The sequence below is a fragment of the Nelumbo lutea genome, chromosome 2 (genome assembly GCF_056320005.1).
Source record: "Nelumbo lutea isolate HS-2025 chromosome 2, American lotus-T2T, whole genome shotgun sequence".
In the NCBI taxonomy this organism is placed as follows: domain Eukaryota; kingdom Viridiplantae; phylum Streptophyta; class Magnoliopsida; order Proteales; family Nelumbonaceae; genus Nelumbo; species Nelumbo lutea.
The window spans coordinates 10,573,409-10,645,497 of NC_142685.1; the positions used below are offsets into that span (position 1 = coordinate 10,573,409).

General features: G+C 36.2%; 2 protein-coding genes, 4 long non-coding RNA genes and 1 pseudogene across 7 annotated transcripts; 4 read left to right on the forward strand and 3 right to left on the reverse strand.

Moving 5' to 3' along the window:
* The first annotated feature begins 12,078 nt into the window (after positions 1-12,078).
* KT1 (potassium transporter 1) lies at positions 12,079-18,131 on the forward strand. Of its 2 annotated transcripts, none has more exons than XM_088971783.1 (9): positions 12,079-12,760; positions 13,555-13,798; positions 14,218-14,463; positions 15,445-15,495; positions 15,580-15,840; positions 15,935-15,987; positions 16,092-16,206; positions 16,340-16,594; positions 16,692-18,131. In XM_088971783.1, exons 1-9 carry the CDS (start codon positions 12,728-12,730, stop codon positions 17,699-17,701), a joined length of 2,268 nt encoding a protein of 755 aa, XP_088827909.1. In that variant the 5' UTR covers positions 12,079-12,727; the 3' UTR covers positions 17,702-18,131. The 2 variants fall into 2 exon arrangements, with proteins under 2 accessions (XP_088827909.1, XP_088827910.1); XM_088971784.1 differs by lacking the exon at positions 12,079-12,760 and adding an exon at positions 13,023-13,170.
* A 606-nt stretch (positions 18,132-18,737) lies between these two features.
* On the reverse strand, positions 18,738-19,178 carry LOC148868509 (uncharacterized). Its single transcript, XR_016107626.1, has 2 exons — positions 19,040-19,178; positions 18,738-18,939 (listed from the first exon to the last, which is right to left on the reverse strand). It is a non-coding gene; the product is annotated as an uncharacterized LOC148868509 (long non-coding RNA).
* Positions 19,179-19,308: 130 nt separating this feature from the next.
* On the reverse strand, positions 19,309-20,116 carry LOC148868510 (uncharacterized). Its single transcript, XR_016107625.1, has 2 exons — positions 19,800-20,116; positions 19,309-19,655 (listed from the first exon to the last, which is right to left on the reverse strand). It is a non-coding gene; the product is annotated as an uncharacterized LOC148868510 (long non-coding RNA).
* Positions 20,117-25,154: 5,038 nt separating this feature from the next.
* Positions 25,155-26,774, forward strand: LOC148868511 (transcription factor bHLH51-like). Its single transcript, XM_088971046.1, has 2 exons — positions 25,155-25,622; positions 26,148-26,774. The coding sequence occupies exons 1-2, from the start codon at positions 25,323-25,325 to the stop codon at positions 26,664-26,666; spliced, it is 819 nt and encodes a 272-aa protein (XP_088827172.1). The 5' UTR covers positions 25,155-25,322; the 3' UTR covers positions 26,667-26,774.
* Positions 26,775-27,741: 967 nt separating this feature from the next.
* LOC148868512 (uncharacterized) lies at positions 27,742-32,471 on the forward strand. The gene is made up of 2 exons (XR_016106800.1): positions 27,742-28,116; positions 32,046-32,471. It is a non-coding gene; the product is annotated as an uncharacterized LOC148868512 (long non-coding RNA).
* Positions 32,472-32,639: 168 nt separating this feature from the next.
* Positions 32,640-37,209, reverse strand: LOC148868513 (uncharacterized). Its single transcript, XR_016106801.1, has 3 exons — positions 37,001-37,209; positions 33,458-33,689; positions 32,640-33,258 (listed from the first exon to the last, which is right to left on the reverse strand). It is a non-coding gene; the product is annotated as an uncharacterized LOC148868513 (long non-coding RNA).
* Positions 37,210-55,027: 17,818 nt separating this feature from the next.
* Positions 55,028-56,051, forward strand: LOC148868514 (transcription factor MYB77 pseudogene; annotated as a pseudogene).
* Positions 56,052-72,089: the final 16,038 nt, after the last annotated feature.

Below are 72,089 nucleotides of genomic sequence, written 5' to 3' on the forward strand. Positions count from 1 at the left end.
ATAATTTCACTTTAATAAAAACATCCCTTCCATCAATAATTATGATGTAAAACGTTAACATCATGATCAAATCTTTTCAAATACCTATTTTATCCTTTCATTCGTTAATGATTTTCTTGGTCATACTGAGATTGACCTATTTTACCCTTCCCACAGCAAAAGGCACCCTCTCCTGACAAAACTGAAACCTTGGATCTGATAAAAAAGAGTCGTGGTCTGCCTGTCTTGTTCCCCGATTGCATTCAACATCTATGCTCGTAACGACACCGATCCCCTGTTCGAGCCCGTTGTCGGTCACCATTTCTTTGATGGTGATGACATGGTTCACGTTGTTAGCATCCAAAAATGATCCCCTGGTCGAGTCCATAGCGGCTAGCTACGCTTGCCGCTTCACTGGGATGCAACATTTCATTCCTGAACTTCCTCTATGACGGAGAAGAATGGATCCTTCTCCCACTGGTCGAAACTCGAAGCCATGTTCTATTAGTACTTCCTAAAAAACACTATGAAAGAGAAGCTTTTTTCTCACATTAATTCACAAAAAGGGTAAAATAAGTTTTGAAAAAATGATAATTTCTTTAACATTTTCGTCATGATTATTGACGAAAGGGAGTTTTTTGTCAACTTTTTTAAAAATAGTGGGGAGATTTTTGCTAAAGTAAAACTATAGGAGAGGTTTTTATGATTGTCAAAAACTTTAGAGGAGGTTTTTGTATTTTATCCAAATAAAAAAATAAAAAATAAAAAAATGGCCAAAGCCACTAAACATTTCGAACATTTAAGCCAGTGGTTTGCTGACCAAATCAATGTTTTTTTTTGAAAAAATAGCGGTTTTGGGGTAAAACGGAATCGATCACCTGATTGGTTCTTGATCTTTCTGGTCCGACCGTCCATCCAGTCCTGTTTTGAAAGCCATGGAACATTTTAGGGGTGTTTTAAGAAACAAACCATAAAGACACTTTCTACCTCAGCAAAGATAAACAACAACTCATCTTTTACTGTTTGGAAGGGCGTTTCAAGAAATGGCCACATGGATGATTTGGTGTAGCACCTTTCCTTGATATTTATATGTCATTTAATCAATCCAATGGTCCAAACTATACTTCCTTTCATAGTTGAGATCTAATGGTTGATTTTGTTTGGAAATGACATCCAATGGTCAAAATAACTGATATATAGGGGATGCATGTGTGGGTGGCTTTGTTTGTTACATTCAAAAAATGAAAAAAAAAAAATGCCCATCGATCTAAGGCCTTTCCACATTACTAATCAATCTAACGCATTCCTCTTGCACTAAAGGTATCAAACATTTACAACCCGTTTTAAACCCTATTAACGCATTGACATTTATACCCATTTCATGCCAATCAGTATGAGGTCGACACTCAAGGATTAAAGTATTGGTATCGGGTATCGTATCAGGCAAGTTGAATACGGATACGCTTGGGAAACACATGGATACGAACAAAAAAAACATGAAAACGCTTGGGTACACTAAGAAAATACAAACAAATTCCATAAATATATTAATAGCATTAAGTTTAATATCAAAACGACTATAAATAATATATAAATACATATTAATTGTATATTTAAATGATATATATATTAATATCATTAAGTTTAATATCGAAACAACTATAAATAATAAATAAATACATAGGAATTGTATATTTAAATGATATATATATATATAATGCATCAATCAAGAGCCAATGCAAATATTATATAGATTTTTAAAAATTAATACATGCAAAAAGCCAATATTATTTTATTAGCTATTAAAATGTAAGGCATAAAGCATATGCAACTATTATATTTGAATCATTATATTATTTTTATATTTTTATATTTTTTTTAACATTAACAAAAAATTAAACTAAAAAATTAATTCTTAAATGTTTGATAAATAATATTTATATTTTTGTAAACTATAAATATGTTATTATAAAATATAAATTAATAATTTATAAAAATATATAACCTTAACTTAAAATATATCAAACCTATTAAAATTTTGAAAATGCATATCATATGAAAATTCATAAATTTTAATTACTAAAATTCTTATTCCATTATTCATATTTTATTTTTATAAAATTTCAAAGTTAAAAATTATTTTTTATATAAAATGTAGATTAATTGATTTGATGATTCAATTTATATTATATTTTCAAATACGTTGTAAACAATACTTTTATTTTTATAAATAATAAATACATTATTATTTAATGCAAATTAAAATATTAATTAATAATTTATAAAAATTTAAGATATATATACCATATGCAAATTTATAAAATTGAAGTATTAAAACAATTGTTCTATTATGAATATTTTATTTGTATAAATTTTTGAAATTAAAATTCATTATTGATATATATATATATATATGTGTGTGTGTGTGTGTGTGTGTGTGTGGATTTTTTAAATTATTCATTTCATTGATTTATAAAATACAAATTTGAATATTATTCTTTTTAATTTATAGTTGAAGTTTTTGAAAATAAATGTATATTATTTTTTATTTTCATATAAACATTAAATTTAATAAAAGTTATTTTATTACACATATTAACAAAAAATAACAAATGGCTTTGTGGTTAATATACATGTGTGCCTGGTTATTCCCTTAAAATACCCATGTAGTGGATTTCATAGAATCATCATAAGTGAACAAGCGCTAGCCCATCCAATTGAACCTTCTTCCCATCATCATCCTTCCGCCATTTGGACAAATTGAGTTGAAAATCTTCTTAACTTTCTAGGTTGGACCTCATCAGGATGCAGCTTACTTCTTTTTGATGGGCTCTCTACCACCTCTAGAAATCGATACAAAACTACTGATGGTATTGCACAATTTAGTACTATTTTTTTATTAGTTGAGTTTTAATTTAGTGCTTGCAAACCAACAAGAGTTTCAGTTTTGCAAACCAATAAGAGTTTCAGTTTCATCTAAACAATAGAAAAAAGTCATAATCTTATTGTATACATCATTGATTGTCCTATGGAAACAAGCGAAGAACATCAAATTTTCGTGCTTAAATTATGACTTCAACTACACTGCAAGCACTTCATATTCTGGTGTTTATGCATATAAATATAAGCTTACATCATTATAATGTTCTTGTTAATGGCCAATGTTAAATGAATTCCTCAAATTCTGAATGAGTGGATTTGTGGACATTATTTAGTTGTTAGATTAACTTATAGAGATTGATATGTTTCTAGAACTGATTTGCTCCTGGTATTGAAACTTGTGCGCTTCCAATTGGTTTCAATACAATGAAATTATCCCACTTTCTAGAGTAAGAATTTAAGCAAAAACACATGAATGAGGTAAATGAATGTGCATTTTATTGATTAAATTATTAAAATTATCTCCACTACCCCCAATCAATCTACCTTTCCATCTAAACCTAATATTCTTTTAGTAAAGGTTCAAATCAGAATCTTCTAAACCTAATATTCTTTTAGGCTTAAAAAGTAAGAGTTCAAAACAGACTATAAATTATCTAAAACTAATACTCATCTATCGTTCATTTGTCTCTCCGAGTTGCATCCAAGAAAAATAAGAAATAATCAAGGGGGGAATCCTAATAAGGATGTCAAACACCCATTTTATGATTTAATGGAATAATCAAATAAGGCTTATATGATTTAATACTACTAAGCATCACTAGTATATGTTCCATACTAACAAGTAACAAGTCTGCACTGCTAGTTACATATGAACAGGTATGATAAGTTTTCATATATAAGCCTATCTCACTATAACATCTAATAAGTATTTGTACATAGCCACATTCTAACAAGTTTGCACTACTAGGCAGATTCTATGTTTATCATTCTACTTCATAACCTTGAATACCATAACAATCATGCATACCCATGCCCAAAATATAAAGCACAAGACATTACAACCACAACAAGATAACAAGGCAATGTTACTATTAGTTGATTGTGGTTGCACAATTGATGATGAATGGTATTGTTTTGGGGCAACCCTATCGGGTGTTGGGTATCCCCCACGGTACTGGCTTACCCATATGAAAGATCCCCTATGGTCCCCTCTCATTGGACAACGAAAAAACCACTGTCTATAGTTATTTTCGGTCCTAGCCATGTGTACTGTCATTTCTCTCTTTCCACATGAGCACATTGGCAAAAAAAATCCCTTTGCCATTAGTCTCTACATATAGATTTAGACAACAATTGTAAAGACAAGTATTATAGCTAATCTGGGTTGTAAATTAACACACTGATGAATCATCACAAAATATATATGTCTTCCACCATATACTTAAGTCATTTTATCAAGCCATTCTAGTGCATAGTAAATGTATTAGAATACAGTGGATTGAACACAATTCACCCTAAATTACATTTAAACCTAGTGTGTCATTTGGTATCTCTCTCATAGTTCATTGGCAATCTGGTCTCGTAATGTGTTATGCTGTGAGTTGCTACCCAAAGCACTTACACGATCATTCCCACCTTCGAGAACATTCACCTCAAGATCCTCCTCATCCACCATTTGCTCATTGGCCCATAGGTTTAGATGTGCATTTTCATGCACCTCTCTCTTGATGAAGTTGTAAGTAATGAAGCATGCCATGACAATGAACCATTGCAAGGACAAAACATATCATGACATGCTCTTCAATGTTGGAAATTTACCCTTTAGTACACCAAAGTATCACTCTATTATATTTTGTAGAGATGAATGTGTATAGTTGAATAGGTCTTCCTTAGTTCTAAACCTACTCCGCTGCCTATGGAATTCACCAGAGTATGGTGTGAGATATCTAGGTGCATTGGTAACACCGAAATCAACAATATAGTATTTACCTTCATGTATCAATGATGAGAATATACCATGACAATGAAGTTTATGAACTAATGTAGTAGACATGGTGATTTGATAATTCCCACCTAGAGGGGGTATTGGGAAGTGGATGTTTGGCCTAGCAATGGCTTTTGCTAGGATCCTACAATCATGAGCCGAATCTTTCCATCCAATGTATGCAAATTTGAACATCATGTTGAAGTCACACACCAGGAACACATTTGAAGTACAAACCTTCTTCTTGCTTCTAAAGGGGATTTGTTTATCACATGATACACATGCTCACACATGAGTTCCATTTATAGCCCCCACACAATCTTAGAGATAGAGACCACCACTACCTTAATCAACTTGTATAGCCACTACTGCCTAGCCACTGCTATCACCTCTGGATCTCAACTAGTTTTCCATTGTTTTAGATTTACTTTTTATGCGTATTTTTATTTTTTGTTCTTTAATTTTCAGTTTTTATTTTATTTTTGTAATTATTTTTTTATCAAATTTAATTTTTGTCTTTCTTTTTGTAGATCTAAAATTCGGCTAGGTAAGACGAAATGCCCAGCTCGAGGAATTTGAGGGTCAAAGGATAGGCTGGAGACTGCTACTTTTGACCGAGTTGCAGATTTTTTATTTAGTTCTTTTATTTCTGTTATTCATTTTTTTTTTTTGCAATTTTTACTTTCAGCATTGTTAGAATTTTATTTTAATGGGTTCCAGTCTGATTAATTAAAATTTGTGCTTCTGCAATATCAAATCTTGTTATTTTGTCTGGATTAAAGTACATAACAAATTTTCTCTCGCTTCCCTGTGGATACGACCATTTTCTCACCACTAATTGCATTTTGTAGTTATTTTGAGAATCAACAAATTTATAAATATTAAAACCGGTGTTCCGAAGTGGTTATCAACACGCTTCTAGACACACCAGGAACGAAAATACCTACACTCATGGTCGTCGATGGTGGGAAGAAGAGCCTAGGAATTTTGTTCACGAGGGAGACTTGTGGGATGGTAATATGATCTGCAAAAAAAAAAAAAATGAAAGAGAGAAAATGTCTATTCTGACGACAATGGGAATTGTAGAACGTATCAGGTTGACAATGGTCTTACCAACGACAAAGAACGGGGAAGTCATGAACAACGACAATAGTTCTCTTTAGACAAAACGGTAGTTCTTAGCAACCGGTTATGAGAAATGCCATGCCATTGGAGGAAACGAGAATTTGTCGCTACCCTCAATGGCTTTGGGTACAGAAATCCATGCGTTTCAGTTTTTTTAAATAAATAGGTGAACCAAACAGTGCTTCAACCCTCAATAATTGCCCACACCTAACTGGCGTAGACATGACAACATTTTTTTAAGGGCCTGTTTGGTGAGTCTTTATGCGCTATCTTTTGGCTGTTTACAAGGTGGGAAGACTGATTTTTGGTCTATTTTCATTTGGCACGCGAAAGATCTAACCGCCAAAAGACGGAACACTGAAAAGACATGAAAAACCCATTTGGGACTGATTTCGGGAAGTTCCAAATGAAACTTCTCTCATCTTTCACGTTTTAATCTCGCATGGAAAGATGCACGTCTGCCAAATGTACTTTAGGCTACTTAGATCTTCATACAAAAGTTCAATGCATCTTTTACATGTCAGAACTACTAAAAGATCTTCTGAAAAAGATGCACCAAATGGACCTTGAGAAATGCCCACAAAACCAAACACAATCAAAGTAATCTCTCTAATGATATAGAATTATAGAGGAGCCAGAACTCCGCCTAGTCTCTACGAATTCATTAAGAAAAGTCCAACACGGCCTCTCTGATCTAGATGTGACCCTACAATCAAATTACGAAGCTTGGTTATATTATATCCTGTCAATTCCCTTCCACCTCCCATTGACAAACTTCCGTCAGCATTACAACTTCAGCCATCTTCACAAGGATAATGACAAGTGTGGGTCGAGCTAGGTTGGTGAGTTTCACTTATCATTGATCCATGTATGCTTACAAATTTCAGAACAGGACTTGGGCTCAAGATGCCAACAAACATCATATGTGAATTGTGATGATGCAGGTATGGATATAGGGAGAAGCAGCTCAAGCGAAGCAATGGTCCACACACGACTCTCTAGAAATTGCTTTATGAAAATGAAATGGATTATTTCTTGTGAGCTCTTTGGTTTCTGGTGGGTTTGATTGAAAATATGAAAATCTGCTTGTAACCCTGAAAAAATGACTCCTCTCAGATCTGGGTAACAAAGAGATAGCTTTAAGCTTTATCTAAGGCGGAAGAGTGCAAATAGAGTGCAGATGGAAATATGTAGAGTGCATATTAGTCCATAAAAATATAAAGCTGTTTTGCGTTAATAAATTTACTTTGTTGTCAAACTATTTTTAGTTGTAATAAATACAAATAAGAATCCTGAGATTAAAATACCTTTTTAACATTTGTTCAAATTTGAATGCAAATGTACATAGTTTTTTTTTTTTATGTAAAATTCCCTCCATTTTAAATGCAAACATGGCTTAGAAATGATATTTTTTGTGATTATCAATATACTGAACCAGAATGTATATATATGCACTTAACCGGCATTTACACCCTTGAGAAAGGCCTTATGTGAAATCTGCTCTCAAATGCAACCAAATGCTTCAATTACATTTTCCAAGATGCCCATATGTGCATATTTTTGTTTTATATTCCAAGAAAGAGATTTCTATATTTTATATGGTTTCTAATAATTCATCTGACACAGTTACGAGTGTCACACGTCAATCACAAAGGCAAGAGTTGTATTTGCAATTATGTTGCTCGACATAGGTATCTGGCGACTACTCCAGAGGTTGGGGTTGAAAATTGATACATGATAATGAAATGAGTTGTTTAGCGTAATGGAGTCGAGTCTCTCCATGGGTCGGGGAAACTCCCTTTTTGGCTTTCTGCTGAAACTGTGTATGAGCGAGGAGGGGAGGACACTGCTGAATTGTCCGCACAGGGAAAATAAAGCCTCGTGAGTCCCAACGTGTTCGCTGCTTATTGGCTTCAAAATTTTGATGAACAAATGTTTATCTGTTTTCTCAATTCTAAAGCCAATGAGTAATGGATTCATAGGGCTCTATTCCTGCCCATTTTACTCCCAAGGAATGGCTCTTTATCTACAGGGTTGGCTGTAGCCTGTAGGCATGCCATTTCCAATTGGATTGGAACTTCTCATCTCAACAACTTCTACCTGTCAGTACTACTACTCTGTCCAAATCCTAAGGAATCAAAAGTCATTTTCCAAATATACCCACAAACACTTGATTTGTTCTTGAGGAGATTCAAGGAAACGAGATGGGCTGGAGACAAAATCATTGTTTTGCACGCATAGATTGCCTAAATGAACACACCGTTGTTTTATGATAGGTTGCCCAACATGCTGTGTATAGTTTTGTTTCAAGACAATCTGGATTCGGATCCTAAGGCTTTGTTTGTTAAACCATATATTATTTGTTCCGGCAAATGAGTTTATTTGGCCAATTGTTTCATGTGATAAATGTATACATTTACCATTGTTCTTTTATTTTCCAGGTACAATTATAGAATGACTGTTTTATAATATTGAAGGGACAATATTATCCCATCACATGTTAGTAATTTTTTGCACGGATGGAAAATGATTTACCCAAGTCTTGGAAAAGTATTATTTACCAAGGTAAATGAGCTGCTTAGGAATTGTTATTTTCCATGAGACCCATTAATAACATATTTCTTTCTTTTCCATGGGATCCACTAATTTATCCACCCCCCGTTTACCTTGAAACAAACGTATCCAAATTTGGCAAGTATTCAATAATTGAATTTCACTTTTGCTATGACAGTATCGTAGTGAAGGGTAAAACCAAAAAATTACAGCCTTTGATTTATTGCCATGAACCTATTAAGATGTTATTAGGGATGGCAATTTTCTCCATCCCTGACAGGGACCCGATTTCCCCGACCTGATGGGGATTTAGCAGGGCGGGGATGGCAACAGGGATTAATAGGAATCTTTGATTGGGGTCGGGGTTGGGGATGGGGATTGAGGTCCCCACCCCGCCCCAACCCCAATTATATGTTTATATATTCAAATGTTATTTATATTAAATTTATATTATATATATATATATATCAAAATATATTTAAAACATTATTTATAATTTAATTTTTTTATTTATTTTAAATAAATTTATTTTTTAAAGAAAATACTATTATCTAAAAAAATTTCGAGGACTCAGATCTCCACGAGGAACCCATCCCCATCAGAGATCAGGGATAGAGAACAAATTTTATCTTTGACGGGAATTGGAGATGAGAATGAGAATTAATTTCAGAATTGAAAGCGGAAACGGGAAATATAATCCCACCCAAGACCCGCCCCGTTGCCACTCCTACATGTTATTTCATATATGGGGCCATATCAATAAATCGAAGATTTTGATTTTGTTATTTCAGCCCATATCTACAATAGTGTTGGTTTGGCGATAAGCACACAACAAGGTCACAAGTATACAGTCAAAATTCCTCCTTTGTTTGAATGCTTTCAAGCTTTGATTAGATTTTAGTATTTTGTCTACAAGAAACTGCCAATTTTAAGAAACCCCACAGTAAATCCAAAAACCCATATTGACACCCTTGGCATGTTTAGGATTTCAAGTATCAGAGATGTCGGCCATTTTGGACCCTAAATTAGCGATGAAACAAAAGGAGGAAACCTCGAAGAAATGTCTGAAATTTTGGCTGATATAAATGCATCCAGATTTTAATCGATTACCATATCCAACATCTCAAGAAATTTAGGCTTAGATTTCAAAATTCTAACCATTCTGAATAGAGGACATTGACAGACATAGAGCAATCTTAAATGAGGAATCAATTGGGGCAGACCTAATTATTAGTCAAACAGTAGATGACCTGAAGACCAAAAGACATTTATTTTATGGATTCTTGTCGTTGTATGAAGGATTTCTTTCTTTATTTTTACACTTGGGTGATCTGTCCCATTGACCATGAAATGGGATATGTGTCCTAGTCATGGTCCTTCATATTCTACATCAATATAACGTATGTAATAAGAAAATAATTGAACAAAGGATTTGAATGGAAAGGTTGTTAAGAAGCTAGGCCCATAAGTACTCCATATGCATATACAAAGCTGGACCTTATTGTATGCATTGGTTCCGAGTCTTTTGAGCTTCGAATATAGATATGGATCAACTTACCAAATAATTTGTATTAATTCTATTGGATACACTAAAAGCAGAACATCATTGCATCAATTGCAATAATACAAAAAACTAGAAGGAAAAAAAAAAAATAATTCACTTGCTTTGTTTTTGGGAGAATGATCAATCAGGTCAGATCAAAATTTTATAACCTCATAATACAGGGGAATGCATCCTGACCATGAATTGATGCTAAATTCAAGGATAAGATGTGGTTTATAGGGGAAAGAGGGCTGGAATTCAGAGTTCTGCATTGGATGTATCCCTATTTTTCCCTTGTTTTTTTAGAAGTTTAATGAAAACTGGTCAATGCATAGGCTATAATTGGACCTAGGTCCTTACAGGGATTCAAATCCATATACTGGATCATGATTAGATCCGATGTCTGTGGACCCATAGTCTTATCAATTAGTAGTGGGTATTTGACAAACGGGGTTCAATGATCCGGTCAGCTTGGTAGTTTTCTTACACTAATCCGCCTGTTTTTGACAGGGTCGGGTGGCAAATGGGTGCATGGGTTGGGTAAGGGTTGAATAACAATCTACTCATATTGACCCATCCATTGTCAATACTTCTTAAAGAATCATAACCTACCATAACCCTAGGTCACCTTAATTCACCCATATTGACCCAGTTGATCCACCATATAGACCCTTATCCACCCTTACCCACCCTTACCCGTACTAACCCACCTACTCTAACATATAAATACAGAAACGGGTCGAGTCAATGCATGTACTAAAAAAAAAAACTTTTGAGAGAACAAACTCTCTTTAGTCTACCACGTGCTATAAATGGGTCAAGTCGACCTTGTATATCTGAAAATAACATTTTTGAGAGAATGATCTCTTAAGGCTGCCATGTCATAGAAACGAGTTGGCCAACCTGTATACCCGAAAATAAAATTTTTGGTTAAAAATAATTGATTGTTAAAACAAAAACACATACATACACAAAATAAGTTTTTCGTTATATATGTATATATGTATGTATTTTTTGTTTTCAGAAAATGAAACAAAGAAAAGACAAAAACGTGTTTTCATGTGGTTATTTATTTATTATTTACATAAATTATGTAATTTCTATGTTACCAAATTTGTTTTTTGTTTTAAAATCAACCATTTTGATGGTTTCAAATATTATTTTTGAAAGAAAACCAATTTGTTTTTTCTTTTCAAATAAAAAAAAAAAAAACAGTTCAGAAACCTGTCTTCTGTTTTTTAGCTGATGTGGCAATCTAAAAAAACAAATGAAAACAAAAATGTTCATGTAGTGGAGTGCCCCCCTAAGTTGTCCACAACCACAATCCTACAATCATATGCGCCCCACCTTGTATTGATGTTTTCTAGAAATAATATTATCTTATTTAAGTTTTTGTATTTTAATATGACACTTATCTACAAAAGTGGCTTTAGTTTGCAAATGCGGCAAGGTGTTCTGGGTCAAGTTCATGTGCGTTCGCATGTGCAAGATACAGTTTCAATTCTGTCATGCAGGAATTGAACAATATGGAAATATAGCAACTTAATGTTATGTAGAAGACTGATATTGGAACCTTAGAAGTCCAACAAGGACTGGATATCCCTGTTGTCTAAAGAAGGTGAAAGAGAATTTTCAAAGGAACCAAATTTTCTGAAATAAAAAATGAATGAAAGATTCTATAAAAATTGCTTACAACATAACTCAAATATAAACTCTAGATGGAACCAAAGTAATAATACATGAAAGGGGATTTAGCTCAAGAATAAAACCACGTTCCAGCAAAAATGAACTCATTTGAATGAACACGATTATGAATTTATGATTTGAAAGAACCGAAACAATTCATCAATAGACCGATTGAGCACAAATTCAATGCACACATTTTTTTTTACAGGGCGCCTCTAAGCTAACAAAGAATAAATATTTGGAAAAATCTTGTCCCTTTTCATTTGGCCTTTTGTTTAATGCCGTGGCCCTCTTATTAATGAATATCGTCATGGCCTGGTGACTCAGGTCCATCATCCACAATAGATTCTAGTCCCATTTCAACTTTTAAGCTCATTATTAACTGCAGGGTTGCCACTTTATTAGGGTATAGCTCTAAATCAGATAACTTATTAACTGTTGTCTGTCTTTTTCCTTTTTTATTTAATTATAATCTTTATTTTTGTCCACCATTTTCTTGTTTGGACAGTCCATTAAAGTCGAGGCCCTGAAAGCCAGTCTGGTTGTGTCATATTCCAAGATTGGTCCACCGATTGAACGGCATCAATCGAGGAGATGGTGGGCTACATTAATAGATTGAGGGATAAGGTCCATTCAGGATGCATTTCATCGGGTGCATGATATAAAATCTACATTGTTTTCATCTAATGAAATGGGTTTGTTCGGTTCAGTTTATTCAGATATCGTCTATCTAACTTGCCACCTAGAAGTAGAACTCCCTCCCTTTTTGACATCCCACCGGAGAGGGGGGCATTAAATGCATTTCATAACCTCTTTGAACACACTTACCTGCTTACTACTTACTGCCCGCTTCTACATTCTCTACTGAGTTCCAGCAGTTTAAATTGAACCATGACCTTGATTCTGCTTTAGAATCTGAGCCCTCTGTTTTTTCTTTTTTGGGTCCTTTCTCAGTTATCAATCTCGCCCCATCAATGGAGACACTAGAGCAAGGGTCCTTTCAACAGGTATCTTTCCTGCTCCCTTTTTACAGTTGTCACTTTAGCAGAACCTGAATCGTTGGTTTTCTTTTCTTGTTCAAGTTTTCTTCTTTGTGAAGTTGTTGGGATTATTATAGTTGCTATGAATTTCTTATTTTTATTTGCCTTTGTAAGTTGGATCCGTGGGAGTCTTACAAATGGTTCTCCCTTTTCTCTGTTTCAATTTGCATTTTGTTTCTCTGTCTCGAACTTTTGGATTCTTAAATCTGGGATTTTAAATTGCAAATTTGCAAATGCTCCTCCATTAAGATGACTGGAGCTTGGATGAAAGATATGTAAATACAATGTGCATACTGAGACATATGGAAGGATTGCCTATGGTGAAAAGTCCCATTTTGTTCTACTTTCTACAATTCTTGGCTTCTCGCATATGAAAGGTATGAAGAAAAGCTTAGTGTCGATAAAAATGAGTTCTAATGAAACGTATTAAGTACAATACTTCTGAACCGTTTGAACTAAGGAGAACGTTATAGGGTTCTGCTTAAATGATGGACCGAGTTACAGAGCTCTGTCATTTTTGTTGATCTTGGTTTGCACGAAATACTTAAATAGAATATTTTTTAATGTTTCCACAGTAATTTATAGGGTTCCGATGGTGCATGCTTATATAGTTATATTTACCAAAGAAATAAAACAAATTTATATCCACTATTCTACATGTTTCTTTTTAGTACAACAGGTGCCTTTTTCATTTTATGAAAAAAGTGTCTTCATTTTTTGTTCTCTCTGTTAAGAAGACTTGGTGTGGTGTCTTGAACCAGAACTCGAGGAGGTTTTCCACAAAGGCCATACTCACCTTGGCTTATCAGAGTCTTGGAGTAGTTTATGGTGATCTGAGTACCTCCCCTCTCTATGTTTACAAGACCACCTTCTCTGGGAAGTTGAGCCTCCATGAGAATGATGAGGAGGTGTATGGGGTGCTTTCCTTTATTTTCTGGACATTCACTCTCATCCCTCTCTTCAAGTATATCTTCATTGTGATGTCGGCTGATGACAACGGTGAAGGTACGATTGTCCTTCCCTGGTTGTATGTACAATGTATTGCTCATCTAAGATGTGTAAGCATGTTGAACTGGTGGCTCCAATATGCTATTTGTAACTTGACATTGATGTCACAGCTTAATTCCCTCCCACTCTCCAACCTATCCAAAAAAAAATGAGAAAAATAAAAAAGAACAGAAAAACAAGCAAAGTAGTGTTCCTTGTTGAGATGAATTCTGCCATTGAATGATAAGACTATAGTAGCCTTGGTTCCCAGACAATTGCCAAAATGATCTTTTATCACCTTCAAATTGGGTATTTGTCAGTGCACAAAGAGGGAAAATTGTGTGGGAAACATTAATGAGTTTAAATCTAACCATTTCAGACTTGAAAGGTGGGTGGAAACTAAAACCCTCCATGTGAATTATTTGCTTATAGTGCAGGTGGCACCTTTGCACTGTACTCATTACTCTGCAGGCATGCAAGGCTAAGCATTCTCCCCAATCAACAAGCGGTGGATGAGAAGTTGTCCACATATCAGAAGGGAGCATCAGAGGACACAAGGCATAGTGCTAAGCTGAAGTTATTTTTTGAGAAGTATCCAGAATCCCGTAATGGGCTATTGATATTTGTGCTACTGGGAACCTGTATGGCAATTGGTGATGGGATACTTACACCAGCAATTTCAGGTAAGAGATTGATTTACTCTGAAATTCCTTATTGCAATAAATGTCAAAATTTGCTACTTATCATTTCGTTGTTTCATTTTTTGGTGGCTGGGGTGGTTGACTGTTTGAAATATAGTTGCAGTTGGATTTAATAGAAGTGGAAAATGGGTCCTAAAAAGGATTTAAAAGCTGAAACGGCCAAGTTATATGTATATGTTTCTGTAGGAATAAAAATAAACTTGTTTTGGTCAATTCTTTTGTAGAAATATAGCACGTATATGTTGACTGTTGAAACTGCATGGTTGTGGAATTGATGAGAGATAAATGTGATCTTAGTAAGAGTGATTGTAAAATGATCATAGGGGCCATTGCTTGGTGTAATTGTAAAATCTTGGGCTGACAAGAGTGAGAATGCAGGTTCAGGTCTTGAGAGTGGCCAATTTATTAAATAAAAAAAATACTGAAGTTTAGCTGTTTATTCAATCTGCTCCTCCCAAGACATCAGAATATCAGATATCTGGGAGCATAATTGGGTAATCACCCTTCTTTTAGAACAGTCATAATGGTAGTTGGTGCTGGTAGAAATACCAGGTTATTCAGCAAGGGCGGACTTTGTAGAGGTCAAGTGAGCTATTTAGAGTTGTTTGGGTGCAGTGATGAGAACTTTGTCTCTTGTGGTTTTAGTCCCTTCAAATCTCAAAAGTTGCATAATATGGAACTTGGATTTGTGTTTGCCTATGGCACTGCAGAACTACAAAGGATGTATTTTTAGTCAGTGGAGATTGGATTTGCCTATTTTTATCTTTTTTTTTTCCAAGTTTTAGCTGTCAACTCTTGTGAAAGATGTGGTTTTATGGTTCAAAATAAATGTCAGATGAATCTTTTCATTGAGTATCCTTTGATAAGCACCCTTTTTATCATCTCATGATTCATGGTTCTGTATTAAATAACATAATAAAATCCTTGTATACTAAAAGCAGATTTGCCTGACTTCTGTTCCAGTTCTATCAGCAGTTTCGGGTGTTAAAATTAAGATTACTGAACTTCACGAGAGTAAGTCCACTTGCACTTAGTTTTTATTTTAACATGTTGATTCTTATCAAATGATCATAATTTGTCTGTTTGTTCATTTTCCAGGTTATGTTGTAATTATCTCATGTGTCATTTTAGTGGGGCTCTTTTCCCTTCAGCATCATGGAACACGCAGAGTTGCTTTCATGTTTGCACCAATTGTCACAGCTTGGCTTCTCTGTATTAGTGGCATTGGAATATACAACATAGTCCGATGGAATCCAGGTGTATTTCGTGCGATTTCTCCATCTTACATGTTCAGGTTCCTTCGAAGTACAGGAGTTGAAGGTTGGGTGTCATTGGGTGGAGTGGTCCTCTCCATCACAGGTAGTTCTTCGGCATATATTTTATGTCTTAGCAGTACAATACTTATTGCCACCAAAATAAAGTTGAAACTTATTTATTTCTCAATTATTATCAGGTGCAGAGACAATGTTTGCTGACTTGGGCCATTTCTCTCCACTCTCAATTAAGGTAATGCAGACATTGATAATTAGAAAGAAAAACATTTAAGAGAATGCAGCATTAATATCAACCTTGATGAAATAATAGTCTAATACTATACCTGCAAATTTCAGATTGCTTTCACATTTCTAGTATATCCCTGTTTGATTCTTGCTTATATGGGTGAAGCTGCATTTCTCTCAAGACATCATGAAGATATTCAGAGGAGTTTCTATAAAGCTATACCGGGTAAGGGTTTATCAAAGAACCAGAATAGATTTTGTGTATCCTATGCTCTATACTCAACTCAACTCAGCCTTAATCTCAAATTGTCCTGTTTGCCATCTTTTTAAATTAATACTATTTTTTAACTGTAACGCAGAAGCTGTTTTCTGGCCAGTCTTCATAGTGGCTACTTTTGCAGCAGTGGTGGGAAGTCAAGCTGTTATATCAGCTACTTTCTCTATGATAAGCCAGTGCTGTGCATTGAATTGCTTTCCCCGTGTGAAGATCGTTCATACTTCAAGTACGATATATGGTCAAATTTACATCCCAGAGGTCAATTGGATTCTAATGTGCCTCTGCTTAGCTGTTACAATTGGATTGAGAGACACAAACATGATGGGCCATGCTTATGGTACATATATAAGTTGTTAAGAGGGCATATTTTGTTTTTTAGAATTTAATCTTGTTATTTATTTATTGAGGCATTGGTTGTTTCTCTGGTTTTGTAGGGCTTGCAGTCACAATTGTTTTGTTTGTGACAACTTGTTTGACATCAATGGTGATGATAATTGTCTGGAACCAAAGGGTAACTACTGCAGTTGCATTTCTATTATTCTTTGGATCAATTGAGGTTCTATACATCTCTGCATCCCTCATCAAGGTCCCAGAAGGTGGGTGGATTCCACTTGTTCTGTCTATGATCTTCATGGGCATCATGTATATCTGGAACTATGGCACATTGAAGAAACATCAATTTGATGTGGAGAACAGGGTTTCAATGAAGAGACTAGTGGCTTTAGGCCCTAGCATTGGCATGGTCCGAGTCCCAGGAATTGGACTTGTGTACACTAATTTGGTGACTGGGGTACCAGCCATTTTTGGACACTTTGTGACAAACCTGCCTGCTTTCCATCAGGTACTAGTTTTTGTGTGTGTGAAATCTGTTCAAGTTCCCTATGTTAATGAAGGGGAACGGTTTCTCATAGGGAGGGTGGGCCCAAAAGAGTACAGCATGTTCAGGTGCATTGTCAGGTACGGATACAAGGATCTACAACAAGAAAACTATGATTTTGAGAATAGATTGGTATCTGGGATTGTCCACTTTGTAGAAATGGAAGAGGAATGCATGCTAGCTCGAATTATGAAACCATCATCCGAGTTCAGTATGTCAGATATTGAAGGCCTTGATGTTCTGGGTCCGACGTTCACATTTCCACATCAGGAAGAAAATATGGTGCGGTCTTTATCTGACATCCAAGAAGTGAAGTCACAGGTTGGGCTTGTAGAGAGTTCCCAACTCAAGGACGAATCTTTGCGTATCCTTAAAGCTAGGGAATCTGGGGTGGCTTATGTTCTTGGGCACTCCTATGCAAAAGCAAAGAAATCATCTTCCTTTATCAAAAAATTTGCAATCAATTTCATTTATGCTTTTTTAAGTAAGAATTGTAGGGGACCTGATGTTGTTCTGAACGTACCTCATACCTCCTTGCTGGAAGTTGGTATGGTCTACTATGTTTAGCTTGTACAGAAAGATCCATGCTACTCTGGCATAGAGTTCCATCCTGACCCCATCAAAAAGGACTAAAACCCCCCAAAACACTGCAATTCAGAATCATTAGAACAGTGGCAAGATTGGATTCTCCAATTTGAAAACTGTACCTTTTGCATCATTAATTGTGGAGGACCTGAGCTTCCTACACATTGCAGTTGAAATCAATGCTATGAGGCCAAGGCTGTTTGTGACATTATGACTCCTGGGACCTGGATATATGCTTGGTCAAGATCAAAAGCCGCTGACATTTATCACCGTTGAGCTTTGGATCCGCATGGCACCCTTTGATTGTATGGTTGTAAAAATGAAAACTCAACAATATATTGTTGTTTTATATACAGGTTTTCCTTTTGTATAAAAGTGAGCATCATGCAATGAAGTATCTTCCTTAGAGATATATTCTGCAGTTTGTGGAATGTCAGTTCTTCTAATACATGGAAATTTGAGGCTGATTTTGGAAGGAGTACAGATGCAAATATGTAGAGTGCAAAACATTATATTTTGTATTCTTTTGCATGTATTTACGCTGTACATATTTGCATTTGTACCCTTTCCAAACTGAGCCTGAGGTGATAAAAGAGAATAACTGTTCTGAGACAAAAGCGCATCTAAGGCAGAATTTGCAGAGGTGGTTCTCATGCAAGTCACATGGAAAGTAACTAAAGGTGGTGGTAGCAGCCACTATTTTGTGGCAAGCACTTGGAAACATTTATACAAATGAATGATTTTGTCTGAGCATTACACTTTTTATCGAGATGTTTCAGAAAGAATTGGCAAAAGTACATATCAGATCAAGGATTGTCCAGGGAGATCATCCAAATAACAATGCAACAATGTGGCTAATGCGCGTCCTGCACTAATACATATACATAAAGAGTTGTTGAAGTCCAAAGAAATTCAGCAGCATTTCATCGAAAGACCATTACGAAACTGTTTGTTTCATTGGTTCAAAAGTAATTAGTAGAGGATGTCACAATTATGGCCTAAGGAAGAAGAGCCGTGACAATTTCTGAAGATATTCTGCAGGTCTAATTGTTACAGCATCCAGAGACAAGGGTACAATATTGGGATCTAATTATTCATAGTCATATCTTTCTGCTGAATAAATATTAATCACATTCACATCAATATCATCTGCTGTTGATTTTGTAGAATCTGAACTGAACGATCAACTTAATTGTTTGATATCATGCGGACTATGGCACCTTTGGTCCATTTGCAGAACAAATTGCAACAGTAGTATGTAGTTAGAGAATTAATGAAGCAAAGTTCATAAGAATATGAAGGAGAGGTTGCATAACTTACCTGAACATTGTAGATGAAGAATTCTTAGTTAGTCTTAGATGAGCACCTGGACCTTTTCATCTATGACAAATTTGGATAATTACCAAATCTTCAATTTCTAACAAAAAGTTAGTATATGCAGAGAAAAAACAAACTTTTCTGAAAGCCATTAGCCCATTTAGAGGTAATTTCATGGGTTGAATTGGTTTGCATGTAGTTGTACTTTGTTTGGGTTTTGGGTTCCCCGTGTTTATTATTGATCCATGTTGGAACGAGAATTTCAAGCCTTCTAGGAGGAACTGAACGCTTAATTCATTGAATGATTGAACATGGGCTTTGTCTAAAAGTTCTCTTTTATGGATTTTAGATAAACTAAGCCTAAGCGCTACAATTAAAGAGAAAAAGAAAAAAAAAAAGGGAAACCAAGCTTGTGAAGAGGCCCTTAGATCACTTTATCTTTCTTTCTGACATGGTACTGGTTTAGGTTCCAAAGCCTCCATGCTGCTTGCCTTTCTTCATTCATCTGATTGTAGTCCGGTTTTCATTATAGCAATCGCCAGCCAGGTGCGATACAGAAATAACTCTGCCCCAGGCTACCAACTAGGCTCCTCCGATGCCGATTTCCAAGTGGAAGATCCTGAGTTTCAAACCAGTAGATTGTGTGATTGTGTGTTTGAGAGAGAGAGAGAGAGAGAGAGAGAAAAGAGCTGCAAAGCAAAATAATAGCACTGAAAAGATTTAGAATTTAACAATATACTATTCAGCATTTCAGAAACTTAACGAAGTATAAACATCAAAATATTACGGCCCCTTTTTCCACGACGACAAAATCACTTGATAGGAAATCACGCCATAAAAATTGTTCCACATCTGCGGCTTCTTTTTCTCTTTCCAGCGTGACAAATCTTCAAGCTTATCAGATTTTCCAGGTTCAGACACTTTCTTCTTTCTTGGATTATTCGTTGTAACAAAGTAGCGGGCCAACCCCTCAATCTATTTCGCCAAAGAGAAACTGATGCTTGACATCATGACATGATGGCTCCTGGTTAGATTCAAGGTCCCATACAAATGAATGCCAAATGTGATTAACATATGCCTGGCTTTTTATAAGGTGGATAGGGTGTCCAAAGATTAAAGATCAGGGGTGTTCACGATTGGTTAATTAAATCATTAGTCTAAATTTTAAATCGAATTAATAGCATCGATTTTTGAAAAATTGATAACTAAAGTTAAATCAAAGCCGATCAATTAATTATCAATTGATCAATTCGATTAATTATTAGCTTGGTTTAATGATTTTTTGCTTTTTATAAAATATATTATAAATAAATATAATAAAGATTAAAAATACATATAAAATATTATATTATAAATAATAAATAATATATATATATATATATAATATTCATATGCAATATATAAATAATATAAAATATATAAGAACCCCAAAACCGAACTGAATTAAAGAAACCAAACCAAAACCATATATATATTTGATATACAAAGAAATAGAGAAGGAAGCGTTCCATACACACCAAATACAAAATAATATAATAAATATTAATAAAGTGGATGGGGGATAATAGTCCAAAACAAGTGGTTGATCAATGGTCGCATCAAGTGTTAAAGTCTTTCTTCTGGTGTTACAATGACGAGTACGTGGGACCTACGTTGGGCGCAAATAAGTGTTTGTTATTGAAGCCCGTTTTTTGTTTGGTTGTGCAGGAGTCTGTGTCTGCCCACAGAGAGTAAAATGAATGTGAACAACAGGACAACAACAAACACAGACCACTAGAAGGAGTGGTGGGCCAACCCAAGGTTGGGTTGGTTTGCAGAAAATTTGGTTGATTGGACTCATTATTAAAGATGAAATATACATATAGTTGAATTATTGGATGCCTGCATAAAGGACGATCGAGGCCTTCATCCCATTCCCTTTCCTATTCCATCCTAGATTCTCCATCTCTCATTGAGCGGAACTGGGGCTGTGTTTCGCAAGAGACCGGCGTGGCGATGTTGCGTGGGTTCGAGTACGAGAGATTTGGCGTGTTTTTCTGTGTGGGTTTTTAGCTGTTTATAAGTTGGAAAGATGGCAAATCAGTTTATTTTTATTTGGCGCATGCAAGATTTAGTCGCTAAAAGAAAGAAGGTCGAAAAAATGTGTAAAGTTTATTTGGAGAAGTTTTTAATCTCACATATATCTACCAAACAATCTTCCAACTGCCCAAATCTTATATCAAAAACTCATTACGTTTTTTAACTGCCAAAATTACAAGAAGATCTTCTCAATAATCTTGTTTTGTGGTTTGACTTCTGCCTCTGTCGTTCACAGACCAGAAATCCAAAGGTTATGCTGAATGACACTTTTGGCCATGATGATACCGTTTAAAAGGAATCTTGTTCAGGCTAATATCAAGAAAACAGAAACACACTGCTGCCGGTGTTATAACTTGTCTCTGTATTCTGGGCGCTGTCAATTTGACTGGATTGTGTTGGAAGCTGTGCGCCCGGTGCCCAGGAGATGGTCAGTCACCAGTCACATGATTGGATCATCCAAACCATCTAATCCAAAAGGGCTACTCTGTAGTGTCACTGTTTTGGATCAGATATCGTAGGAAGGAAGAAGGATAATTAAATGAATTGGGATCTGCTACTCATAAAGCGCACCTTACACTCACTTTACACGCACATCCCACCGTGAATCGAGAATATCTTCCATAATGAAATGGGCCTGTGAGGAGAAGATCCGTACTAGTGGCGAATGCCTTTATTCCATGGATTATACATATTCATGCTTTGGTTCCATGGATTCTACGTCCAATCTGGCTTTTAACCTTTGTGTACGCGTTGTAAAAGCGACCTAGAACGTTTTACAAAAGGATAAAGCGACCTAGAATGTTAGGTTTACGTGCGTGCTTGAGTCTAAAGCCCTATTATGTGGGTGTGTGAAAGTGAGAATTTTCGGTTAGCCCTTACTGTAATTATCAAGTATATGTTTGTTTTCATTTACATTTTTCGAATAAATGTTTATTGAAGATGCCACATATGCGCCCCATTATCAAATGTCTCATTAATTGTATTTGTATTTGTATTCATCCGAGTTTGTAAAAGCAAGCTTGAGTTTTTGTGCACCACTCCTATTTCTAAGCTTCATTCCGGAGTTTTTTTTTAAAATGGATTGGTGTTTATTGGCATTTTGCAGATACCGTGCTTAATGGCGCTCATGTATCATAGACACCTTCATTAAATGTATTTCTCAATTTTGAAGTCATACAAGTACAAAATGTTTAATGAATAAATGTAAAGAGAACCAAACACCCTCCAAGTGTATTTCAATTCAATGCCTCAATATTTTAAAATTAGGTTATTTATTGGAATACCTGATTTACTTAAACCTGTTCTATTAGTTTATATTTCACTAAAATATCCCTTATAGTTTTCAACCTATTTACTTAATTCGACATTTTTAATTCATTAAGAACTATTTGTTTTGCCTGAAAATAGTAACATAATCAACTAAATTAAGCATCTGTTTTGGCATCAATGCCGTTGCTCTAGAAAATGGTGACACATCAGTGCCACGTTGGAGAAAATGGTGCTTCAGGAAACACTTGTTTGTTTGGAACCGTTTTTCTGTAAAAAACGGTGCTCCAAGCCATGCCTTGGAAATCAAGAAGGTGTGGTTTGGAGAAACGTCGGATTTGGCGTTTTTCCATATTGCAACTTGTTGCTGCCAATGAAGACATGATGTGACAGTGACATGGACTTCTTTACAATGGGTACCGATGCTGAAAACAGACATGGAGCACTAGTACCAAACATAAAGTGTTGTTGTTGCTCTAGGAAATGTCCTACCTAGCAGCAACACTTCCAAATAGAGAAAGACATTGTTTTCTCTGAAAACAAAGCTTCCAACCCACACATTAGTAACACCGTTTTATCATCTGCAGCATCAACGCCAAACATATACTAAGTAGAAAATGTTCAAGGACATGGGCCCATGGTTTTTTATTCCAAAAATACCCCTAAATTGAGTGAAAAATGTTCAAGGGTATGGATGCATGATTGTTTATTCCAAAAGTATCCTTAACACTTTTGTATAGAAAATAAAATTGACCAAATACAGAAAATAATGGTTATCCTTGTTTTACTAACACCGTTTTCACTGGATCTATAAGACGACAAAATCATTCCACCAATTTCTACATAGGGATATAAATGGGGTGAGTTTGGGTATATTTATATCCTTTAAGACCCGGATCCTTTAATATGAATTGGTTATGTTACATGTTTTATTTGGTTCGGGCCTAGATATGTGATATAGGTGGTTTATGATGTTGTTCGATTTGAGGTCTTTCAAATCGAGGACACAATCAGATAGTCATGCCAAATGGACGAGGCCGAGGTGGAAGGATGGAGCCGCGAATCGAGATCTACAACTAGGAGAAAGGTTAGAGGCCCGGTGAGTTGTTTCCTAGGTAGATACTCCAATGCTCAAGTCTGTAGGGTAGAGAAGGGTGCGGTCGGGCCGAGCATATTGAGAAAGCTCTGCTCCGAGCCAAAGAGATAGTGTAAAGAGGTATTTGAGGAATGTGGTTCCCAAAAGTCCCTTACCTCGAGCGAGGAATACCTATTTATAGTTAGGTATTCGTGTCATAGATGGATAAGGCTCCCGGGATTGTAAAGATGAGGGCATCCACCGAAGTTTTCGAGAGGCTTCCTCTTCATCGTTGAAGTCCTCTTCCTTGTTCGTGTGGGACACTCCTTCTTAATCGTGCTTTTCCATTACGCGTGGCATCGACATGGTTTGAGAGGGGGTGGTCACAAAGATAGCCATGCGGCATCTTTAGCCAGCTCATCCATCACACACCAAAATAATTAGAACTCATGGTTTTGTGGATCTTATTGAATGACACTAAAATCTAGATTGTATTACATGAATACAAATTATACGATCAACAATAAAACAAACAAGTGGATTTGTTCGGTTTCCTTCAATCAATTTGCAATTTTAGGATCAAATGATTAATAAGGGAGTGTTTGCCGGTATGTATGGTTTTGCTTTTTTAAGGAAAAAAAAAAGATTATATTGGGTATTGTTATTATTATTTTTTCTGATGTGATACTTTCTTTTGTTTTTGAAATAATAAAGCCATACACGTTGGCAAACACTCCCTAAATGTTTATGGGGATACTACTGGCTCTTCATTTTTATGGACGAAGCAGCAACCATGCCTGGGTCAAAGTTGTGTGAATTCAGACATTACCAATTGGCGATGGGATGCGTGGAAAGAATTTGGGTATCCATTGCCACCCCTTATCCAGCTATTTGGCATTGTATGCCTGCATTGCATATCTGAACTAGATGCAAATTTTGCACTCAGTTCAGATTTGCACATATTTATTTGTAACCATTACTTTCACTACTCCTAATGCAAAATTCATTGGCATGCAGTACAATTTTGTATCCAAAAAATGATGCAAAATTCAACATATATACACCTCTTATCTTGATTTCCTAATTCCTATCACATAAAGAAGGGGCAACATCTCTATACTTCCAACAAACAACCTCACTCCCGCTTTCATCTGCTCATATAAAATGAGGGCCATATCATTTTACCCCTCACAAAAAAGCATAACAAAATCAAGCTTAAAGCAAGAGCAAATTAACCAGAATTTGCAGTCAGCTAATTTGCACTCGCTGTACAAATTCCGATCCCTTCATAGCGTTAAACAACAGAGTCCTAGAAGCAAACAAAATGTTACTCAATTACTACGATACACGTATTCATTGAATAAAGTAGTTAAGAAATAAAACATTGAGATTTGTAACATGATAAGATATAGCTTATGCTTTTCGTCTTGGTGTTCCATAACAGTAAACCACTAACCAAATGGAGGGCCGTGGACAGTTTATACCAAGAACCAGAAGGCAAATCTCAGATGCATAAAAGATGAGGAAATTATATTTCATTTTCAAACACTGAAGCAGTAAACAGGAAGAAACTTCCAAACAAGATAGTCCCTTAATTGTAATCTTTGATATTTCCTAAGACCTTATCATCACCGTCGACATCAATAAATTAAAAAAAAAAAAAATTAAGCACCGTAATTATGGGTCTACGATGGAGATGGAATGGGAATCCCTACTCCCTCCCTACTTCGACCTACTCCCCCCTAGTGTTGTTATGTTAAGCCTGGTACAGGAACAGGAAGCAGCGGATAAGACTAGAAATGCAGAAGAAAGTAAGGAGTTTTTTTAAGTTTGGATTAGGGTTTTAGGTTTTTAGCTTTTAAGTTTATGGAGAGATGCCTTTATCCTGGTTGGCCTGAGGAGGCGCATTTGCTTCGCTATCATGCACTTAATGGAGGACCCTTTCTCCTTCCATGGCTGCCGCCTCCTCCTCCGCTGCTGCCTTCTCAGGCCTTTACCTCCTTCCCTGCTCATGGGTTTGCTCCATCTTCTTTGTTTGTTGAGGGTATGACAGAAGATAGAGCTTCCGCTGCTTCTAAGAGCCACAGCCAGGCCGAGAAGCGCCGTCGGGAGAGGATCAATTCTCATCTTACCACTCTCAGGAAATTGATTCCCCGTTCTGACAAGGTAAATAGTAACAATTTCTCCCTCTCTAGAATTCCAAATTTGGCGACTCCGGTGTCATGCTTTGAATACGTGAACTCCGGGAACTTTCTGTCAATTCTTTAAGGGGTATGGCTTTGCTGGTACTGTAGTCCTTCTCCATAAATTCTCCCGATCCCTAACGGAAAGAAAGTGCTGATTTGCTGAGCCTCTCGGATCGTCTGAAAAAGTGAATAAAAAGTTAGCTTCTTTTCTCGGCGTATTGTTTGTTTTTTCTTTTGGCTTTTTTAACTGAGTTATTCGTGTTAACTCGTTCAGTCAAACAAAAACTTTACTCGCTTATTCCTGTTACATCTCCATCAACATAACTAACAAACACTGATCCTGACTATTAATTGGAAGACCCTAAACAATATTTCTGATGTTTTACGACTGTGGTGGTTTGTCTGGCCACCCACTCCGAGCACAAACTGGGAGGTTGCTTTTTCTCCCTGTGGAAACGTGAACCCGGATACAAGTCAATAATGCTTCTTTTCCTCTCTGGTGCAGATGGATAAGGCTGCTTTGTTGGGCAGCGTAATTGATCGTGTCAAGGATCTAAAGAGAAAAGCGGTGGAGGTCAGCCAGCTGTTCACAGTTCCGACTGACGTTGATGAAGTCATCGTTGATTGCGATCAAAGTGCAGAGTCCACTACCAACAGCAGCAGCAGCACCACAACTAACAGCAAAGACAACCACTTCATCAAGGCTTCACTTTGTTGCGACGACCGGCCGGAACTGTTCACCGATCTCAACCAAGCGCTCAATGGTTTGAGGTTAACAACAGTAAGAGCAGAAATGGCTACTCTGGGTGGCAGGGTTATAAGCGTTTTGCTGCTTTGCACTAAAGATTGCGAAGAGGGTGTGTGCTTAAACTCTCTCAAACAGTCTCTCAATGTAGTTTTGAATAGAATTGCTTCGGCGTCAGGGGGCTCCATGAATGGCCGTTCAAGCAAGAGGCAAAGGATCTTGTTACCATCATATTACTCACAGTCTTACAGTGATCACCATGAACTTTGTCTAGTGTAATTGCCATATTAGTGGCTTTTAAATTAGCCATTTATTATAATCTTTGTTTTTCTTTATGCTTAAAATTGCTACGTCCGAACAGAATGATGAAACACAATGTTTCTTTAAGTGTGTTTTTGATCTGAGAAGCAAAAGTAAGTTGGTATATCAAATCGCTAGACAAAAACATGCTGTTTTTCTTTAAAACAAATAACATGTTTTCCATGTTTTTATTTTCAGACCAGATCGACAGTTTTGAAACTCACGGTAGGAAGCAATTTGATGGCATTGGAGAACATGCTCTTAGTTTTGCTTCAACAGTCCATGGCCTTGTTATATATTGAATATAAAGATCTAGGCTAAAATGAAGAAATTCTATCCTTTGGGGGCAAAAAAAGTCATTTCACTAGCAACCGGAAAACAAAGCAGAGAAACGGAGAAAGGAGCACAGACAAAAGCTAAAAATAACTGACTAATAGAAGTTCCTGTCCTCTCTGCCAAGGACAGGGATGAGGAGGGATCCAGTCGATCGGGACAATCAAAACTAAAAGAAGCAGAGTTAAACAACATTATCCACTTTGAGCACATTAATCCCTCTTAACGAAGCTGATTGTCCTACAGGCAACTGGTTTGGGAGGGGGGGGGGGGGTTGCTACCATGCACGATGACAGTTTGACTGTTTGTGTAGGATAAGAATGATTCAAAAAGGATCTTCAGATTTGTTAAGTTTGATGTCTTTGTGATTTATGGGAGGTAGCTCTCTTATTTATCATCGTAACTGTTCAAGAGTTTTGTCCTAGTCGGGAGTAGCCTTGAGCAAAGGTAAACCTCTTATTGGTAGCCTCCTCTCGAAATCAATGTTATCACACTGATTGGACCGATAGTCTGTTGGGAATGAGGCGGCCAAAACTATTGCGGTTGAATTTAGTGTCATTGAATTTGAACATGTTGAAGACGTCTTCTGTAAATCCGGATCTGCTGGAGTTCCGTTATTCAAAGCTCAGAGAAGACGTCTTCACTCCTACTTCTTATACCTCGATGCCGTTTGGCAAGTTTTTTTTTTTTTTTAAATCTCTATAATCTATGACAACCAAAAGACTGAATCCGCGAAAATGGCGCTGTTTGGATTCAGTCCTCAGAAAGAAAATGGTGCTCGCACCGTACTCGGTCATTTGCAGCTGTTCTCTGGGAATATCCCTATGAATAAAAAATTAAGTATAGAAATATTCAAAATATAAACGATTGCAAGTGGTTGTGAGGACTGAATCCGATTTTAAGATTATAATAATGGAATTTTAAAAAGATCTGTACACCGGCAGGAGACAAAATCATGCACACCGGACTGCCATCTGAGGCGCTCATCCAGTCTGAGTGGCGTAATTTCTTGTTTTGAGTATGGTATGGTCCTCGCTGAGTGGAGCAGCAGAAGTTAGCTGCAGATCCGGCTGCTGTATCAATAGAGCGAATCCTGGTTAGTATTAGTGTATTACACTGTCTTTACTCTTTACTTTTTGTTTTATGTGTTTTGGACGTTTGGTAGCTTAACGAAGGACCTCTTCATCGAAAAAAAAAAACAAATTCTCTTTCTGTATGATCAAAGATCGCAATTCGGATCTCATATGTTGAAAAAAAAAAAAACAAAATTTTCACTTGCACGGGCCTTCTCAGTTTGAGACATTGAGAGTTGAAAGTTTGTCAGAAATTAAATGGACCCACAGGCACAGAATAAACATTTCATGCTTTATAATCTCTTTTTTTTATTTATTTTTGTCTCCATAAGCCTCCTCTAAAATTTCGATCCCTGCAAAACTAGTTAATTCCGAGTTCACATAGCGCTGCAAACATAAATGTGTATAATGTGTTATGTGACCAACCGTGAGTGCATCTTATTCATATATATGAGTGCTAGGTTGCCAAGGCCTAGGCCTGTCAGGTAATCATTCACTTGATCAAGGACCATTAAATTTAGTTGATTTTATGGATGATTCGTTCGAATTGGTCTTTGGCTCGCGGTTGCATATTCAATGCAGCATTGAGGGCCATAACTTTATAATCTAATGTTCAATTGAGGTGATTTTTAATCTCAAATTACAATTTTTAATATTTTTATAAATAAAGAATTAAAATTGAATTAAAAAATACATAAATTAAGTAAAAAACACATATAACATATCTAAAATATAATTATACATTATTTATTATAAATACACACACACATTGAGAACAAGTATCTAAAATGCTCCTAATGCACGAGTGGGATGTGCTATGGGCATGGTGCATGGTGAACCAATCAGACTATTATTAAAGTCCTGGAAGCTAAGGCCATGTTTGGTTCAATTTTCATTCTTTCTCATTCTTACCAAGATAAAATTCTAAAATGGAAAAGAGTGGGTAAAAATAGGAGGAATGAAAAAATATTGCTATGAACCAAACACTTTTTTCCTAAAAATGAATTGTTTTCAGACTAATAAGTGTCAAATGTTACTTATTTCATTCTTAAAAAAAAAATTGTTTCGGTATTCACAAGCCACCAACCTAGGTCTCCAATAGTCAATGTTTACCAATTGGTATAGATGTTTTGTAAAAGTACTTTCATAAAGTGCTTTCCTAAAAGTAATTTTGTAAAAGTACTTCCATAAAAGTGTTTTCATAAAAGTGTTCCTAAAAGTGATTTCGTTAAAAGTACTTCCATAAAAGTGCTTTTATTAAAGTACTTTCATCAAAGTACTTTTGTAAAAGTGTTTTTATAAAAGAACTATCGTAAAAGTGCTTTTATAAAAGTACTTTCGTTAAAGTGTTTTCATAAAAGTACCTTCGTCAAAGTGCTTTTATAAAAGTACTTTCACAAAATTGCTTTTATAAAATTACTTTCACAAAAATGCTTTTAAAAAAGTAATTTAGTAAAAGTACTTCCATAAAAGTGATTTCATAAAAGTACTTTCGTAAAAGTGCTTTCGTAAAAGTACTTTTATAGAAGTGCTTTCATGTAAAAGTAATTTCATAAAAGTGCTTTAACGTAAAAGTAGTTTCATCAAAGTGTTTTCGTAAAAGTACTTTTATAAAAGTGTTTTCGTAAAAATACTTTTGTAAAAGTGCTTTCTGACATAAGCATGAAAATGTATATCCAAAGTGTACTCAACAATTGACATTTGTAAAATAAAGAGTTTAAAAGCAATATTTTTCCATAATAATTTTATAAATGTCAATTTTATTATTTGTGCAATTTTTATGATGAAATAATTAAAAATTGAATGGAGGAAAGCCCAAACATAGGTCCAAGAAACCCAAACCCAAGTTCCATGACCCAACTATGAGTGCTAATTCGTTTATCGTTTTACTCTGAACAGAGTCCAGAATTTTGGGCATATCTTTCTTTACAGATGTCTGAATTTGGTGATTCTTGAGTCTATGCACAACTAAGAGATAGTGCTATAATTCATCTGTTGATAGTTTTCTCTAAATCAATTATATGTAGGCAAAAATTGGGGGATAAGACTTGGATCCGGGCTGAGCAGATTGAGGAAGCCTTGTAGTACAATAAAAAGGAAAAATCTAACCTAAAAGGGGGACGACTTTTAGAGGTTATTTGGCATTATTTTCTCAATCTTTCACAGAGGAGAAGAAAGGAGAATGACGTACAAACACGTTTAAAGCTTCAACAAGGCTAGGGAGGATCTTGATCGATGAGTTTTACTTGTTATTTTACTTTGATTCCTTGAGAGATTTCAATGTTTAATTTTGTTATTGAGAGATTTCTTTAATTGTTTTGATAAGCACTGAAGTTATATTCTTCAATTTCCATATAAGATTAGTCATGCTCTTTTTATGTGCAATTTGGTAGAAAATAATTGATTGGGTAGATTTATTTTATGGGTTGATCCTTGGTGCAATATTGCCAATGGGCAAAAAGTTATATCGGTTCGGTTAATCAATTTTTTGATTCGGTTTCAATCGGTTCGGTTGTTCGATTTTTTTTGCTCACCCCTAATGCTAGACCATTTTTGTGCCATGGGGCTGATTTTTCATTTTAAAAAGAATGTGGCCATTGGCAAAAATTTTGTAGTCAAACACTCTAATGCTATTCATTCTTTGCCCATTCTTGCCTAGAATGAGCAATAATTAAGAGAATGAGGCACAGAGCAGTGAACCAAACATGGCCTAAACCTTTTGATATAAATTCTAAAGTGTAGAATTAGTTAATAAATATTTACAATCTGATTTCAGGTGTTTTCTCATTTAGATTCTTTCTAAGAGAAGCCAACAAGGCCGCTCATCTCTTGGCAGCCAAAGGAGCGCTGGGTTGGAAGGCAGTTGGTCTTGCCCCTTCTTGTCTGCTATCTTCTCTATGAGAGGACTTTGTTTTGTAGTTTGTTTTCTTTTTCTTTTTCTTTTTCTTGTTTTTGGTTTCTTCTTGTATTTATATGGTTTTCTATAAAGAAAAGTTAAATTTCTTAAAATACCCTTATGGTTTAGTTAATTGACTAACTATTTCCCTACTGTTTGACTATTGTCTAACACTACCCTTGAATATGAAAAAGACCATTTTACCTTAAACTTTCTTTAAATTTTCAAAAAGTTTCTCTCTCTCTCTCGTTCTCCTCTCTAGAAACACTGGAACTATTAGATATGTAGATCTCTCTCTATCTCTTTCTCTCTCTCCTCCTCTCCCTCTCCCTCTCGTTCTCTAGAAACACTAGAACTATTAGATATGTAGATTTGTAGGTCTCTCAAATCTCTTCTTCTCCTTCTCGTTCTCTCCTCCAGATCCATCAGAACTGTAGATCTCTCAGATGTCTCCTTCTCCCTCTCACTCTCTTCTCTGGAACTCGTTCTCTTCTCTGGAACCGTCAGATCTGTAGGTCTCTCAAATCTCTTCCTCTCCTTCTCGTTCTCTCCAGATCCATCGGAACTATAGATCTCTCAGATGTCTCATTCTCCCTCTCACTCTCTTCTCTGGAACCCATTAGAACTGAGATCTACACTCATTCTCTTCATCGGAACTGAGGTCAACATCTCTGTAGATCTCTCCCTCTCCCTCTCGTTCTCCTCTAGAACCCGCTGGAACTGAGATCTATACTTCCGTTCTCTTCGTTAGAATTGAGATCGATATCCATCACTCGGTGGTGGAAACCCCACTATTTATTCGAATGTAGAACAAGATTGATCATGTGTGCTTGGCTTGAAAATGTGAGTTGAAGTTGAACTCTCTCTCTCTCTCTCTCTCTCAATTTGTAGTTTAGATCGGATAGAGTATAGTCCTCCATGTATATATTAGACATTGTTTAGTTAATTCAATATGTATGGTATAAAAAAATGCAGTACAGAGATATTTTCAGATGCAGATATTCTGACCTGAAACCCAATCTAAGTGCTGTTCTGACCTGAAAGCCTGAAACCCAGGTTTTGCTTGGAGCGAGAAAATGAAGAATCATTCATTCGAAAGAGAAAAAAAGAAAGAAAAAAAAGAAAGAAAAGAAGAAACCAGATTTGCTTTGAGCGAGAGAATGAACAGTCGTGTTCGTCCGAACGAAATTTGGCTGTTGTGTGCACGATGGTTTTTGAGCGCCGAATTTAAATCAATGACTACTTTTTGGTGTGCCAAAAATAGAAGGGTAAAATTGCAATTTAAGAGGCATTAAAAAGTTGTTCTATAACAACCCGTTAAATCCGCTTTTTTAATATATTATAAGGCAGTTTTTTGTTGACCGTGTATGGCCAGGTGCCAATAAAGATAGGTATTCTAGTAATGAGTCTTGATCCCGATCTCTCCAGTGTAATCACAATTGACTTAAATCTATTAAATGATCTTTATCAATTTACAAATAAGGAATCCGGTTAAATGGCAAAGGCATGCGACCTAACATTAATAACCTATCAACCTCTATCATAAAACTTGTTCCGGCGCAGATCGGATTAGGTGTTGAGGCGGACAGTTGACGGTTGACACTTACACTGCTAATTAATAAAATAAAAGCACACACGGTAGGATAGGAAAGGGCTTGAGTGTTGCAGCAGTGAGATGTCAGTGCATTAAAACAAAAAGACCCCCCCCCAACCCTACTATGGATTAATCATGTATTTACTTAAATCTATCCCAGCGTACATAAACCACCAGAACGATTCGAAGGTGATACCGTTGCCTTTCGTCATCATTCGAGTTTGGGCTAAAGTATTTATAAGCAGCACCGATCCCTTATTCCAAGTACAGAACTGAGACGAGTGGGGGTTCTGTTAATTTCACATTCTTATTTCTGAAACCAGATAGGAGGATATGACACAAATGACGAAGATTTGTATGATTCTCCTGTTTTGGTTCTCTTGCTGCTGGCGTTTATTCTTCCGTCGAAGTTCGCAATACTCTATCTTGCCAGGTGGCAGATGAATTGACATGCAAATGAGTCTAAGTGTGAGATATGAGCCAGTAGCAGTCGAACACGTGGTCGTTTGGAGAATGCAAAAGCTGTGACAATGCGTTCCAACGGTGATCTGTCTGTGAAGCGAATCCGATTTCAGGCACGATGAATCGCACGTTTCAAGCACGTACACGTTTCACGCATCCTCATGCCATGCACGAACCTTGCCCTGATTTCACCGATAAACAGGACGCTGGTCCCTGGGTTGTGACGTATAATCAAATCAATACCAAACAAAGTAATGCTGGCCGTTTCATAATTACCCAAGCTTTAATGTGATGATTTGATGAATGCAGCATATTTGAACATACAAACACCAGTTGATATGATTTGTATCGTCGCTCGGTACAAATCTTCATCTCCGATGTTTTGTATATATTAATGTACTTACAAACTTACAACACAAAAGCTGGTCGATTGGAGATTGGATTGTTGTCGACTGCTGAGATATAATCCCTGAACCCTGATCACTGAACTTTCTCATCTAAAAAGGATTCTTCCGACCCATACAATTCCCCAGCCAGAAGTTCAATTCAACTTATGGTCGTTGTCAAGTGAGCACCGGCACAAGAAGGGTCAGCCCCAGTTTGTCCGAAAGGTGCGTGGTTAATGACTTATTTCTACTACAAATCTGGGGCATAAAAGGCGCTGCAATTAGTACATGTCTACGGATGAATATAGAAAGAACAAAACTGTCCATATGTGTTTTCATCTCTCCTCTCCACTCTCCCCTCACTCTTCAGTCCTCTCTCCATGTGGCTTGATTAAGCTGCGTTTGGTTTGAAGTAAAAAGTAGGGAAGAAAAATATATGTGGGGAAATCTTTACAAACCTTATATACATTTGTTTCTTTCCTTACATTTTCTTTTAAACCAAACAAGCCATTAAGGGGGGTGTTACATAGTGTGGATGAGAAAATAGTGGGTGTAGACTATTCCACACCACCCCATAGTCTATAATTGTTCTGAACCGCTCCCATATACATTTATAAATGATCTATACCAACATTTTAAAAAATAACCTAGAAATGGAACCGTTCTGGCCACCGGTTTTTGGGTTGACAGTTCGACCGTCTAGTTCGAATGGATGGCCCATTTTGACAAACAAATTAAAAAAATAAAGAATAATTAAAAATAAAAAATGTTAAAACGTTGAATGGGTTGACCGCTTGGGTCAACAGGTTGTTGACTTTTTCAATGGTTTTTGGCCAAAAAAACCAGGTTGGGGGTAAAACGGAACCACTTGCCTGGACGGTTCTCGGGCCGAATGGTCAGACCGTCCGGGTCAATGGCGGTTCGAAAACCTTGATCTACACAATTAATCATGATTATCTAATTTTTGCATTTTATATGATAAATATATTGAAAAGTGCATCAATGAATTAATATCAATATTTTTATAAAAACAATAATAAAATAATTAAAAATTAAAATAATTATATTTTAAATATTATTTTATTGATAAAACATTAAAATTAAAAAAAATAAAAAAATAATTAAAATAATTAATATGTTATTAACAAAAATATTAAAATGTAAAACAGACAATAGGGTTCTAGCCTTTGAGGGAAAGTGTGAAGTAGGAGATCAAAAATCAAGTGTGGGCGGTCCCTAACCACGAGATTTTGCCATGGTTGAGAAATTGGGGGGTCCGAAACACCGCCTAAGTCAATGCAATCTAACACAGGGCAAAGGAGTGGATTATTTCCTTTGTTTCGCACAAATTCTATTAAATTAGAGGTTATTGCATATGGAAATAAATTTGCAATACTTTGGTCTAATTTCATTTGTTTCGCACAAATGACTCTCGTGAAGTGGAGATTTTTGTACCTAAGGTTGTGTTTGGTTGCAGTGCAATTTTATTTACACTAATACAAATGTATGGAAAGAGTACAAATGAAAAAAAAAAATTGTAAATTCTCGTTTAATTTTATTTTAGGTTTTAATTTACTTCATTTATACTGCAATCAAACAAAATAAAATAAAATTTGAAACAAAAATAAATTAGAATTAACACTCAAATCATTTGCACTGTCATAATTTTGCATTAGTGCAAATTTATTTACACTGCTCCCATGCTCTACCACAGTAAAAAACCAGTTGTCCTTCGATTCATGAAAGTGCCAAACCGAAACCAAACTGAATCAGTTAACCGGTTAACTGATTCAGTTTGGTTAAACGTACTGAAAAAACCAGTTGTCCTTCGATTCATGAAAGTGCCAAACCGAAACCAAACTGAATCAGTTAACCGGTTAACTGATCAATTGGTTAAACGTACAGTTGATTGGTGCAGTGCAGTTCTTTCGATTCCGGTTTGATTAATCGCTGAATTTTCTTCAAGGTCAACCAAAATTGAACTGATCAGTTTTATTATTTGCATTTTTTTTTTCAAAAATTCAAATTTTCGGTTTTGATTGATTTTTTAGTTTTTAATTAATGAGCACCTCTAAACTTTCTAGTCACAAATTGGTTTGATTAATCACCAATTTTTTAATTCTTTATATTATGATTTGATTAATCACCGAATTTTTTCTAGGTTAACTAAAACCGATTCGATCAGTTTGATTATCCGCATTTTTCCAATTTGATTTCTGGGTTTTAATATTTTTTTATTATTTTTTGGTTTTCTAAAAGCACCCCTAATCCTACCAATTGACAAATCCAAAGACTCCTTCGTAGCTAAATGCCCATAGCGAGGTCCTACCATCCACCCATGAGGCACAGTACAATCTGTAGGTGAAGTTATTTCCATCATGTTGGGTTTGCCTAATTAATTAAGCCCAACCAATAAGGCTCATTTAGTAATGCACAAGTGTCGCTCTGTCATAAAGTCGAAAGCCCAAACCGAGAGCTTGCCTCTATAACGGGGCATGACTGATTATATATATATATATATATATATGGTATTTTTTAAGGCTGCTTACAGGTTGGGTTGGGTCGGTTTACTGAGGTTTTCCAACTGATTTGATCTAGTTGGGTTATCTGAGATGGAAACTGAAACTGACCTAGTATTAAGCAAAACTGATCTGATCGGTTTGAGTCAGTGTCGGCTCTAAGTTCATCCATGCCCCCCATGGCCACTTAGTTTTTTGGAAATATATTTAAAACTGAAATATGTATTTTAGAAATATATATATATATATATATATATATATATATAAACAAAAATATACATACAAATATATTGGAATATATATTTTTTGGAAATATATATCTGACATATTTCATAATATATATATTTTAGATATAGATATTGGAATATATATTTTCAGATATTTTAATTTTTAGTTAAGTAGGAATTAAGTCGGTTCGGTTCGGATCGATTTCGGTTTTCACACAAGAAAACCAAAACCAACCCAAACCATCAGTTTATGAATTTGTACAACTCGTAACTGACCAGTGTTGATGAAAACCCTACCAACTTAGATTGAATCGATCCAAGTTGATCGGTTTGATCGGATTGGGTATGAACAGCCCTAACATTTTTTTAGCATTCAGTGTCACCGACTATTATAGATTAGATTAATAATAGATGTAGTTGAGCCCATTCATACACCAACTATGAAGTAGGATCAAGGGAATTCGAATAAAGAATAAGAAGCCAGAAACGTATGCAGAACCTAGAAATAAACCGCATGAGGAGGTATATTAAACCACATATATAGAATATATAAATAAAATTTAGAAATAGGAGACATACTTTAGTATAAAGAAAATTTTGAATACGTAAATCTGCCTTGCAAATTGGCCAGCTAATGAATGAATTAAGTTTTTTTACCACAAAAAATAAAAACATCTTAACAGTAATGTTTAGAGGAGAAATGCTTGAAATACTCAAACACTACAAAAAAAGTGTTTTTTTTTTCTGCCTTTCTAAATTCAAAAACCCCATTTATTATAATAAAGTCATTAACAGTTTAGCACTTGATGAGTGTAAATCTTACCTATGACTTATTAAACACGTGGCACCTTTGAGTGAACTGTAAACTTGGCCTTCAGCTCAAAGAACATCGTCTTATTGTCATCTCAAAGGATAAGCTCAGCAATATATAACTCCACTTTAGACTTCTTAGCTCAGCTCATATATATGGGCTTTACCGACCTCTGAGGAGATCTCTGTACCGAGATGAGTTACTGCACAAGAGAGCTCCTTCCTAGCATGATAAGCACCCTTTTAAAGGAGCTCCATACTTTGACACGTGCCTATTAAGTGATCACATGGCAGTGCATGGAACAAGATTGTCAATACGTATGGTGAATTTGTCAGGTAATTAATCTTGGGACCACTTCATACATTGAAGACATAGAGGATAGATCACCACTGCATGTCACAGCTATGCACCAGATGGCTAAACAGGTAGCACTGATTAGGCTTCAGGTGCTTGAGTCGGATCCCAAGTGTTTCGACTAGAGACCAGTTGGCCTGAACCAGGCCACATGTGCTCAACCAAGCCTTATGTGGCTGAACTCAAGTAATAGGTGACCTAACAGAGTCCCAAGTGTTTTACTGGAACTCCACCAAGGCAAAGCAAGCTCTAAGTGTCTCAAGCTATGACGGCGTCTTTCATCTGCCTGGCATATATACACTTTGACAGGTATCCAAATCTTATTTATGGAGCATATTAGCATTGAATTCATACTTTATGACATACTGTATCACCAACCACCCTCTGAATTACTCAATATTGATTTGACCATCAGAGCTACAAGCCCGGAATATCACCCCAGGCAGCATATCTCCGAACAAACTTCACCACCTTTTAAAACCGATAATATGTAGATAGCTAGTTATCATTCTAACATTCCTGTCTGTAATAAGACAGTCCTACACAAATTAACCTTGCCGTTGTGCAGCCGCAAGGGAAAATGAAAAAGAAAAAAGAAAAACGAGAAAGATACCCATCGAACGCTGGTACCGTTCAGACTCTACATCTGGCAATAGGAGCTAGCATTACAAGATCATTTAAGCTTTTTGCCGTGCAAAAAATAGTAATATTATATTTCTATCGAACTGAGGTGGTTCATATGATGGACCACTACCTATGCACTATTGGATAAAGCGATCACATGATCATATCTGTATGGTTATCCATTTAAACCGGAAGTTTAGAATGAATGTCGGGGCATAACTCATTCGGACTGGTTCGGTACACCCTTATCATGAGAAAGTAAGCTTTATTTAGAAGATGCCAAAGCAGATCGATCCCTAGTCGGCTTTGCCGATTTGGTCAGGGATAATTAATGTATTTGTGTTGGATACTCAACTTCAACTTCAGGTTATAAGACAGAGGGATTCAAGTTTTGGGTCCCCCCGATTGGTTTATATCAAAGAGTATCTTTCTCACAAACCTTATGTTTTTCATTTTTATGATGTGTCGTTGCTTGTATAGAGAATCGAATCAGGTAGGCATAACATTATAGGTATGTTAAATAAATATATTTAAATTTTTTGACATCAATACCTTAAAATACTTTCAGCTTATTTTTGAAAAAGATTAATATTTATTTTTGACAATTGTCAAAATATTTATCAAATATTCATTTAATATATTTATTTAAGTAATATTTATCGTTTATGATCTGTGCCTGCCCACAGTGAGAATCACCCTGTTTGACTTGTTATAGATGAACTCAAATCTACGGCCCTATAAGAGGGTGCGGCACAACGTCCCATAGTACACCTCCACTGTGTATTAGAAGCATTTTTTGATGATGATACCATCGGACATTGTGGGACACACCCTTACAAGGCACAGATATAAGTTATAGATGGGGAGTCACTGAATCATGAAGTATTCAAACACCCAAAGGGCGATTAACTAAATCTGCCCAAAATCTAAAGGGTTGAAATGTAATTTACCTAATAAACACGAAGAAGGGATATTTTTTAAAATTCCTTCTCATTGTTATCCTTTGTAATGTTTAATATTTAGAAAAATCTACTTTACCGAAGACATAATATTGAAAAGGCTTTTTGTTTTGTTAATAATGCTGGAAGGTCAAAACCTCTAATAAATTTTAATAATAATAGCATCTGATAAAGTTGAATACATTTCTCCAATCAATTCCTTCTGCTTCTGACGAATAGGACTTAATTTCTCATCGGGCTTTTGAAAACTATCAAATAATAGCCAGAATAATTAATACTTATCTCTTTTTATCATCATTTTGTATTTATACCGTAAATATTTATATTTGCACTTAAGGCTAAATTTGGAAATGATTATTTGAAAAAGAAGGGTTTATTGAATAAGTAATTAAAAATAAGTGTTTATGAGGGTTTTGTGAAACAACACTTATTTGAAATAGAAATAGTATAAATATTTTCAAAATGACGTGTCGGGCCATAACATGCCAGGAAGGAAATAAGCATTTAGTGAATAAGCAATTAAAAATAAGCCCACATTTTGGGCTTTTCGAATAATCACCTATGATTAGAATAAGCACTTATTTTGGGCTTATTTTTCAAACACCAATAAATGCTTGTTAGTGAGATCTTGGCCCAGAATAAGTATTTATGTTTAAACACTCCCCTAAGGCAATGCAACATATGATTCTATAGCTTGTATTCTTGTGATGTTATTTATCCTCCCATCTTCCCTGTTGGACATTGTATCCTTGTATTTAAGAATGTGCATTATGTTACCTTTTTAAATTTATTACTCTCCCAACCCGGGGTGGATCCAGGGGTGGCAGAGGGGAGACATGGCTCCCTAATGCCATATTTATTAGATTCTGTCCCTCTAAGACTCCACTTAGTTTGTGACAAGATTTAAGTGAGATGGAATGGGATGGGATGTGAGAAAACTTCTTTTCCCTTTTGCAAGAAGATAATTGAGAGAAACATGTTGGATTTGCTCATACTTCATTGCTGTTAAAAGTGTAGCCGGCCACTAAGGCCAGCAAGTAGAGGGAACCGATGCCCTTCTTGGGCTTAATTGAAATGCAGCTGAACTTGCTCTGGATGCAAGCTTATCCAACCTTAAAAAATGTATACGAACAATGTTCTAGACAGTTTACAGCTGCCCAAAGCAAGAAGCTAAATTTTTAATTTTATAAAAGCCATTTGCCATGGGAGAGGGAGAGTATATTGTCCTGTCTTCAAAGCCAAAATTATAGTTTGAGCGTCAAAATGAATTGTATCAACTGGCCATAGCGATTGTTTAATTATCAACCATGCTTTGAAGTTTGCCGTTTATTAACTCAGCTTTTAGAAGAAAAAAAAACGCCTACACCAATATGTAATAAGAACCCAGAATTATTCATATAATTAAACTCAAGACAAAACCGAAGCTAAGAAGAGCAATTATGCCTGTCACCTAATGTGAACTCAAGAGTGTTAGCAGAAAGTAATAAATAGGTCAAAGAGTCTTCAATCTATTATTGATAAGAGAAATGAATGACCCTTGGCATCTTCTCAACAGCCAATGAAAACAATCAATGTTTTGAAACTAATAGGGAAATATCACGATGCAAGAGTGTTTCGTAGAATTAAGGAGGGTTCTTTTTATGGATTTTGAGGGGATAAATTGGTAATCCTATGTTCTTTTTTCAGATTTATGTGGGGATCGGGTAAGTGATACTCATCTCCTACGTGGATAAACTTTCTCACCTTGGAGGAAAGTTGTCAACACTTGAAAGAGACAAAAATGCTTTTTATAATAATGAATTTTTGTGGATAAAATGGTCATTAGCTTATTTACATGGGTAAACACACTTATCTGGTTAAATCTTTTCTACCAAACAATTACCTGAGTAAGTGCATTTACCCAGATAAGTAAATTAACAAAATGAAAATAGAGCCTAAACGATCCTTAAAAAAAATACTACACGAGAAAAGGACAAAACCTACATAATGTGGATGAACCTGATGGTGTCTGCACTGAAGTGGATGAGCAACAAATAAATATCATGTGAAGCTAAGTTGAATATGTTGCGGAGAGGTGGAGCTGTGAAAAAGCAAAGTGGGAGGCCCCAGGGAGGTTCTCTAGGGAATGGCATTCCGAAATTCAAGTCAGTAGAGGATGGAGAAGATCGGCTAGGCCGAGTTGTTGAGGGCGAATTGGTCTTAGACGAGCTCTGATGATGAACATTAGGGTGAGAGAGCTAGAAAGTTGAAGAGAGTATAATAGAGAGTGATACCTCGAGGGGAGTGCCATTAAATACCTGGGAGGAACGCTCCTTGGTTGGAACACATGGTGCGGACTAAGGTTCCCGTGGTCCGAGGTCAGTCGGGATTCTCTACTAGCTCAATTCCACAATCCTCTCTACTAATCCAATAAAACAATGCCACCTATCTTAAACATGCTTTAGAATCCTAACTTGTGTAAATAATTAACAGTTGTTATTGCCCTTTCGTTAGACATATTTTTCTAAAAAATTTTTTTTCTTGTGCACGATTTCTTTGTAATTCCTCTCACCCTCTCCTTTTTGGTGTTGCCGGAATTTGTTATATTCACTGATGAAGAACTGAAGGAGGTTTGAACATTGTGATTTGGGTTGGCATCTGGAGCCCGATTAATTGATTCAGGATCACGTACACCCTTTAATGGAAACGGGTGGGATATTTAAGGGCTGAAGAGAAGGAGAATTTCGCCACTGAAATAGAGGACCTGCCACGTTAAGTGTTTGAAGCAGTGGTCTTGCTTGTATTACAGCCTGCAAGAGTCTCCCCTTTTGGGGAAGCTGCTTTCCCTTTAACCAGATTATCAATTACCACAGTAGCTCGATCCACCTCTATTGAACCTTTAGACACGATACCACTATTTCCAGCAGATACAATATCCATGGGGATTAACTTGTTACATTCTTGGACAAGGGGATGATGCTGCACGCCTGTGTTATTTGAATCAGCAATGTTCATGTTTGTGAGCCAGATGACAAAATTGCATCAATGAAGGAATCAACAGGGGAGGAACCATGGGAGTGGTAATTGAATCTTTCAGAGAGACTATCAAACTCAGTAACGCTTGAATTTGCCATCTTTGGTTGCAAACGAGGACTCTCAGGCTTAACACATGGGAAAACAGTGCAGATTTCAGTTGGACCTAATGGCAAGGCATTGTTAAGTAGTCTCTGCAACTGATCTTGTGCTTCATCTCTTTCTTGGCAAGCTACATTTAGGAGATCAAGCAATTGCTTTACATAACCCTCGCCTTTTCTCATCACCTTCTATGCATTCATCCTGGTTGATTCTAGTTCAATGGTTGTGTAGTGAAGCTTATGCTTGAGGTCATCCATTCCGGTGAATGTAACAATTTCCTACAACACCAGAAAGGAGAGGGTGAGAGAAATTACAAAGAAATTGTGCACAAGAAAAATAATTTTTTAGATAAAGATGTCTAACGGAGGGCAATAACAGCTGTTAGCTATTTGCAAAAATTAGGATTCTAAAGCATGTTTAGGTATAGGTGGCATTGTTTTATTGGGTTGGTAGAGAGGATTATAGAATTGATTATGACACAGCCAGACTAACACTACAGACTATGACATGTCATGTCCAAGGTGGCAACCCAACTAGGTCGGGGTACAGCCCCGTCACCATCCCCCAGTTCTGAAGTTGAGAAAGGAGGTATTTGGACATGACGAAGTGAACGAGCTCCCATCGTTCTCCGCTACAGAATTTAGGTCTTGAGGCCTCAGTTGGTTCGGCCACAGTGCTGTGACCACTTCATCCACTTTGCCCATGATCTCCTGAGGCCTTGGATCAGGTCTGACCGCACTATGGCCGAACCAACCAAGGCCTCAAGACTCGAATTCTGCATCTGAGCATGTCGGGAGATCGTGCACTTCATCACAACCAAAGTAATATTTTAGAATACACCCTTTGTCCCATTCCCATCCAACAAATCAAATGCTTGCTGCCTATGTAAAAATCCTGGCTCCATCCCTACTCCCAGATCTATAAATAAAGATACAAGGGTTACATTCTGAAAGAGATATAATACATAAAACCAATATTAGATTCACCTCTCTTCCATTCCTATGATAAATTGTGGCATCAACCAATTAACCACAATGGAACGGTGTAGGCATTTAGACGAATCCCCACACTCCTTTCTCCTAAGGTCCCGTTTGTTTTCACTCACTTGGGTACATGAGTTTACTTAAGCAATTGTTTTCTATGTTTCACTTGTTAGGATAAGTTCCGTTCAAGTGTTCTTATGCGGTACAAGTTACCTGGTTAAATAGAGAGAATGTTATCAGTGCACAGGTAAGTTATTTTATCCACCTTCAAAGAGGGTATTAATTTGCTAGACAATTGATACTATTCTTTTTTCTTTTTGTTTTTTTGCTATTCTAATAATTGATGCTATTCAAAAGCTACATTTACCATGGGACCCAATATAAAACAAACAAACAGGGCCTAAATATTACTTCTTTGAATTTCTAAGGTGTGGCTCAACAAGTTTCCAGAGCTTAATTCTAATTGGTATGCATAAAGTTATTTTAGACAACCTCCATATCTAATCATGGGTTCTCCATCAAGAAATTTATACAAGGCTACAAGCTAAACTTTGACACTAGCCCCTACTCTACTAATATTGGAATATATACCATGAACCATTTGATATGGTCATAAGACGGGAGTTTAGAGATCTGTATAGACCGTTTGATTTGGGACAACAACCATTAACCTTAGGGGATTTTGTCTTCATCAGTTGATTATATAGATCACAAAGTTTCTTATTTTATTGACAACTAGGACATGGACTGTTTTAATTCTTCAGGTGGTCACGATTTGCTACCAGGCCATGTAGAATCATCTCAGAACAACTGTTGGTTCAACGTCCATTTTCTTCCTCCTTTTTATTTTTTTTTGATAAAAATTCAACGAAAATTATATTCTCCAACATGAATGTTTTTCTTTCTATGGTTTTTAAAACCGACCCAGTGACTGAATCGGTCAGGGGTCCAGTTACAGGGTTGAAAGGTCCAATCATTCGAACCGAATACTCGATTCATTCTGACAAAAAAATAAAAAATATTCAAAATCGTTTGAACGGTTAATTATCCGGTTCAACGGTTCGCTGACCAAAATCAATGATTTTGGAGAAAAATCCAATTTTTGGGGAAAACGGAACTGGTCACCTGACCGGTTCCCGGTTTTTCCAGTCCGACCGTCCGGTCCGGTCCGGCTTTGAAAACCATGTTTCTTTCTATTGTTTCTAAAGAATGTCATAGTACATTGACAAAAAACTAATAATGTATTATTGGGTTCTTTAAGAAAAAAGGGTGAAAAAATTTAATTTGACTTAAAATCAACACAAAATTGTTTTTAAAAACAAAAAAAAAAACTATGTTTTCTTTCTATTGTTTCTAAAGAATGTCATAGTATATTGACAAAAGACTATGACATTCTTTAGAAATCAACACAAATCAACCATGTTTCTTTCTATTGTTTCTAAAGAATGTCGTAGTATATTGACAAAAAACTAATAATGTATTATTGGGTTCTTTAAGAAAAAAGGGTGAAAAAAATTAATTTGACTTAAAATCAACACAAAATTGTTTTTAAAAACAAAAAACTATGTTTCTTTCTATTGTTTCTAAAGAATGTCATAGTATATTGACAAAAGACTATATGACATTCTTTAGAAATCAACACAAATCAACCATGTTTCTTTCTATTGTTTCTAAAGAATGTCATAGTATATTGACAAAAAACTAATAATGTATTATTAGGTTCTTTAAGAAAAAAGGGTGAAAAAAATTAATTTGACTTAAAATCAACACAAAAAGTTTTTAAAAACAAAAAACATGTTTTCTCTTTCATTAAGATTGATGTGGGCCATTATTCTCAGTGTGTGATAGAAAGATCTAAATTTCTTATAAATCTTCTTACAAGTGCTACTTCAAAGTTCCCATGGATCATACTTGCCCACGTTTGAATGGAAGTGAGTTTTATTTAGATTTATTTATTGTTTATTTTTTTTTAACCCCAAAATTTACACCAAGGGGAGGCCACCTTAAAATTTATTAACCATTATCAAAAGTAATAACAATTATAAGAGGGGAGGACTTAGCCCGTCTTTCCCCAAACCCAAGATACAAATCTCTCAACCTTAACCTCCTAGATTCTCAGCCCAACCCACAAGAAAAGCCACGAATAGATTACCTAACTCTTAAATGGGGTAAACCAATAAAATCTTCAAAAATTAACTTTTTTACCTGATCTGGATATGTGAAATAGCATTGAAGCTATGAATCCTTCCAACAACCCACCCACTTTAGATAAATAGTTTGTTGGTCTATTCGCTTCACGTCACACATCCTTTATTGAGTAATTGCAAGAATGAATACTCCATGGAATAAAGGTTGAGTTGAAAGACTTGCCACTGTAGAATTATCACATTTAACCTCGATATTAAGATAACCATGGTAAATACACATATTAATTCCATCCTGAAGAACTTTAATTTTCGCTTGAAGAGAAGTACAAATACCATAAGTGCTTGAGAAAGCTTTGAGAAACCTGCCCTCATCGCCACGAATCAAACCTCTACTTCTTACACCTGGTTTTTCTCGACAAGAACCATCAGAATTTAGTTTTACCTTGCTACGTGAAGGAATTTGCCACATTACCCATTTATAAAGCTTTGATTTGATGGGCTTGGGTGGAATTGGAAAGTCATTCCTCCACCAATCATTTGCATCCTCAGTAGTGGGTAATGGAGTAAATTTATAAATTTCAACAATCCAATTTATGATGCGTTGGATTATCTGGCTTGTGAGGATAGACTTGCCATCATAGATTCTTCTACACCTTTCCACCCAGATTTCCCAAACTTGGTTACAACGGGAGTTATTGTTGCAAGTGCTTCGCCAATCTAGAATATGGTCTCTAATGTGTTGGGTAGAGTGAATTGGAATGCCAAATTTTTTTGCAAAGAACTTCCAACCTTTTGTAGCTAAGATTCCATTAGATAAAAGGTGATCAAAAGATTCTTAATTATCATCTCTGCAGCACCTACATTTAGAGGCTAACATTATCCCTTTTTGTTCGATAGCCATGTCCATTAGGATTGCTTTATTAAGAAAACACCCCATAAAAATCGAAATCTTGGTGGGGGTACCCGAATTTCAAACATACCTTGACCAACTTACTTGAGTACCCTGTAAATGTCCACAGTGAAATTTCCATTATTTGTATAGGTCCAAACTGGCTTGTCGTTTGCTTCTGAAATTACAACATCAGAGTTTATAGCAATTTCTTGAATGTTCTGACTAACATTTAAAGAATTTGGAACTGACCAGGACCCATCCTTAGTGATGACTTCGCAGAGTTTAAAATCAATTAGATCCTCATGATTTATTAAATACGATAGGAGACTCTTGCTAGTCCAATTGTGGTACCAGAAAGAAACATTTCCTCGGCTTATAATCCATTTATTATTCATTGTAGTCTGATCACTAACTTCACTCATTCCAAAATTTTGAGGAAGAAACATGATTTGACATGAGGCCGGGTGGTCATTCATTCAAGTATCTTGAATAAAAAAAAATTGCCCAACTAGAGTTATTTTGGATTAGCTTGAAGCATGCTTTCATTTGAAACACTTTGGTGATCTCAAACAATGGCCTGATCCCCAAGCAACCCACCTCTACAAGTTTGCAAACTCTCTCCCAATTTATCCAGTGATGCTTTAGCCCATACTCAGAATCTCCCCACACGAACTGAGCAAAAATTTTATGAATACAATGAATTGCTTTCTTAGGGGGAGTTGTTGTACTCTGAATTTGAATAGTCATGCTTTGAAGTACATTCCGAATAAGAATAAGCTTGCCTCCGGGAGTTAATAATTTTGTTTTCCACCCTTCTAAATGCTTTCTTATTTTATCAATTAGAGGATAAAAAACCCTTATTCTTAATTTTTTCCTTCCAATTAGGGCTCCTAGATACATAAAAGGGAGAGGTTTCTTTTAAAACCTAATCACTTGGGCAATCATCTCAATTCTTTGCCTCAACATTTTCTTATAAGTGATAAAACACAACTTCTTATAAATTAGTTGTCCAGAAGCTTCTCCGTATGCTTTAAAGAATTCCATAAGATTTTTCAGGCTTCTTTTGAGGCCTCTTACAAGAACTATTGTGTCGTCTGCAAAGAGGCTATGAGATATTTGAATAGTATCTCTTGGCATTTAAAAAAAAACTATACATAGCCGTTGTGATTGATTTTATTGAGCCCTCTACTTAAAACTTCTTCAACAATTATAAACAAGTTAAGAGATAGGGGATCACCTTGGCGAAATCCTCTTGAAGATTTAAAGTAGCCCATTGGGGAACCATTGATCAAGACAGAGAACCAACAGTTACAAACTCCAAGTTTAATTAGCTCAATCCAAGAATCATTTAAACCAAACTTTCAAAGAGTTTTGAAGACGAAATTCTAGTTAAGCCTATCATAGGCTTTAGCCATGTCCAATTTTTTTTTTTGAGAATAAAATGCAATGCATTAATCAACTAGAAATATCACAAACAAGCAAGTCCTCCACAAACGCTGGAGGCTCATGCCAGATACAAGGATTAACGAAACGACAAAAAGCCCTAGCTAAGTTGTGGGCCGCAGTGTTAGCTTGCCTTTTGACACAAGCCACCGAGAAGTTTACACCTTGCTATAACAATGAGGAACACTCATGAACAACAGAGCCAAATTCGAATAGGTCTGAAGCTAAAGCACGAAGGGCTTTCCATACTATCAGGGCATCAGTTTCAAATACCACATTCTGGATATCCATGTTGGTCACCCATTTAATTGCTGCTATAAGCGTCATTACTTCCCCTTCTTTCGAAACGAATAGACTAGGAACTGTTGGCATATAACCTTTCACGAAAGCACCAAACTCATCACGTATAACTATCCCAAACCCAGTGAGTTTACTACTCGTGAAAGAGGTAGCATCAATATTACACTTGAAGGAACCAAGAGGGGTGCACGCCAATTACCGTCACCTTGGTGGTTAAGATTAATAACCACGCCCAACCGCTTTTGTATTTGAGTTTGCTTCTAATCATGGAGAAGTTGCAAACTCCCAATAACAGCATGATCAGGCAGCTTAAAATTATTCCTCCACAGCTTAGACTTACGTTGAGACCAGATGCTCCACAAAACCATGCAACCACGTCCAAACTTGTCATAATAAGTTTCTGCTACAAACTCAAGAAGACAATAAGCAAAAGATGCATGATTCGACACATTTACATTGATGCTAGCCTTAGACCAACAAGCTTGAGTATATAGACATGATAACAAGATATGGCTCAGACATTCAACGTTAGTATTACAGACATGACAGGAAGTATCTAACTGGATGCCGCACCTAGGAAGTTGGTCTTTACAAGGCAAACACTCCCTACAAACCCGCCAAACAAAGCTCTTCACCTTAGGCTGAATAGGATGCTTACACAGCTTATCCCATCCACCCGAAATAAAAGCTTGAGAGAAATGGCAAATTAGTCGGTCCTCTTGACTAGCATAAGACAAGGGAATATTCAAAATTGCGCTAGCATCCCTTGGACTGAAAAGCTCATGAATCATTTCGACATCCCATTCCTCGTGGCCTGGAATCCATAGGTCCGAAACCACAATATCTTCATGCCGTCAAATCTAGGCGAATCAACCTTAAAATTTCCCATCTCCTTAAGCCACGTATCATCCCACACACGGATATGCTGCCCATTCCCAATTCTCCACCTACAACCCTTCTCCAAAATAATGTGAGATGCCAGATGCTTTTCCAAGTATAACTTGGATTATGCCCACATTGGGCTGCTAGAAAATCCCTCCTAGGGAAATATTTAGCCTTGAAAACACGACAAACAAGAGCATCTAGGTTGGAAATGATATTCCAACCTTGATTCGCAAGCATGGATAAGTTGAAAGCTTGCATGTCTCTAAACCCCATACCACCCTCTTCCTTCCTTACACAAAACTTCTCCCATCTAAGCCATTTAATGCCCCCGCCATTAGAGTTGGAATTACCCCAACAAAATAAGTTTATCATTCTCTCCAACTCTTTGTTAATAGAGACGGAAATCATAAAGGTACTCATGCAGTAGGCGGGGATAGCTTGAGCCACAGATTTAATTAAAATCTCCTTAGCTGCACGAGACAAAAGCTTACTCTTCCAACCTTGCAATTTCTGCCATAGACGATCCCTGATAAATCTGAAGACTTCTTTCTTCTTCCTACCTATTAGAGAAGGCAAGCCTAAGTACCTCCTTGTGTTAGTAGGATTAACAACCTCCAACACGTTAGTCACTCTAACTTTCACATCCTGAGGCACATTTGTTAGTTTCACTAGTCATCTCTCAAACAATGGAAATGTTTTCCCCAATGAAACGGCCTTCTACAAAGGCACTATGTTCTGGAGATATGATACGAGGTAGTAGAGGTTTCAACCTTTTTGTTAGTAATTTTGCAAAAATATTAAAGAAGAATCCACATAGATTAATTGGTCTAAAATCTGAGAATTACTTGGGATTATCAATCTTTGGAGTTAAAACAATAAAAGTGGAAGTGTAAAACCTGGGGAGGCATTTAGTGATGAAGATAGATTTGATGGCTTTGCAAACATCATCTCCAACTATGTCCAAGCAGTGAGTGAAAAAAAAAAAAAAGAGCCATTGAAACCATCCGTACCTGGAGTTGATTCCACATTCATTGAGAAGACAATTTGCTTGATTTCATCGGAATTTGCAACTCAAGTCAAACTATTATTATCCTCTTCTCTGATGTATAGACTGGAGCAATTAGTCATGGTTCAAGACTTCCTCCTCATAGAGCAAGTTTTCGGAATAGCTTACTGCTTGGGTTCTTATAAGATTCATGTCATCAGTCATAGTACCATTAAAGTCTAGTCAACTTAAAGCGGATTTGTTTCTTGCAACTTTAATAGAAGTGTGGAAGAAATGAGAGTTTTTGTCACCCTTCCTAGGCCATTTTTCTTTAGATTTTTGTCTGAGAAAGATTTATGCTGGTTCTCATATTTGTTTTTGATGGGGATCATACTCTCAGCTTCGAGAACATCATTCTCTACATTTAACACATTTGCAAACACATCTCCAAAAGTTTCCCGATTCCAGTCTCTTAAGCATTGCTTCAAAGGTTTAATTTAGTGGAGAGAATAAACAAATCATTCCCCTCAATGGGTTGATTCCAAGAATTTTGAACCAAATTATGAAAATCTGGGTGTGAGATCCAGATGTGTTGGAAACGAAAAGGCTTCGGACCATGAAGCATATTGTCTTTGGAAGTCACTAGCAGAGGAGAGTGGTCTGAAGAAGATCGGTTCATATTGTCTTTGGAAGTCACTGGCAGAGGAGAGTGGTCTGAAGAAGATCGGTTCAGACCACTGGTGTCAATTAAATCTCTGAATTCCACCATAGGAAGATTTGAGTAACTAGAGTTTTCATTTCTACTAATACATTCTGAGGGCTCACTTGTAATGTTAAAATCTCTACCAATTGTCCAAGGCCGATCACAAGCTGTAGCAAAGTTCAATAAATTGCTCCATAAAGTCCTCCTGATTTGGTAGTCACAGTTGGCATCAATAACAGTAATAATACAATCAGTGACACCACTGGCATACGAAATTTCAAAAGTAATAAATTGAGAGTCATGAGAAACTTTCCTTAAATGAATGGATCCCTTCTTGAGCACCCAAATCTTGGCTACACCATTGCCATTTGTCATGCCATACTCCATTCCAAGCTCTCTCTTTATGGGATTCAAATTAGTATCATTGATCATAGGCTCCATTAAGACAATGATAGAGAGATTGTAAATTTGAATAAGCTTTCTTAGTCTACGTATAGACTTCTTGCTTCTTATACCTCTAATATTTCGGAACAAAGTTTTTATGATTTTAGAATGTTGGAAAGGCATTATGGGTGTCATCTTGAGATTTTGAAACCTTCCCTATTTGTCTAGCCCGGTTCAATAAGCCCATTGGTTCGAACTACTCATCAACCGGTTCTTGAACAGACCGCATTGGATTACAAGGGCTTACCGGATCAATCTTCGATGATTCTACTTCCGGCGTGTCAGGCTCCACTAGAGGAACACTTTGTTCAATCAGGTCCTCTTGAAATGTCGTCGTTACTCTTCTCATGGCCTCATTGAATTTGAACAACAAGTTTTTGTGAAATTCTTTAAGTGAGATGACAACCTCGTTCAAATTATCATTCGACATTCTTGGGCAACCATCAACAGATTTTGGCCGTAAGTTTTTTTCCTCCAAGTGCTTGTTCGCTACTCTAATTGGAGATGGTGAGCCAAATGTTTCCAGAATTGCTTCCACTACAGCTTGACGGATACCTTGGGCTAACCGTTCATCAACACAGGAGATGTTTACTTGAGATGGAGAATCCGAAATTTCATTGGTTGGTTTTTCTTTTTCAAGCGATATTGTCCCAAAGCGACTAATTGCACCAGTAGGTTTCCATTATGTTCTTTGAACAGAAGTTCTTTTGCAGACTGATTTTGACTGCACTGGATTCATGACGGTTTCAATCTCAGTCATATGGTTGTCATTCAAAGATTTTGATCCTTCTGTAATTGGGGCAGGTTGCCGTTGTTCTTTTGTATCCTTCATGCAGCTCTCTGCATCATGATTCATGACCCACTTTGTGGCATTTTTCACAATAAACCGGGATGTTTTCATAAACTACCTTTAAAAAAAAAAACCCACCTTTGCCTAGACCAATCCATATTTTTTCAGGCGTCGGTTTCGTAATGTCAAGCTCAACAGAAACATGGGCCTCCTTTGCAGAGGTACTGTGCATCGTGGCAAGTGGAACTTTGAGAACCTTTCCCACATTACCTGCAATAGATTTGATGTAAGAGTCTCCAAACAGAAAGATAGGAAGTTTTGGAAAGGAGATCCAAATAGGGAGAATGGAAGGATCCTCCCTAGAATGGAACTCCGGCAACCACGAAAAATTCTGAAGAGAAAACCTTTCACGTAAAAAAGCTCTCGCAACCAAACAATTAAAAAAATCCTCTTCATCTACAAAACGAAACAGTAGGTGGGTGTAATCAACCACCGAAATCACAAAATCCTTCTTCAAGTTGAATCTGGTCGATAACAGAGATTTGATCTCTGGGATAGGAGGTCTCTCGTAAGAAACTTTTGCCACAAAAGTTAAACGAAAAGGTTCGCAAGCTTTTGAAATTTCTTCTAATGAAAAAAAAAAAAACATGCTGGTTCAGCATACTAAGTAAAAGCAGGAGTTTTCAGATCGATTTGAACTTGATCGGGAGCACAAGAATCCGAAACGATAGCAGCAAAAGATCTTTTAATGGACTGATCCGTGACAAGCAAACCTGGAGAAGAAGCCATTACCTCAAGCCATTTAGACCTCGTCGCTCATTGTAGTATAGCATAAATACCAGGTGAATTAATAATATTCATTTAATAATTAGACTCAATGTTTGAATATTGTTCGCTGTATGAAAATCAAATCAAATCACCCTACCAAATCATGTTTTTTATTTGATGCTGAGGGAACCAAGTATTGAATATGGAAAGTGAGTACTATATTTATATTTTGGCTTAAAAAAACGTAGCATCGTACAGCCAGGTGTGCGTTTTGCCTGTTATTTATTTTTAGCCAAATATGGAACCGGATTTTCTTTAACTACAAGAATTCCATGGGATAATACCTCTTCATGGGCCCATGTTAGGAGAGAGTGTTAGTGTGTTAGGTTCATAAGAACAATCAATTGATTCATTACGAGTCCCATACCTTTTCCTAATTCTCTTCTTTTTCCTCTCTCCTATTTTTGGTTCATGAATGTAAATTCGCTGTAACCGTTTGGATTTCGATATTTTATATTAGGTATGGCCATAGTGCTGGAACCACGGTACACGACTGAAATATTGTCAGTAAATAGAGTCAGATTTTCAGAACGAAAGAAGAGACTAGGCTGGACAGTGTTGTGGTTTTGGAAATAACCGGAAAAAGAGAACTGCCACAGTTGTTCGTTGTTACTACTTACTACACGTACACGTCTGACGTCCCTCCATCCCTCGTTTCAAATCGCGAACCTTCTGCACTGCCCGACAGCGACGCTCTCCGACCTAGTACCTACCGACCCTCCAAAACCAGCTGCCGACGAGACCTGGCATTTAGTGGCTGCCTAGCTGTCTCAAGATCTGACGGTTAAAGAAATGGACGTCAGAGCTAACTGAGACGAATCTTTGACGGTAGGATTAGGAAGTAGCTGGGTCCACTTGTTAGACGAGACAAGTTCCAAGTAATCGGCATGCTTAGCTGGCTTTTATCCCTTTATCTGACCTGACGTCTTCACCCTAATTTCTTTCTTTCTTTCTTCTTTGTTGCGAATTGCGATACGAGTAGAAGTCAACCTCTGGTCTCGTGTTAGGCAAATTTTGCCAGGCTGGATACCGTGACGTGGATGGTCATGAAATAGACATCTGTATTATGGAACGCGCTTTTTTTGTTGTCAGATCTGAAGTCTGAAGTCCCGTTCGACGTTCGTGCTGGACAACTATTAGGCGTACCGGTACCCTCTACCGTGTAGGCTGTAGCTCTTCCACCAAGGAATCCGACCCGGCTATTTGCCTATCTCACATACGATGCGCTTGAATTTAAAATAAAATTTTTTGAAGCAAGTTTTATTAATCCGGCCATCTGGGCTTAAACAAGTCCAGAATCCTCTGTTTACTTGTAAATTTGTAAATGTGGTCTCTTCGATGACTGGGAAGGAGTCAACGAAATATAATATAATCCATATTGGAAATCGTTCGGACTCTTTGCTCAACCCGAACCCATTTCCACTCCTTTCTTAATCGTAACAACTAACAAGCAAAGAAAAAAAGTTAAAACAGAATTTTCGGTTATCGACAGGGAGTTATTTGATACGATATTTCAAAATTCAAACTAATAAACAGAAGATTCCCTGAGTGGGGCCGGGAGCTGGGTTCGGGCGTTTTGGGGGAGTAACGGTCCGTCACCACCGTCGCAATACCTGCCACGTGACCAACACCAACGGCAACACGCCGTTACGATGACTTTATTATTATTACTCCCTACCCAACGGAAACAACCGACGTGGGCCAGTTAGTTGAACTTTTTGACTTCCTCTCCTCTCTCTCTCTTTCTCTCAGACCAAATTACTGGGAAAGGACGGATTAGCTGAACACAATGGCCGTGTAGCGGCTGTGAAGCCAAAGATGACGCCCCACGCCAGTTATTAAATGCAGAGGGCGTACAACCATTCAATTCACTCACTTACCTTTTATGATTGAACGTGGGGCGTTATCATTGGTTCAACTTCAACAGCCATTGCTTTCAGCTAATGCCGATTCTGTTTTCTATTGCTTAACGCGGCCGATAGGAAAAGCCGTTACAACTTACAACTTGAAACTGTGTGTATCCTTTCTCATCCTAAAAAAAGTAAAACAGAAACCCAACCAAGTAATAAAACTGCTGCTAAATTTGCAGCTAACACCTAACAGTCCTTAAAAGTTAGAATTCCAATCTAATCAGTACTCTCAATCCATGATTAATAGGTCTTAATAATTTCATAAATGCTTATATTGGACGGACAATAATAGAAGTCAAAAAAGAATTTAGTTATATAGAACAAGATAAATACTCTCTCCTCTTCTTTACTGGCAGTAATAGAACATATATATCTATTTTAACCAAAAGAAAAAGAAATTACTCTTTTTAAGATAAACATCTCGAGGTCTCCTATAGAAAGTCTGGTAATATGGAAGTTAATTCAAGCCTGACTCTCTCTCTCTCACCAATCCTCACGTCCCGTGCATGGGTGATGGGACTACTAGGGTTTTGTGAAGTCAAAAGAGAGACCGACGCGGTTTATGAGAGTTGTTTGATTTTCGTGAGCGGTTTACGGTTCATGCCAACCAACCTCTTCTATGTTGTATATCAGACGGTTGAGTCCCATCCACCTGTTTACATGTATATAAGTAAAACCTTCCAAAAACATTGAGAGCCCAAACAATTGCGTATTTCCTACTCCAGGGTTCCCGACTTCCGGTTTCGCTTGCAGTTGCAGAGAAGGAACTGAAGAAAGAAGATGGTGGTGGGTCTGAACGCTGGTGACCGCATCAAGGGGTCGTGGAGCCCCGACGAGGACGCCAAGCTTACAAGCTTGGTGGAGCAGAACGGACCCCGTAACTGGTCTCTTATCAGCTCTGGCATACCTGGTCGATCGGGGAAGTCATGCAGATTAAGGTGGTGTAACCAGCTAAGCCCCTTGGTCCAACACCGCCCTTTCACCCCTGCTGAAGACGCTATTATCATCAAGGCCCACGATACCCACGGCAACAAGTGGGCGACCATTGCCCGCCTCCTCCCTGGTCGGACTGATAACGCTATCAAGAACCATTGGAACTCCACCCTCCGTCGGCGACTCGCCTCCGAGTCATTTTCCGCCACGTCCGATCTTGAGTCAGAGTCCGACTCCGTCAGGAAACGCCGTTGCCTCCGTGTCTCTCCGGAGAACAACAGTTGTAACGACGACGACGCCGATGAACAGCGGAAGGCCGAACCGGTGACGTTGCTAACGTTGTCACCGCCGGGGGAGAGTTTAGGGACGGCCTACGGTAAGGTGGAAGAGGAGGTTGTGGTAAAAAGGGATAGCGAAGAAAGGGAGAAAGAGAGATGTACGGTGGAGATTAAAGATATGTATTTGATGAACATAGTGCAGCGTATGATTGCGGAAGAGGTTAGGAACTACATTGATAAAGTACGAGCTAAGGGAGAGCTTGCTCTTGGGTTCGAATCGGGAACCGATCAAAATACCCATAACACTTGGGAGCCGAGAAATCGAGATTAATAAATAATAATACTTCAATTAATCTATTTTTCGTTTAAAATTTTTATTTTCCTCCTTACTTCTTGTTCCTCCGTTCTTTACAACTGTATAAAGATTTAAATACAGCAAGGGTATGGAAGAATCAAAATATCGAACACCATTTCTCCTTCCTTTTTTATCTCGATATCCCTTTGGGGGTGTCTCGATATTTTGAACATTATTTCTATATTTTTTTACTTTTTTTTTTTAAAGGAAAGGTCCAAAGTACTTATACGTCACTTTGGCTGTATTGGAGTATATCGATATTTTGAATCTTATTTCTATTTTTTTAATAAAAATAATCTTTATTTCCTCCTCACGCCAGGAGAAAATTTGAATTCTAAGGCAGTGTTTGATCTAAAAGTAAAGGTTGGAAAAACTATATAAAATTTCTACAGGTTTCCTACATTTTCCTTCCTTTTCCTCCTTTTTTTTTTTTTTCAAAACCAAACACAGCATAAGAAAAATGGGTCGGTCTCGTTGTCATCTACTGATTTACTCTTGAAAGTAAATATTGTCAACAGTCCACATCAAAATAATACAAAAAAGATTATGGCATATAGGAAGGGATTATTCACTATGTTTAACATTAGACTTATAAGATACAGTGTTTAACGTTGAGAAAGAAAGGAACGTTTCCTACAAAATCATGATTCATTTAGGTTGTGTTTGGTTTGAAGGAAAAGGTAGGGAAAAGAAAAGGAAATGTAGGGAAATTGCATAGATTTCCCTTTACATACTATTTGAAACAATTTATCTAGCCCAATGTTGTTCTGCCCACTGGACCTCACTTAACGAAGGCTCAACTTCAGACTCCAGTTGGCCCAATGTTGCTAAACCCACTCCTGTGGGGAATTTTGAACTTTCCTGAATTCTCTACTGCCCTCTTAATTTTCAATCAAACCAAACACAGCATGAAGGGTTCATATTTGATGCATGTATTGTATTGATTACACACATTCTATATATTATATATGCGTATAGAAGCATATAGGTTGTATATCAGTTTATGTATATTGTTTTACGTTTAAAGCCTTAAATTGTCGAAAGCGATAATTGGCCCAGTTGGTAAAGTTTCATACCGGTTGTAGCGGAGACTTGGGATGGAATCGTGCCCTGATCATTGGAAGAAATAATCAATTGCAGTATGACCTCCCGAAGTCATGGGTTTCGGGGATGGGCTACCCCTATTGTGTAGTCCCATCTCCTGCCATATGTATTTAATTATCTATATTGGGGATGAGAGGCCTACGTTTTCTACCGATGACGTAATTTGTTGCTCGCACTAATTATATACGTATACACATACACACACAAAAGGTTCCATAGAACTCACCAACTGACCTAGTTGAAACTTCATTACCCATCTCCCAACCTCGGTGGGTAAAGGAGTTGACCCCAAACGAAAAGCACCATTACTTTTGCTAAAATACCCTAAAAAATGAAAAACACCTTTGATATCCCTTGCAAATGGACAGATGAAAAAAAATATTGGCAAGAGAAAATCTCCACATCAGGGTCAGCATTACTCAAGTATAGCTTAGGTTCAGCGAGGAATGGCATTTTTATTTTTGAAGCAAAGCCAACTTTTCGTTTTTTTTTTTTTTTTTTTATGTTTTTAAGAAATAGGCCTGAGATGCTGAGACAGGTTGGGGAATAGTTAGTAAATGCATGTATGACATAAAAACATTCATATGTGATTGGAATCAAGAACAAAGAATATAGGGAAAAGTAATTCAGGATATTTTCTTAAAATTTTAAATATATGTTTAATTTTAATTTTAATTATTGAAACAGTTTTGTATCTGTTTGGCATCGATGCCATTGCTCCATAAAACAATGACACATCAGCACCGTATTGGAAAAATTGGTGCTCCAGAAAACATTAATATGTTTGGAACCATTTTTTCATAAAAAAACGGTACTCCAAGTCACATCTTGGAAATCGAGAATGTGGGAGCAACACTAAATTCGACGTTTTCTTAGATTGGGGTTCGTTGCTGCCAATGAGGACATGATGTGGTAGTGACGTGGATTTCATATAATGGATACCAGTGCTGAAAATAGATATAGAGCACTGGTACCAAACATGTGTTATTGTTGCTCCACGAAATGTCCTACCTGACAGTAATATTTCCAAACTGAGCCAAACATACACAATATGTAATTCAAGAAATTTTCATAAAATAACTATTGTATCAATGAATAAACGCATTTTATATACGGGTTTGCTAATCATGGCTTGGATTTAAATCTAACCAAATGAATTATTTTTTCATCTTTTGTTTTATTTTTTAGGCTGAGTTTGGAAAGAACACAAATGCAAATATATACAATGCAAATCCTTATATGCTGTATTTCTGAACCTTGTATTTGCATTTTACGTATTAACATTAACACTCTTCCCAAACTGAGCCTTATTAGTGGTTAATTTAGTTTTTGAATAACAATTCTCTATTGTCTTGCATTCATTTTCTATTTACCTGTATGAGATTCTATTTTACGTAAGCTACAACTTGGGATATCGTTTCTCTTTTTTTTTTTTTTTTGTCAATTAAGAAGCTAACACTAAGGCTATGTTTGGTTTGAAGGATAAAGTAGAGAAAGGAAAGGAAAGGAAGGAAACATTTACAAATCTTGTATGAATTTCCTTGCATTTCTTTTCCTTTCCCTATTCTTTCCTTCAAACCAAACATAGCATAAAGGATTAAAATAACTGAGCCTTAGGCAACGCCAGCCCACACTCTGAGCCAGGGAATTATGGGCTCGGTTAATACCTCGGCCCAGTACGAAAGGAGGCAATTATTGTCACACCATAAATTCTGGACTGGGGAGGGGTTCAACCTGTTCACATCCATTCGGGATCTGCTACACATAAATTGTTCCCACATCTCTATTCATGGGACACCATATATAGTGGGAACATTTTCCTATAAATGACACGGAAAATATTCCCAATGTGCAGCATATATATATATATATAATGGTATTTATATTAAATACATATTATTATATTATTTTTATATATCAAAAAATATTTATAATTTATTTTAAGTAAATTTATTTGTTTTTTAAATATTGATATCTAAAAAAATTTCGGGAATTCCGGTCCCCATAGGGAATCCATCCTCATCGAGGATCAGGGATTGAGGATAAATTTTATCCCCAACAAATATGATACCGCCCCGAAACCAGCCCGTTGCCATTCCTAAATTCAGGGCAGTGCATAGAGTCACATAAGAGCTATGGATGGACACGAATTGAGTTTTTTACAAGCTATCTGAGCTTGGCTTGTGAAAAGCTCGTTTTGGTTCAGCCTAGACTTAGTGCTGTCTCCAACGCCCTCTATGTGTAGCTGCGAGATTTCCATAAAAAGTGCTGCCTCCACATAGCTCAGAATTTCCCAGTCGTAGCTTCCTCTCTGGACTGGAGCCTGAAACCGCATCTGTGTTTCCACTGAATTTGATAGTCTTGTGCTTCGCAACTGCATCCTCTTTCATCTGATCTCCATCACCCTGAAATAGATTATAACAGAAGCCCAACTGAACAAAGTTGTTTCACATTTTGGACATTGTTTTTCAGCAGGTAAAGCAAGGTCTTCAAACAGGCGCCCATTGCTAACTTGCCCCTTTTACTAAAAGCCTTCAGACGCCAAGAGAGCAAAGAACCATATCCTGAGGGGTTATCAAGTTCATACCAAACAACTTAAGAGAACGAGCAGAGAAACTTGACGGAAAGTCACGATGGATTAGGATGTGCTGAATGTTCTCCTCGGCTTTCTGCATAAGCAACAGTGAGGATCCTCCCTTTAATTGCAACCCAAACAAAGAAAAATACCACTATTGATGATTTTTTAGCTTTCAAATCCAGCCCCAAGGAGGGGGTTGACCCTTGACAACTGAAAGAAGCTTTAACATTGAATTGATTGTGAACTTTAACAGATTTCTCAGCTACCCTGGATATAGCATCACTTCTAGAAGGAAAAAGGTTAACTTGTTCCAAGGATTGAATTAATGGTGTTGCATATAGAGACATAAACACAGAGGATCCTATTGAACAAGCAGGGGCAATTCCAGTATTTTAAAACATTTTAATGACGTTCAGGGGCAATTCATAACTTTATCAGTCTTTCGTCTGGGTCAGTGACCGAAGGAAGGTTTTTGTTGATTTTTTTTAAAATTTATGGGAAGTTTTTATTGAAATAAAAACTACAAAATTTTTTTTTATGATTCTCAGAAACTTCAAGGAGATTTTTTTATTTTACACAAAAATAAAAAGTAAAGGACTGAATTGACCACAACACCAGGCAAAAAAAAGTTCTATTCGCACTCCTGATTTTTTAGTTTGCTTTACACTTGGGTTCTCAATTTCTCATATGTAGCCCTTACAACCTCATCTCAATCATATCAACTGAACAGCCTCAGCTAATATAATGCTTAGGCTCAGTTTGGAAACAGTACAAATATAATTTTGTATTTGTTCTTCTTCCAAATTCAGCCTTAGGAAATTACATATCTCACCGGACTCCCTAAAATTCACCATGAACTACAAATACACGTCGCAAGGAAGTCTGCAACCGTGGTCGCAGCAAGGGGCGATCACTTTCAGTCCAGCCTGACCATCTCCTTTAGCAAGGCTTTTCGCGAGAAAGAAATAAGCGGAGTTGATTTTTTTTATTTTTTTTTATAATCCAGGAAAATTCCTTAAAAGGGTTAGAGAATATTACTTCATCAGTATATCTTTTGCTCTGTGATCAATTGCAAATGAATACGCTTAAAGTTCCCTATACAGAGTTAGAATAACCTATCAATAAAAGACATTCTAATACTCTCTCAACACAATCTGATATCGCACATCTCACCATGAGACTTGGACCCATCATGCAAATAAAACCCATTATAAATGAGATTTGCGATGTGTGTGTCAAATCATATTGGGAGGGTGTTGGAACGGTGGACTCCACCATACATACCCAGTGTATTTTTTCCCTCCATGTCAAAATGATGTAGAATCCTCCTCTCTACAAAAACTCTGCACGTATCTTGAAAACATTGGCATGTACCTCTACATTTGGAACATTCCCCCGTAAATTTAATACAAATATGAGTTATTCCCAATGTGTGAATGGAATCTGAGCCCATAAAAAATGACACTGGATGGGCTGAATTCAAAATCGTAGACAGTGGGCTGGACCGTGCTTTCATCTCCAGCCCATCCGAACTTATAAAATATTTGCAGGTCCCAAATCTGACCGTCCGGATAAAGAAGTATAATTTCATGTTGGCGGATGACTTCTTTTCTTTTCTTTTTGAAAGAGATTGACATTTGAAATTTTCACCCTAGTCATGAATATGGATGATTATCTCAAAAACTCAAGGATTAAAGCATCGGTATCGGGTATCGTATCAAATAACTTGGATGTGCTAGAAAAAATAAATATTAATTCCATAAATATAACACTAACAATAGGTTTAATGTCAAAATATCTACAAATAATATATAAATATATAAGAATTGTATATTTTGACGATTTATATGAAGAAATATATTACAATTAATATAACAGACTGCATATATATCATACAATTATACTAATATGCATCAATCAAAATTTCAAGAAACATATTATATAGACTTTTACAAATTAATACATGCACAAAGCCATTATTATCTTATTTTATATTAAAGTCCAAGGCACAAAATATACGCAACTATTGTATTTCAATTATTACATCATTTTTTTCTATTTTACTACTTATATTTTTGAACATTAACAAAAATGTTAACTAAAAATTAATTCTTAAAATTTTGGTAATATTTTTATTCTGTAAACAATAAATATGTTATTATAAAATGCAAATCAAAATTAATTGATAAATTATAAAAATATATAATCCTAACTTAAATATATCAAATCTATTTAAATTTCAAAGATATATATTATATGAAAATTCACAAATTTTAATTACTATAATAATTATTTCATTATTAATATTTTTACTTTTATAAATTTCTAAAATAAAAAAGTATTATTTTAATATAAATATAGATTAGTGGATTTGATAGATTCAATTTATTTTACATTTTTAAACATTTTATAAATAATATTTTTATTTTATAAATAATAAATACATGGTTTTTTAATGCAAATTAAAATATTAGTTAATAATTTATAAAAAAATTGAGATATATATCATGTGGAAATTAGTAAATTCTAAGTATTAAAATAATTATTATATTATTATATTATTAATATTTTAAATTTTATTTAAATTAAAAATCAACTTTTTTATATAAATGTGGATTTGGTAGATTATTTATTCTATTGGTTTATAAAATATTAATTTTAAATATTATTCTTTTTATTTTGTAATTGGAGTTGTTGAAGATAAGTGTATGTTGGTTGTTGGGATTTTATATAGATATTAAGTAATAAAAGTTAGTGTATTCCATTTATTAACATGAAATTAATTTTAGCTTAGTGGTTTAAGATGCATTGTTATTCAGTGTTGGGTGGGTATGACCCAATACCAATACCTCGTATCGGGCGTACCGTATCGATATTTTAATCATTGCAAAAGCTTTCAAATTTTAAACTTCATTTTACTTCCTACTTCGGATTGCTACTATAAATAAAAAGGAAAAATCTATGATGCGGGAAAGATATGGTATGGGAAGAGATTTGACCAATTAAAACCCATCCATGAATTTTGATAAATAACACCTGATTGGCTACCACGTTTATGATTCCAATTGACTCGTCAAAAATTTTTTAGATATCAAATCTTTCCCATATCATAGTGGAACCCAAAAAAAAAAAACAAATATGATAAAAATCAAGACACAATAGATGTGTGGTTTTGTCATTCAAAGATAATACTTTTTTTCGTAAATAATGAATAGGGTGTATGTCTCATAAAATGGGATGAATTGGCGAGGTAGATTGCTCCTGTATTTGGTTTTGGGGCAAGGCAGAGTATATCGTCCCCTGTTTTATTAATAAAATTTTAAGGGAGCTGTATTTATATTATTCCATTTGCTGATTCTGGTTAATGAGATGAGTGCGCCCCATTGAAGCAGGTCATGAGGAAAGGTTTACTTTTTGATGCGTTAAGGTTTATCACTGAATTTGAAGAAAACAAAATTTATTCTTATTTAGGGCTCGTTCTTTTCTTCTTTTTTTTTTTTTAATTCTAAAAAGGGAGAAAATTGGTGAATAGGATTTGGGTTCCTATTCACCAAAATACCTAGGTAAGTGATACTTATTTCTTACGTGAATAAGTAACTTTTTCACCCATGTAACGGCAACTTTTGAGCCCTAACATCAATAAAAATAATATTTTTAATATAATTTCTAAAATAGTTTAACTTTTTTAAAAGTATATCAAAAAATGGTAAAAACAATGTTCATCTTCTTCCTCCTCCAAACCGCCTCACCCCTGTGAACTTTAATGACCACCATCCATTAGCGTCGCCGTCGCTGCCCACCTCCGGCAACGCCAATTTGACAACCTTGGGGTCTTCGCCCTCACTTGGTGTCGCAACATCATCGGTCAAGATCTCCAGATCAACCTCCACTTCGATGACCATGAAGGTGAAGATCTCTTCCCCTCCTACCACCTCCACATGAAGCCACTTTTCTTCTAGAGGAAATATGGTTCAAAGAGACTCCATGTCAATGGTCCGACGAAGAAGAAGGTTGAAATCTAGTGGGATATCACCAGAGGCAAGTTCGTCGCCTCCAACCTCGAACCCCAATCTGGGTTCTACGTTGCCATCGTCGTTGACAATGTGATGGCCCTTCTTGTTTGCAATTCTCATAAGGTGGTAGCGGAGGCGGCACCGGTGGGTGGTGGTCATTAAGGTTCCCGGGGCTAGGGCGGTTTGGAGAAGGAAGAAGATGAGTAGTGTTTTTGCCCTTTTTTGATACATTTTTTAAAAAGTTAACATATTTTAAAAATTATATTAAAAATATTATTTTTATTGATATTAGGACTCAAATGTTGCCCTTATCAACACAGTAGCTCACGATCTGGGTTCAAAAGGTATTTTCAAAGATGGTTTTTGGCCTTTATCTTCCGTGTATGCATGGTTCACGTTTGCTTTCATTTTAATGAATTAAAATCTTCACAAAAAAAAGTTCACTGAAACCAAGATTTAGTGGTCATTTAATAATAATAATAATAATAATAATAATAATAATAATAATAATAATAATAATAATAATAATAATAATAATAATAATTATTATTATTATTATTATTATTATTATTATTATTATTATTGTTGTTGTTATTACTTATTCATTGCTTTTTATTGTTTAGAGAGTAAGTTATTAAGGAGGTTAGTTACTCTTAATGATTGAAACTAAAAGGATTAATTACTATGCTACCGTATGATTTTAGGAGAAATAAATTTTATTGACATGGTAGTTGATTTTATTTTAAAAAACAAAACCAATCGCCAAACACTTATATCTTAAATATTTATAACTTAATTATTTTATATCTATAAAAATTGGTACGGATGTGTGCAAACAAAACCGGATAAAGAAAAGAATTAACCAACAAAATAAGTACATTATCGAGCTTGTTGGAATGTCAAAATAACAAGCTTTGTGTTTGCAATTGAACTTCCATTTTTTTCTAATTTTTGTTCTTATGAAATACATACACTCCTAATTAATAATTTATCCAAAACATGATTTATGGTCCAAATGGATTTATAATCTTCATTTAGGTGGCGTTTGATTGTACTATTCAGACGTCTGAAGACTGAAATAGTTGATTTTCAGATGCCACAGCCGTTTGGATGTGCCTCTTAATAGGGTCTGAAATGCATTTTCAGATCTTAAAATCAAAGTGGTTAGGCAAGTGTTTAATGCACTCAGAGGCCATTCATTCAGACCTTGGTAAATGATGATATTATCCTCATAAAAATTAAAAATGGCAACAATTTGTCCTTTAAATAAAATCCAAAAAATTAGGTCATTCACCCTATTTTCGAATTGAAAAGAAGCTCACCCCCATCCTCTCTGCAAGCAAGCTCCACCACCATTTCTCTGTGAACCTTCACTTTGAACCGAATCTGCTCTCTTCTTGCTTTGAACTGAAGAACTTTCTCTTTGAACTGAATCTGAAGAAACTCCCTAAAAAATCCTCGCAATCTTCAATTTTTTTTTCTTTTTTATTGCCATGCTTGTTAGATAAACAAGAATGTTTTATGTTATTCAACCATTCGGATTCGTTTTCTTTGTGGTATATGGATAAACAGGAATAATTTTCGTTTGATTTTCTTTACCCAGATTCTCTGTAAGATTTATCATTGGGGAGAAGAATTGACCCAGATTCGTTTTCTTTGGAGTTTTTTTTTTTCTTTTATTTTTGTAATTTTCTTCAACTTATCGAATTTGGGGAACAACCCATTTTAGATTCCTTGAAGTATGTTGGCAGAAGAAAATTGGGCATCTTCAAAATCATCTCGGTGAAACTAGTTTAATCCCAGAATTGCATATTTTTTTAGGGAAAGAACTCCCTGTTCCAGTGTTCTGTGGTCATGCAGTGTGTATTATCGGGTTACTTTACTCATTGTATAGGGAGGGAATAGGACTTGTTCAAAGAACTTGTTAACTGTGTTTTACCACCTCGGTTCTACTAACAACATTTTACTTTTGCCCATTCATTGAAGTAGTATTAATTTTTACTGGGTCTTGTCGAGTGTCCTAAGCTCTCCAGGGATGAGTAAATGAATGGTGTTACTTTGGAGAACTAGTTGTTGGCATATCAGAATCAGAGATAAGGTGTATGTTATTTATTAATGATACGGTTTTTGGTAAATTTTGGGGTAAACATAAGTTTTACCAGCAGAGCAGAATTGAATGATCCTATCAACTAATGAAATGTCACTGTATAGTTTTTACCACTAATAACAGAAAAATGCATGGGATATGGCTGAATCAGTCCATGGGATATTGGTCAATGATATCACTCTATCATTAACCAAACGCAAGTTGTTGCTTTAGTAGTCATTCCATATTACACAAAATTGTTATTTTATAGGATATTTTGAGATGATTAGTAGTGTGTCTATGTGCACTTTCATAGAAATCCAAGTGGATCACTGGTCATCAATTTCAGGTTCACTGTGTCTGTCAATGAGTTGCATAGAGTAGGTGCTATTCCTACTGTTGGAGAAAAATGGGATCAATGTAACTTTGGAGGAGAAGCTTTGATTCGCGTTTGAAGACACTGTCTTTAGAACGTTATTTGCCCCCACTCAATTTTACTGAGTTTGCTGTTGGTTTACAGGCAAATTTGTTCCCATTATACAACAGAGCCTTGGGCGAGAATCTGCAACCAGCAAAGTTGAAGAGTCTCCACAGAAACCTTTTGTGAGAATGTAGCAGACCGGACTGAGAGAGAGAGAGAGAGAGAGTGAATTTTGAAATTGTGTGTTTTGGAGTCTGATTCGTGCTGCTTAAATAATTTGTGAAGAAGTATAAAAAAAAGGTAGGTGATGGTTTAGAGAAGGCACATTAAACAGTCACAATTTCAAACATTGTGACTGTTTAAAAAGTAGTTAATAGATGGGGACTGTTAACTTTGAATTGTGCCTCTTGATCATACCCGATCAAATCGTGACCGTTGATCTCATCAATGGTGATCAACGGTCATCAACGCACCAAAACCAGAGCCGTCCATCGCGAGCCACGCGGGTGCGAGCCAAGTGCGAGCAAAGTGCGCCTCTAAAGCGCCTAATTGCGCCGCACACACGCGCGCGCGTGTTGCGTGGTATCGAATCGCCATACTCTCATCTACTAATTCTAAGGAGTGTAAATCAACTCCTATTGAAAAACTGAAAACAAAACTTATAATTTTCCAATGTGGGACAAATTCAAAACTAGGTTTTTGTAAGAGAAAAACTGATTTTTCAACCAAGTGTACAGGTGCAATTTCTCATGTAATTGACCAATCAAACCCATTGGATTTAATCTCTTATGAGATTAAAATCTAACAATCCCCCACATTGATTGATCAATTACATAGTTCTCTATCAATCCAAACTACTATGACACAGTTATGCATACAAAAGGTGTTTATCAACTTAAACCTCTTGTTAGTATAGTTATCTCAGAGCCTTGTCAAAATTATTGGTGGTAAGACCTTGTCAAACCAATTACTCTCAACACAGACCGGAGACACCTATACAAACAAAAATGTCCATTCTCTGCAAGAATTTCAAGTTTTATTCTGCATTTTTATGGCTATGTGCTTCTTTCCTAATTCATGAACAATCCTGATAGCAAACTCAAACTCTCATGAGAAGCGGCACCACTTCTATGTTCACATAGGTGAAATTCCACTATGTGCTCCGCTATTTGATACTTTTCAGAACTTCATTAAGAGTTTATCTCAACTTTTCATCATAACGAACATCACTATTTATGTTGTGATGGGAATTTCTCAATGTCAGTGTTAATAGTCATATTGTTATAACTTGTTGTTACCTATTAAACCCAATAATGATGGTTTTTCAGTTCAAGTTGGGTTACCATTACAAATGACTAAGTAAAGGGTTTTAATCTCATCTCTTTGGTTGTTATATTTACCAATTTTCTGGCTAAACCCTTGGTAAGAGGATCAGCCAAGTTTTTACTTGACCTCACATAGATTATAGTGATGACTCCATCTTGAATCAGTTGCCTAACAAATTCATGTCTCAGACTAGTATGTCTGGACTTACCATTGTAAATAACATTGTAAGCCTTAACAGAGTTGCCTCATTATCATAGTAAATGGAAATTTGAGGCATAAGACTAGGCCAAAGTTTTATATCCAATAATTTCTTCATAATCCATTCATCCTCTTTCCCAGTAGCCGCTAAGGCTATGAATTTGTATTCCATGGTCGAGTGATATATACAAGTTTATCTTTTGGATGCCTAAGATATCGCATCCCCACTAAGGACAAAAGTCCATCCAGATGTAGACTCGTTATCTCCATTACCGGTATCCAACTTGCATCAGGGTACCCTTCTAGTACAGTTGGATAATCACAATAAAACAAGCCAAGTTCCAAGGTTCTCTTGAGATATCCAAAAACTCTCCCAATTGCCTTCCAATGCTCTGCACCAGGATTACTTGTAAACCGACTGAGTTTACTTATAGCAAATGCAATATCAGGTCTGTTACAAAGCATAGCGTACATTAAACTCCCTATTGCACTAACATACTCAAGTTGTACAATTGCTCTACCAGTATTTTCTACTAGCTTTATACTAGAATCATATGGCGTGTTATATTCTTTAAACCCTAAATGCTTAAATTTCTCAAGTACTTTCTCAATATAATGTGATTGGCTTAATGCATAGCCCCTACTATGCTTTTTAACTTTTATTCCCAAGATGGTATCTACTTCTCCTAAATCTTTCATCTTGAAGACAGAGGATAAGTAGTTTTTAGTTTCATTTATGCCAACCATATTTGTACCCACAATAAGCATATCATCAACATAAAGACACACAATTACTCCATAATTTTTAGTGAATTTTGAGTAAATGCATCTATCAGCACTATTATGTTTAAAACCAAAATCTATGATGTAAGAATCAAATTTCTCATGCCATTGTTTAGTTGTTTGTTTTAATCCATATAATGATTTAACCAGTTTGCAGATTTTTTTCTCATTTTCTGGAAGAATAAATCCTTCTGGTTGTTCCATATAAACCTCTTCATTTAAATCACCATTTAAGAAAGCGATTTTAACACCCATTTGGTGAACAGATAAGTTATAAATAGATGCTAATGCTATGAGTGTTCTAATGGAAGTTGTTCTAGCCACTGGTGCATAGGTGTCAAAGTAATTAATCCATTCCTTTTGACTAAATCCTTTGGCTACCAATCTAGACTTAAAAGTTTGTACAGTTCCACCAGTGTTGTATTTTCTTCTAAACATCCATTTACATTTTATTGGTTTTGATTCTAGAGGCAAGTCAACTAGTACCCATGTGTTATTTGACATTATTAAATCTATTTCATCATTTATGGCTTCCTTTCAAAAAGCAGCATCTCTAGAGGTCATTGCCTCATTGTAGGTTTTTGGATCATTTTCAATGTTTAGGAAAATAGGTATCTTATTTAAAATCTTTTCTTTATCAACCTCAACCAAAAATACAATTGACTGAGTAGAGATAAAATATGAACCTAAGTGTTTCTCAGTTCTTTGTCTTTGGCTTCTTCTAAGTCCTATTGTAGGTGTTACAATTGTGTCATTTATTCTTTCAGTCTCATTATTATCAACAGGTATTGAGATCTGAGTTTCTCTGTCATTTTCTGTGGATTCATTTTCTGTAGGTTCAGAACACAATTTATTTTCAAAGAATTCAACATCTCTAGTTTCAATTATTATGTTGGACTCTAAGTCAAAAAGCCTATAGGCCTTGCTATGTTCTGCATATCCAATAAACATACTTTTCTTATCTCTTAGTCCTAATTTGGTTCTTTAAGAATTTGAAACTCTATAATATGCTAAGCACTCCCACACTTTTAGATATGCTAAATTAGGCTTTCTTCTTGTCCATAATTCTGTTATGTAAATGGCAGGCTGTTAGAAGTGCTTCCCCCACAGGTTTAAGGGTGCATTAGCTTTTAACAACATGCAGTTTTTCATTTCTGTAAGTATTTTATTTTTCCTTTCAGCTAGACCATTTTGTTGAGGGGTATAGGGAGCAGAGCACTGATGTATTATTCCAAATTCTTCACAGAAAGAATTAAACTCATTTTTAAAGTATTCAGCACCTCTATCACTTTTAAGTATTTTAATTTTCTTTTCTAGTTGATTTTCAACTTCAGTCTTATACAGTTTAAACATGTCAAAGGCTTCATCCTTAGTTCTCATAAAGTAGACATAGGTGTACCTTGAAAAGTCATATATAAATGTTATGAAGTATCTCTTACCTCCTCTAGTTAATACACCATTGATTTCACAGATGTCGGAATGGATTAGTTCTAGAAGTTGAGAATTTCTCTCAACACTTGGAAATGTTTCTTAGCCATTTTAGATTTTCCACATATTTCACATTTTTCAATTGATTCATTACTGTAAGCAATTATACCAAGTTTGCTCATGTTCTTCATGGATTTAAAATTCAAGTGTGCTAATCTATCATGCCATAAAGAGAAAAAATCAACAATATAAGCAGAAATTTTTCCTTCATTAATACTTAATTTGAACATACCATTACAGTCATATCCTTTTCCAACAAACATCCCATTCTTGGATAGGATTAGTTTGTCGGATTTAAAGACAACTTTGAATCCTCTTTTACAAACAAGATTTACTGAGACCAAGTTCTTTCTAATGTTAGGAACATGGAGAACATTCAGGAGAGTCAATGTCTTTCCGGAGGTGAAGTTCAACTCTACGCCACCTCTTCCAGCAACTTTGGCACGTGTTTGGTTTTCCATCTGTACCTCCTGGCCATCAATCACTTCTTCATATGTCTTGAACAAGGACTTTTCCATGCAAACATGGACTGTGACGCCTGAATCAAACCACCATCCAGAAGACGATTCTGCCATGTTGACTTCAGTAATCATGGCCACGAGATTGTCTTCTACCATATTTGCAGACTTGGTTCCACCTTTCTGATGTCGGCAGACTCGGGCATAATGCCCATTCTTTCCACAAACATAGCAGGATCATTTCTTATTGTTGATCTTTTTGAAGTTCTCATGCTTCTTATTTACTTGCAATGCAATGTTAGTCTTCTTCGATCCGTTTTCCACAAAATTGACCTTAGAGTTCAGCATTCTAGTCAGGGTCTTATCCCTACTGTCTCTAATTCGAGACTCTTCTTCAATACGAAGGTGTTGCTGAATTTGCTCCAATGTAAGTTCTTCAGCTTTGTGTAGAAGCATCTTCCTATAATTCTTCCAAGAGGGTGGAAGTTTGGCAATGATTGCTCCCACTTGGAAAGATTCAGAAATGATGATGTTAAGGGATCAAATTTTGTTGACTATCACATGTAGTTCATGAACTTGCTCCAGTATGGGTTTATGGTCATTCATGGTGAAGTCAAAGTATTTTGCAATAAGATACTTATTCGTACCTGCTTCTTGCACCTTGTATTTGAATTCCAGGGCCTTCTAGATTTCTTTTGGAGATGTAAGTTCCTTATAGAAGTTGTAGAGCCGGTCTGATAAAGCATTCAGTATGTGTCATCTTCTTATTTTGCTCTTTCCTCTTTAGTTTCTCTAATTCTTTTTCAATGAGTTCAAGAAGTGACTACAGATTCGTGTCCAGCAGATAGTATAGCTTCAGTGTGATCAGAAAAAAGATCATATTGTCTTGTCATCGGCTAAGATTTGCTCCATCGAACTGGTCTAGTCGAACAAGATCTTGGTTCATCATCTTGATCGAAGTCATGCTTACTTTCGCATCCATTTCAAAATAACGTTCTAAAATTGTTAAGAGAAAAATGGGGTCACTGTAACTTTGGAGGAGAAGCTCTAATGCGCGTCTAAAGACACTGTCTTTAGAACGTTATTTGCCCCCACTTAGTTTTATTGAGTTTGCTGTTGGGTTACAGGCAAATTCGTTCCCATGATACAACAGAGCCTTGGGCGAGAATCTGCAACCAGCAAAGTTGAAGAGTCTTCACAGAAACCTTCTGTGAGACTGTTGCAGACCGGACTGAGAGAGAGAGTGAGTGAATTTCAAAATTGTGTGTTTTGGAGTCTGATTCATGCTCCTTAAATAATTTGTGAAGAGGTATGAAGAAAATGTAGGTGTTGGTTTAGAGAATGCACATTGAACAGTCACAATTTCAAACATTGTGACTGTTTAAAAAGTAGTTAACAGATGGGGACTGTTAACTTTGAATTTTGCCTCTTGATCACACTCGATCGAATCATGACCGTTGATCTCATCAACGGTAATCAACGGTCATCAATGCACCAAAACCAGAGCCATCCATCGTGAGCCACGCGGGTGCGAGCAAAGTGCGCCTCTAAAGCACCTCATTGCATTGCACACACGGGCGCGCGTTGCACGGTATCGATTCCCCATACTCTCCTCTACTAATTCTAAGGAGTGTAAATCAGCTCCTATTGAAAATTTGAAAACAAAACTTATAATTTTCCAGTGTGGGACAAGTTCAAAACTGGGTTTTTGTAAGAGAA

What these genes read in the sequence shown, in the direction of transcription:
- KT1 (XM_088971783.1), top strand. Translation starts at nt 12,728, where the DNA reads ATGGAGACACTAGAGCAAGGGTCCTTTCAACAG. An exon ending in ACTTACACCAGCAATTTCAG is followed by an intron (nt 14,464 to 15,444) that starts GTAAGAGATTGA and finishes CTTCTGTTCCAG; the next exon opens with TTCTATCAGCAGTTTCGGGT. An exon ending in CATGATGGGCCATGCTTATG is followed by an intron (nt 16,595 to 16,691) that starts GTACATATATAA and finishes CTGGTTTTGTAG; the next exon opens with GGCTTGCAGTCACAATTGTT.
- LOC148868511 (XM_088971046.1), top strand. Translation starts at nt 25,323, where the DNA reads ATGGAGAGATGCCTTTATCCTGGTTGGCCTGAGGAGGCGCATTTGCTT. An exon ending in TGATTCCCCGTTCTGACAAG is followed by an intron (nt 25,623 to 26,147) that starts GTAAATAGTAAC and finishes TCTCTGGTGCAG; the next exon opens with ATGGATAAGGCTGCTTTGTT.